This window comes from Crinia signifera, chromosome 12 (genome assembly GCF_055691185.1).
Source record: "Crinia signifera chromosome 12, ASM5569118v1, whole genome shotgun sequence".
Classification (NCBI taxonomy): domain Eukaryota; kingdom Metazoa; phylum Chordata; class Amphibia; order Anura; family Myobatrachidae; genus Crinia; species Crinia signifera.
In genome coordinates, this window is record NC_139228.1 from 72,348,896 (window position 1) to 72,420,984 (window position 72,089).

The window sequence follows — 72,089 nt, forward strand, 5'->3', positions numbered from 1 at the left end:
CGAAAATCGGGTCCCCCCTCCCGGCCCCCGGAAGGGTGGGCAAACCTCCCGGAATCAGGGGGACCCCCACTGAGCCCCCCGATCGCGGCATTTAAATGCCGCAATCCGCGGGTCTCAGAGGATGGAAATAATCGCCTAGTGTGTATGGACCTTAATTCTGCAGAGTTTGTATATTCTCCCCGTGCTTGCGTGGGTTTCCTCTGGGTACTCCGATTTCCTCCCACATTCCAAGAATATACTGGAAGATTAATTGGCTCCCAATGATTGTGTCTGAGTGTACATTTGGTAGGGAATATAGATTCTAAGCTCCCCAGGGGCAGGGGTCAAATTTGTTGTCCATGATTCATTAACCTTTGCAAAACTGAAAGGTCTGAATAATAATAAGTGAATAAGGAGCTGGAGTCTGAATAAGAAGTGGAGTCTGAATAGTGAAGAAGAGGCTGACTTCAGCCTCATCAGCACAACAACACCACCACCACCACAAGGAAACACATCACAACAAATCAAAGTGATGAGTCACACAGTCACGGGACACTAGTGTCACATGACTCCTAAAGGTGATCCGGTCCGTGATTGGCTCTCCTTACCGACAGACACGCCTCCTACTCCTGTCGGTGACTGGTGTACTAAACTGGCAGTCACTGTAGCCCCGCCCCCGCCTGCTGTCTGTGTGTATAGAATAGATCCCATGGCATTACAGTGACAGACAGTCAGTCTCCGGCAGCAGCTCAGTGTCACTCCCCGCAGCAGCAGCAGTTATCTGAGGCCGCACTTCCTGAGCTGCTTATCAGTGTGGTCGCAGATCGGAGACCGCAAACCGCAGACTGGCTGCTCAGGTAGGAGACTGGCACAGGGGTGACAGTGACAGCTCATATACAGTATGTGTCATCCGCTGGTCATCACTCTGTATATGCTGTATGTCTGCCAGGTTAGAGGGTAGTGTCTGTATACAGCTCTGCCAGGTTAAAGGGTAGTGTCTGTATATAGCTGTGCCAGGTTAGGGGGTAGTGTCTGTATATACTGTATGTCTGCCAGGTTAGGGGGTAGTGTCTGTATATAGCTGTGCCAGGTTAGGGGGTAGTGTCTGTATATACTGTATGTCTGCCAGGTTAGGGGGTAGTGTCTGTATATAGTCTGCCAGGTTAGAGGGTAGTGTCTGTATATAGTCTGCAGGTTAGGGGGTAGTTTCTGTATATAGTCTGCCAGGTAAGCGGGCAGTGTCTGTATATAGTCTGCCAGGTTAGAGGGTAGTGTCTGTATATAGTCTGCAGGTTAGGGGGTAGTGTCTGTATATAGTCTGCCAGGTTAGGGGGTAGTGTCTGTATATAGTCTGCCAGGTTAGAGGGTAGTGTCTGTATATAGTCTGCAGGTTAGGGGGTAGTGTCTGTATCTAGTCTGCCAGGTTAGGGGGTAGTGTCTGTATATAGTCTGCCAGGTTAGGGGGTAGTGTCTGTATCTAGTCTGCCAGGTTAGAGGGTAGTGTCTGTATATAGTCTGCAGGTTAGTGGGTAGTGTCTGTATCTAGTCTGCCAGGTTAGGGGGTAGTGTCTGTATATAGTCTGCCAGGTTAGAGGGTAGTGTCTGTATATAGTCTGCCAGGTTAGAGGGTAGTGTCTGTATATAGTCTGCCAGGTTAGCAAGTAGTGTCTGTATATAGTCTGCAGGTTAGCAAGTAGTGTCTGTATATAGTCTGCCAGGTTAGGGGGGTAGTGTCTGTATATAGTCTGCCAGGTTAGAGGGTAGTGTCTGTATATAGTCTGCAGGTTAGAGGGTAGTGTCTGTATATAGTCTGCCAGGTTAGCAAGTAGTGTCTGTATATAGTCTGCCAGGTTAGAGGGTAGTGTCTGTATATAGTCTGCCAGGTTAGAGGGTAGTGTCTGTATATAGTCTGCCAGGTTAGGGGGCAGTGTCTGTATATATTCTGCCAGGTTAGGGGGCAGTGTCTGTTTATAGTCTGCCAGGTAAGGGGGCAGTGTCTGTTTATAGTCTGCCAGGTAAGCGGGCAGTGTCTGTATATAGTCTGCCAGGTTAGCGGGCAGTGTCTGTATATAGTCTGCCAGGTTAGAGGGTAGTGTCTGTGAGTTTGCGCGTCGGCTGATTATCGATACTCTGCGCATGCCTATGTTGTGCAGTACGCAAGCAGGAGACTATTTGTACCTGACGCGGTTTGCAAGGTGATTGAAAACTGCAGGCGTGCCAGGAAAACCGCTGGCAGTATCAGGGAAAACGCATCGCTGCAGGGCACTCGCGACTGAACCCCCGCAAGTACTGGCATTCTCCAACCTATACCACTTTTACACCAGAACTGCCGAGTCCCTTTTACACCGGCGTCCCCCGCCTTTATGCCGGGTGGGTGACACCGGTAAAGTCGGGCCCTGAGCCGGTGATTGGAGATGACAACATCATCTCCAAGCATCGGGAAACCCACCAGCCGGGACCCCGCGACGCCGCTGTCTGCACAGTCCTGTAGACAGCAGTGGAGGCTGTACGCGGCCCTTGCCCAACCTCCGGACTGACCACAGGACGCTGCGGTCTGGAGGTTGGGGCTCCCCTATTGGTGGAAATGGGTCCCTGGGTCGGATGATCCAGGTTACCCATTTACACGGCCCCTGACTCCGGAGTATCCCCGTGTCTGACCCTGGACATTTGCCTGGTCGGACACCCAGGGAACAGGCCCGGACTGGAGCTTCAAGATCCCGGGTCGGGGCTCTGGTGTAAAAGGGGTATTAGCAGTGCGCTGATTAGAATAGTGACGAGAGCTCTCTACCGACGCTATATATATCATTTCTATATCATCGCTGGTATAAATCTTCCTGGTTCGCCTCCTTACCGAGGCAAGGCAGGAAGCCCTAGCAACAAGATATATGAACACCTCAGCTGCCAGTGCTGGAGAGTTACTTCTCAACTAATCCATGTCAGAGCCCGCAGCTCATCCACCTAGTACTTATTGGCTGAGTCTCCCAGCTGGCTTCACTGTGCATGTGCAAGATCTCACCTGCAGCCCAGAGCCCAGCAGCTGCCGCAGCCAATGACATTGCTGTCCCTTCCGCGCTGATGGGCTAACATCACCTGCAGCTGTCCAAATGGATAGCTGCAGTTGGCGGAACAGTCAGTGCCACAGACCCTTGATACATATGCTAGCATATCGCTGCGCTATTTTGTAGATTTTGTAGACGCCAATAATGGCTGGTGGCAATATCGCCCCTTGGCATTTGCTAGTAATTACCCTTTTCCTTCTCCTGCTGGGGTCTGTAGCATCTCCCCAGCAGTATGAATGCATGTTTGAGACAACAATTATGACATGGTATATTTATATAGCACAATGCGGTTCAGCAACACCCAGAAATAAGCGATTCAATAGCAGGTAGTTATGCAATGTTTAGATGGTTATTCGTCGTCATCAGGAACAATAAACAGTCAATAATAGAAGTGATATAAGGGGTTGGGACAATTTGGTCTACAGCATGATGGTCGACAGTCATTAGGTCGACATTGGAAAAGGTCGAAAGTTCATTAGTTCGACAGATCGTTAGTTAGACAGGTCATTAGTTCGACCATGTCTATTGTTGACATGGGGTTTTTAGCTGTTTTTTTTTTTAACCTGAATGTCAACACCGTCGACATGGAGACCGTTTCAAGTGCACCGCAGTCTGCTATTTTGGACTCCTGGCCGGGCAGGACCTACAGAAATTGGGATACGGTCCCAATTAATAGGTCAACATTCATTGGGTTGACCACTGAAGGTTGACATGGCTTAAGTCGACATCTGAAATAGATTGACATGTCCAAGGTCGACAGGGTTGGAAGGTTGACACAAGCATTAGGTCGGTAATGGGAAGGTTGACATGAGTTTTTCATTTTCTTGGGAGCCGGCATGTGCCGACAGGTGGTATTTCATGCCCTACCATCCACTATGGCGTGGTGGGAGAATAGAATAGCGTACCAAGCGAGCGAGGCGCCGTGCCCGAAGTATGGCGAGGGGACGTGGTACACTTTAACGTTGTCCATGTCAACTATGTCGACATTTGGAACAAAACCTGGAAAAAGTAATGTCAACCTTTTTGACTGTAGAATATAGGTAGACCCAATTCCTATACCCCAGTGATCACTACTATTGTTATAGTTATAATGGGAGTGCTGCCTTACACACAAACACACACACACACACACGTGTGTGCTAATAATCAGCGTGACTTATTTATCAGTAAGAATGTCCCTGGCATGGGATTATTACAGTCATTTCCTTGCAGTGATGCGGTTCTTGGACGTGGGGAGCAGCATAACTAAATACTTACAGGGAGCCCATAGGCAAAGCCGACTAATGAGATAATGGCAGACTGTTGCAGCAGCTGCTCTTATACTACAGGGGACTGATTCTGGCTGATGATTGGCGGTCTCCCATCCAATCCTTGGAAGCGAGATGCCTTCCGCTTCCCCAGTGTCTCCCAGCTTGATAAATACTACAATGCTGTTCACAGTCCAGTAATACTGCACATTTCATAAATGAAAGGACGCAAAGTAGGAAATGTAATGGGGCCGCTACCCAGGGAGATGCCGAGCAGCGTTCTGAGCCATGCTAGATCACTCAGCACACTCAGCAAGATCGCTCAGCACACACGAGTGCTGTGTCAGCGCTGTGTGCTGAGCGTTGTGTCATGGGCACAATTCCAGGAGGCTTGCCTACCTTTTCCGGGGAGCCGGGAGGGGAACCCGATTACCGGGACCCTCCCGGCCATTCTCCTAAAATCTGATTCTTTGACTTTTCAAAATGGCGACACTAACGTTAGGGATGGATTTACCTGAAAAACACACTTCGACTTTCTGACCATGTCGGCATTTTCATCGACAAGGTGAAGATATTCCAAAAACCGCTTATGGTTCTGTATCTCCCATTTCAGCTGCGATACGTCTGTGTAAATCTAAATAAGCTCAAACGTAAGCAGTGAAAAGAGAATCGTACTTGCCTACTAGCCCTGAATGAATGGGGGGCAGATGGAGTAATTCACAGTCGCCATATTCCAGTATAGACCGCATTATACAGAGAAGAGATAATCACCCCAAATAACCGACTGTAACACTGAGTCCTGTGACCAAATCATGGACAACTTCCTGGTCATGTCATAAAAACAACCTGTGACCATGTTAGATATCACGGTGATTGTGTAATGATCTGTGAGCCTTTATCGTGGGTAAATAGAGATTATTTCTGTATGTGTGTGATACAGCCTGACCTGTGCATTCTGACATCACTGATATATCTGCTTCCTCGTGGCCTCTACACATGGAGCGATCCCCGGGCATTTTCTAAGCGATCTCACAGAAAAGGCTCCTACATCGCTCCGTGTGTAGGGGTGACAGCGATGCGATGCCCTGTGCGTCGCTATCGCTCGGCGATTAATATGCAGCGCGCTGGATAAATCTAGTTAGATCGCCGGTATGCAGCGCTGTGTGCTGAGCCGCAGAGCGCTCCGCCTCGTCTTCCTGTCTGTAGGCCCCATTACTGACTTGCAGATATCTATGTAGATTTGTCGGGGACAAAAGTGAAAAAGTAGCCAATCAGATTCTACCTATTATTTCTCTACCGCATCCTAGAAAATGAGCGAATCTGATTGGTGCCCCCCCCCCCCCCCCCCAGTACCGCAAATACCGCAATTTGTGGGTCTTCAAGGAGGGAGAGGGGCTAAATGACATAATTTGCAACTTTAGCCCCTCCCCCGAAAAGCCGCAAATCACGGTAATTTACAGCTGCGGGGGGATTTTCGGGAGCCTCCCGGTCATTCCGGGAGGGTAGGCGACCCTGAGTTTACTGCATCCCCTTGCATGGCTCGCTGCGCCCGGTGCACTATCATATTCCTACTCTATGCCCACTGGGATAGTGAAGAAAAAACATTTAAAAAAAAAATTGTGAAAAACTTACGTCTTTGTCGACTATAAGCTTGTGTGGACCTTTTATCACTGTCAACCTTGGGTATGTCCACTATTTCAGTGCCAACCTAGTCACTGTCTACCCAGTGATGGCATAACTTAAGGCCCCCATACACTATGCGATTTGGTCCCGATTTCACACGATCCAGATGGATCGGACAGTGAAATCGGGCGAAATCGCATGCCCAGACACCCGGTCCAACACAATGCGCGGTTCCGTGCGCATCGGATCGGAGTCGGGAGGTCGGACCGGCTGCACATAAGATTTGCTAAATCTTATGTGCAGCCGGGCAGGGGACGCTGGAGCAGGAGGCTGTGCTCCCGGAAGGTGGAAGGAGCAGGGTGGCTGGGACGCTGCGGGGCGGATGGCAGGGGACGCTGCTAGTAGGGAAGAGGCAGCGGAGTGCGGACGCTGCGGGGGACAGAGGCGGCAGTAACGGAGAGCCGGGCAGAGGGAGCCGCCGGGAGCTGTCAGCGCTGAAAAAAAAAAAGCCCATACAATGAATGGGCAGCCTGTGATTGGCTGAGCGCTCTCTTAGCCAGTCAGCAATTGGCTGAGAGAGCGCTCAGCCAATCACAGGCTGCCCATTCATTGTATGGGCTTTTTTTTTTCTCAGCACTGACAGCTCCCGGCGGCTCCCCCTGCCCGGCTCTCCGTCACTGTCACTGTCCCCCGCAGCGTCCCCTGCACGCTGCCTCTGCCCTTCTGGCAGCGCGCCGCACCCCACCAGCAGCCCAAAGTTTTAAATAGGATTTACTCCCGCAGCTTGCCTCGCAACCCTGCGGCGAGCTGGAGAATAGAAAAAATAGAAGGGAGAATAGAAAAAATCCTATTCAAAATCTGGGCGGCCGCTGATTGGCTGAGAGCTCAGCCAATCGGCGGCCGCCCAGATTTTGAATAGGATTTTTTTTTACTATGCTCCCAGCCTCCCGCCGCTGCTGACTCTCCGGTCCCCGCGGCGCCCCCTGCCACGGACCCCCCCCCCCCGCTACTCCCCGGGTTTACATGTGATAAATCGCATCCGATTTATCACATGTAAAAAATGGCACATCAAGTTCCAAATCTTATCAAGCTCCCCCGGGGAGCTGCCGGGGAAGCTGAGGGGAAATCGGGGCTGACTTGTCCTTACGACAATTCGCCCTAGTGTATGGGGGGGCCTTTAAAGTCAATATAATTTTGCTACAAAAGGAATTACCCAATATCACTTGAGGGACGATTTCTACTGGGATTTACGAAGCTGCACGTTCCGATAGCCACTGCGTCTTTGGCAGATACAGACGCTATATTTAAAAGGGCAATAATATTAGAGATCAAATGTGTATTTAATATTATTACCACTTTAAATCCAGCGGCAGCCCTGGAAAGTGCAGCTTTGTGACACACACCTCTGATAAAGTAGGCAGCATAAGGCAGGCCTGTCCAAACTACGGCCCTCCCGGTGTTGTGAAACTACAAGCCCCATCATGCCTTGCCAGAGTTTTGCTATTAGGGAATGCGGTACTAGTTTCCTAGCACGGCGCAACCGATTTTAATTGTATCCATCGGGTTGGAAAAATAGCGTCCATCGCATCGCATGCCAACCAAATCGCATGCGATGCGATCGACCCGATTTTTACATTGGAATCAATGTAAAATGGTCCCTGAGACCCGGTTTTACATTGATTTCAATGTAAAAAGCCCCAAAACCCCCCATTTTAATAGCAAACCCCCCCTGATGGTACGCGTCCTCCGACCTTTTCATACCCCCACTATCCACGTCGGCGTGGAGTTGATTTTATAAAGTGTGGCGAGCGCAGCGAGCCACCAAGCCCTAAGCATGGCGAGCCCCGCGCATAACTTCACAGGTAGAAAAGACCGTGGGGGAGGGAATAGGATGTGAGTGCGAAATCCCTACTGCTAAATAACAATTAACATGTGACACCTCTTTGGTAAAGAATAAAAATCTTTTATTAATTTGTGCAAAATAACACAACGTTGATCATCTGTAAGATACACTTAAAGAAATAAAATGGGAGTGTCTCCTAATACCGGTATACATGAACTAGACATACAAACATGAAACATAGAAAAATAATGAGAAAAAATATAAAAAAATCCACAGGGGCCTGATTCAGCTCCTGCTAATGGGACGAATGTTGTATTAAAAAAGGCCAAGGTAGTGCCAAGAATAAAGTCCTGCAATGAGGATGATAAGGGTCCTGTAAACCAGGATACCCGCTGTATGGACGATAGGTGTGGGGGTCTTGGAGGGTTTGGAAAGGGTTTTTCCTTATCACCAGATGCTCACTGACCATAAATCGAAACGTCTGCCGGCAGACTTCACTCCTGCTGAGCTGTGTGTAAAGACAGTCTGGAGTCCGATTTTCCTCTGTACCTTCAACGCGTTTCACCTGTGTACCAGGCTTCGTCAGGAAGAAATTTGCACTCAGTAGGGATTGCGCACTCACATCCTATTCCCTCCCCCACGGTCTTTTCTACCAAGGTGCTATTGTAGTGCACCACAGGATATTGTGCAGCAGCCCTATCTACACACTGCAGGTACAGCGCAGTCTTATACCTTTCTATATATAACTTCACAGGTATCTGCGTCCCCTCGCGGGGCTCGCTGCATTCGCCACGATTCGGGCTCGGTGGCTCGCTGCGCTCACCACACTTTATAAGATCAACTCCACGTTGACGTGGATAGTAGGGGTATGAAAAGGTCGGAGGATGCGTACCGCCGCCGCTCGCCACGCTTCGGGTTGGCGTCAATAGTGGGGTGGCGTTAACAATGGGGGGGCATTAAACATACTTTTTAACCATATTCAATGTGAAATGGGCCATATTGGCCCATTTCACATTGTCACCTATGTAAAATCACGTTGATCGCATCGCGGGCCATTATAATGGCCCGCGACCGACGCAATCAACCCGATTTTCACTTTAAAAATAATTTAACATTATTCTCTATGGGAAAATCACGTTGATTGCGTCGGTCGCATCGCGGCCCCTTATTATGGGCCGCGATGGACGCGATCAACCCAATTTTGTCTTTCACCGGCAAATTAGCTGGTGATTGACAGAAAATCGGGTCCATCACGTTGATTGTATACCTTAAGTACCTTAAACTTAAGGCATACAATCCACGAGATGGGCGCCGTGCTAGGAAACAAGTACCGGGAATGCTAAACTATGGCACGGCATGCTGGGATGTGTAGTTTCACAACAGCTGGAGCGCCACAGTTTGGACATGCCTGGTATTAGGGAAATTAAAGTCGGTGCTCCGGCATAACTTCAGTAGACACAGCCACAAATACCTGAAATTCTGTCCTTCTTTGGAAACTTGTCGTTCAGGTTTTGTATTTACAGCGATCTTCAATAGAGACAGAATATCTGCCATATTCCCCTCTGCCTCCTCCCCGCTAATGAATACATGCAGTGGGCTCCTGACAGGAATATGTGTGTCCAATGTAATTCTAAACTGTCTTTGTTGGATCCATTACTGTTTATTTCTTGCTAACTTCTTTGAAAACTGTAATCCTGGCTTGTATATTTGTCACCTCATTTGGTCTGATTCAGACCTGATTGTGGAGCTGCAAATGTTCAGAGCCCAGCGAGCTATCAGCAAAGCACCAGGGTTCAAAGTCCCCTTCTGACAGCACCGTCCAACCCACAGATGTTTCCTTATTCATCTGTCCTCCAAGCAAATATGAGGCATATGCAGCTTCTGCTGATTAAAATGCTGTACAGCATGCCTATATTCAATGATATATTCATGCCTATATTTTGCAAATACTGTAAGTCCCATTTTAACTAAATTATTTTTTAACCCTTTGAGTGCCAAGTGAATGTGTCAAAATTGGGGTGAAAATTGACCAGCAAACATTTGTATGCACCATAATGACCTGTAATGTTACCTTATATAGGAAATTATTATTATTATTATTTTTTCACAACATTTTTGTAATTTGAATTTATATAACAAATGTGAGCGACTGTGGCATTTGTATTGGATATTTTGCACATCCCTCACAGAGATGGTGGTACTCAAAGGGTTAAAAAGACACCTGTCGCTACTAGAAGAGCCGTTTAGTGCTAAAGTAGGCTTGATGTACGGGGGGACACATCTGTTACCTGCTCCTCTTGTGTTTGTTATGTGGAGCCTCTGAGATGTAAGTTTTGAGTAAGACGTACTGTAAATGCGAGACCGATGGATTTGATTCAGTCAGCAGACACTGACACTGTTGCAAAGGTTGCAATTTAATATTCTTCCGTAAAGTATTTTTTGGTACTTATGTAGTATCTGGGCGTCCGATTTTGTGATTGTATGCCTTACCTTAAGGCATACAATCAGATGCGATGCGATTTTGCATAGGATTCAATGTTAAGAAGGTCCTGTTCATTTCCCCACTATCCAAGTGGGCATAGAGTTGATTTTATATAGCGTGGCGAGCGCAGCGAGCCACCAAGCCCGAAGCGTGGCGAGCGGACGCATATTTCTTAAAAAGTATTCTGTGTCCCCTCGCGGGGCTCGCTACGCTCGCCACGCTTCGGGCTCGGTGGCTCGCTACGCTCGCCACAGGTTTATATCCAACTCCATGCCCACTTGGATAGTGGGGAAAGGAAAAGGACCCCTTTTTCCCATTGAATTCTATGTTAAAATGGACTCAGACCATTTTAACATTGAATCCTATGGAAAAATCTTGACCATCGCATCGCATACAATTTGGTCGCATGCGATGCGATGCGATCCGATTTCTAAATCGGACGCCCAGATACTACATAAGTACCTATTTTTTTATGAGCTTTTAACAGCCAATTTCAGGCACTTTCCAAGTATCACTATTGCTTATTACTTATTGATATGCGTCATAGTAATACTCAGCATAATGATTTTAAAAAGACAAAACCAGTTTTGAGTGGAGTTGTGTTTGTCTTCTGCAGAAAACTGATACTTCGTTATTCCCTTCAGGTTCCTGTAAATCCCTGCAGAATGCTGCTTCCGGTTGTGGTGCTGCTTGGACTCGCAGGGCTGTCCCCGGCGATGCCTGTTGATGATCCAGATGATGTAGGCAAACACTGGGTGGTCCTTGTGGCGGGGTCCAACGGTTGGTACAACTACAGGCATCAGGTAAGCGTGTGTGAGTTTGGCAGATGATATGGTTTACAGTTGTGTTTATTGTTGTGTAGTGCACACATTCCTGCCAGTAGGGTTCTCCATTAGCATTGCACTATTTCTGCCAGTGTTCCTGTACACCTCACTAGTGTGGTGGTTGAACTGCTTACAGACCCGGGTCTGTCCCGGGAGTAACCCAGCATTTGCAGTAAATACGGCTCTCAGTGACCCGGCTTCGCTGACGTCATCCGGGTGGCGGAGCGGTGGCGCGTCAGGCGGGGGAGGAGGCAGCACTGAGGTGATGCTGCTGCCTCCTCCATAGAAGTGAACAGGACCCAGGTCGCTCGACCCGGGTTACGCGTTCACATTGCCCAGCAACCCGGGTCCCACCCAGGTAGAAGCCTTCTTATTACCCGGGTCAGATTGCCAGGTTGGTGGACCCGGTAATTTTCAAAATGCCCTTTCACACCGCACAGTGACCCGGGTCGGACCCGGTTAGTTGTGCGGTGTGAAAGGGGTATGAATGATATCAGAAACCAGATTTTTAAACCACATGGTAGTAGGATTCCGAAAACAAGGTAGACACCTGACAAAATTGACGTGAGGTTTTCATGATTTTTTTTTTTTTTTTTTACCTTAAACCGGCTTGTTCTTACTTTTACCATCCATGTCGGCATGGAGAGATAATATAATAATGCACTGAGCGTAGCGAGGCTCCGAGCCCAAACCATGGCGGCTGAAGCATTACACCTGACATGTCCAAACTATGACCCTCCAGCTGTTGTGAAACTACAAGTCCCATCATGCCTTGCCACAGTTTTGCTATTAGGGAATGCTAAAACTGTGGCAGGGCATGCTGGGATGTGTAGTTTCACAACAGCTGGAGGGCCACAGTTTGTACATGCCTGCGTTACACTAACCTGGAGTCCATGTCAACCTTTTCATGTATAAACCCTTTTCAGGTCAACATTTTGACCCTGTCGACCTTTTGACCCATATTGCGTGTCTAGACACTGTCTATATAATAAGCCACACCCCATTTCTGTACTCAAGGGTGTCTCTATACGGCCAACATACACATATACTGTGGCGACTCCTCCCCTTGGAGAAGTCGCACGCGGCGCTTCCTTGAGCCGCCCGGTACCTTCCCGGGCGTCAGGATCTAATGCGATATATTGCATGCAATCCCCCCCCACCGAGCCTGTCTGGAGCCAGAAGCAATCCTGCAGATTGTACGGGAACGCTCATCATATCGAACCCGCTGTCAGTCACCTGCAATTTGGGCTCTTTTCCTGTGATTTAGAACAACAATCGCTGGAAAAGGGCACAAATTGCAGCTGAATTGCCCAGTGTATGGGGGCCTTACGGAAAATGATTTTATTACATGTCTAGTGATCGCTACAGACAGCCACAGCCCACGTGCAGTTCCACGGGTCTAGTAAGTTCAGGTAATGGGGGCCGTTCCCCTGAAGTTTAAATTACATGGTAATATTCCAAAAAATCTTACTCTTTTAAAACATACCAGAGGCTTCCAAACATGTGCTCCCTGCTCCGAAGAAAAAAGCGTTTCCACGGGCAACTGGCACTTAGGAGCTTTGCAAAAAATCGATAATCGCTTTCATTTTACCCTTTTCATTACAATTTCGATTAAAGAGCTGGGCCACCATTTTTTATTTCCTGGTGTTCTACACACTTTTTTTGGCAATTTGTACTCTGACAAGGGGACAACAATGTTCCATGTAGATAATTATATAATTGTTATTTTCTGGAGCCATGTCCATTAGCAGTGAGTGCATTTGGAGTTATTAATGATTCTGTAATGTCTCATAGTACATGCTTCATCTCCATTGTCCATATTTAGCAACCTCTGCGTGCGCAGGTCAGACCTTAATTAGACAAGCCTAGCAGGATCCCTTTTAGCTTGCTGCTGAACTACAAGTCTCAGGATACCCTGCTAGACAGAGAATTTGTTTTCAGGCCGTAAGAAGTTTAGGAATATTTGCTATATAGTGTAACGTACATTTCTCGTTTCCTGCTCAGTAACTTGTGTCTCTTCCTTCAGCTCTGGAGGAGACGATAATAAAACCTTTAGTCCTTATCAGGGATGTGCAATACTCACAGTGGCGGGTTCATGTACACAAGTATAATATCATACCAGTCATAATAACAGCGATCATTAAGGAGAAAGTTCCGAAAAGTTATGTAAATGTAATTAATATTGCTCTGCATTGAACAGAAATTGTTCCATTATTTATTTATATATATATATATATATAACTGCCATCTGATGGCAGAGTGTGAAACTACATCTCTTTCTCACACATGCACAAACACAGAAGGTAGCAGACTAGCTTTCAAAGCTTTTGCTTCGAGCGGGCTTACTAGTACATTACAATACATGTTTGATATATCCTGTTGATAGTCACATTGTTAACATGAGACGGTCGACATGGCTGTAATGTAGATATGCAGTATGTCGGCATGATTGGAATGCATTCCTGGTGGTCTAGTGGCGTCTTACCCGATCTGGCAGGTCCGGCGACTTTTTCCGGGTCCGGCGCCAGCTGATGAGATCTTCTACTGGATTCTACAGCACTTCCGCTGCTGAGTATTCTCAGCCATCCCCTCCTGTAGCCGGGATACAGTCGATAGGTCGACAGTACGAAAGTCGACAGACACACATGAAATAGGTCGGCAGGCCTAAGCATTTTTCACATTGTTTTTTTTTTCTTTTTATATACTGTGCCCAAAGCATGGCGAACGCAGCAAATTGATACGGTTTCCATGTCGACACTCATGTCAACCTTTTCACTGTCTCTGCGCTCAGCACATTATTATATTCTCCCACCACGCCCTAGTGGATGGTAGGGTATAGATTACCGCCTGTTTTGGAATATAAAGACAAAAAACGTGAAAAACTCATGTCAACCTTCTGACACTGCCGACCTAAGCCCTGTCAACCTTTAGTGGCCGCCCTTCTTACTGTCGACCCTGTGACCCATACCTCTGTAGACTAACCAACAAGGGTCAGAAGGTTACAAAGTCTCACATTGAAGTCAGCATAGTGCAGATGTTGTATGTTGACATTTCAGCAATGTCGACATTGATCGTATCCTTTACAATACACGTGGGTATGGGTCATAGCATCGACACTATTCAGGTCAACCACTATTGGTCGACACATGAAAAGGGTCGGCATCTTAGGTCGACGTGGGCAAAAGCATTAGGTCAACGTGGAAAAAAGTTCGACTTGATTTTTTTCACGGTTTTTTTTGTTCATGTCGACATAGGTCAACACAGACATCGTATAAGTGTAACGCGTCCCCTCGCATGCATCGGGCACACTATTTTATCATCTAAGTCTATGTCCACTTGGATGGTAAAGTATGAAAAAAGTCCTTTAAAAAAAACTCATGTCAGCCTTTTTCCATGTCGACCACTTCCCATACACGTTTCGGCAATTCATGGTTACGTGTTTGTCGCCCGGCCAGCCTACAATCCACATCATTTCATCATAAACAATTATTGCTGTGCTTTTCCAGAAGGCTGGCCTGCAATGCGGTTAATTGTGCTGCAGAACAACACACCCTGATAAATTGTTCCAGGAATACACACTTGTTGGCTCTTCAATGCTGAGGGCCACTCAGCCCGGTAACGTTCTTGTCACACTGTTCAAATAGCCTTCTCCTTGACATTTAAATGACAATAGATTGGCGGGTCAGATAAAACACTTCACCCAATCTCACAGCCCCCTAATTACTCACTTGTCTGAACGATACAGAACCACTGACCATTATTAATGCAGAAGTGTCATATGTTGAGGAACGTTCCCAGGAGCTGAAAAAAAGGAAGGTGGTTTGATAATTCAATTCAAATTCTATAAACGGATATCATGGTAGAGTTTCACTGAGGGCTATGAATCTCTTGTTAATTAAATAACACTCCCCCCCCCCTTTGGCCTCAATATCAGTTAATATTTCAAGAATAATTACAGATATTGTAAGGGTGCTTTGATAATTATTTATGACCTTATGAGGGGAATTCAATTGCCGGTGATGATTTTGCACGCTGCGCTGCCACAGCGGGCTGTCCCGGAAAATTTTTGTGCATACCACAAATATCAAGGTGTGCGCCAGTGGTGCCTGCAGCTGTGCACCACAGGCGCATCACCTCTTCGGGCACCCCTCACCTCCTCTCCCCTCCCCTCCCTTTGCTTCCTCTCACCTCTCTGCTCCGGCGATCATACGCCGGATCTTCCCTGCTGCTGCCCCCACCGCCATTAGTTGCAGGGAGCAGGCGGCAGGCTTGGGGATGTTCGGGGTGGCAACCAACCACTTAAGGGGTTAAAACAGCAGTATCTCGCACAAAAGTGTTCACTTCCCCATAGATTAGTGAGCACTGGAAATTGGGGTAAAAATCGGCCAAGAGAAAGGTGCGAAACAAACTACAGTTGTGACAATTTAATCCCTCCCCCCCCCCCTATTGCCCTTCCAGGTATTTTTAACACGTCTTTTGCACTGAGAATGCAGCCTATCCAGTCACTAGGAACCAGTGACATCACTGAGAATGCAGCCTATCCAGTCACTAGGAACCAGTGATATCACTGAGAATGCAGCCTATCCAGTCACTAGGAACCAGTGACATCACTGAGAATGCAGCCTATCCAGTCACTAGGAACCAGTGACATCACTGAGAATGCAGCCTATCCAGTCACTAGGAACCAGTGACAGCAATAAATGTTTAGACTATTAGTTCACTAAGAGGCAGTGAGGTCTATGTATGAAGCAGTGAAGAGGATAGAGAAGTATGACCGTGAAGAAGTAAACTACGGCAACCAATCAACTCTGTGGTAACATTTATTATGTGCATTCTATAAAATGATACATAGCAGCTGATTTGCTGCTGTGGGAACCTTCTATCAGTTGCTATGTATAATTTTCTAGAATGCACTAAATGCTACCGCAGAGCATTCTTTAACTGTAAACCATGGTCGGCACTTGGAATAATGGACCAGACATTTTCTATGACACAGATGCTTTTTTTTTTTTTTGGTAATAAAAACATTTTAATTTTGTTTTCCAGGCTGACCTGTGCCACGCGTACCAAATAGTCAAGAAAAACGGCGTCCCCGATGAGCAGATTGTTGTGATGATGTACGATGACATCGCAGACAATTCAGAGTGAGTGTGATATCATCAAAGATGTGACACAGCTACTGTCCATCAACCCCTCACAAAGACCATCGGGTATATTCAATTAGAGTCGGATTCATTCCGACAGGCATTTGTCGGAATGGATCCGACAATACCTATTCAATGCAGCCAGATCCAACTGTTGGATTTGGCTGCTGCCGCTGCTCACCCGGCCCAGCGACGGCAGGAGGGCGCCGGGACAGAGGATGGTCTCGGGTGAGTTGCTCCTCGCCCAGCACTGGGACCAAATGAAGGGAGGATGACCCAGGTTGAGCTGCTGCTGCTCTCCCGGCGCCGTCCTCCCTTCCTCATCTCCTCATTCCGACTTTAAAAAAAAGTTGGATTGAGATTGTCGGAAAGGGCCAAAACATGTTGAATTTGGCCCCGTTTCTGACAAAAGCAAGTGGATTAAAGGCTATTCTGCAAATCCACATGGCTTCCAACCTGTCGGGGGGGGGGGGGGGGGGGGGGAATAAAATCGAAAAAGTAGTAGGTGGAATCAGGGATTCAACTGAAAAATTTTGGAAACGGACATTTTTCGACAAACAGCAGTTTCCGACTCTAATTGAATATACCCCGATGAGCTGTGGTAGTGTTTCCCACTACGTTAATGGCAAATCCAGTGCTAGTGGTTGCCAATCATAAAATATTACAATTAGAACCACCACCACGTAACTGAACCGAAGGGTGGTTGGTAGGCACAGTTGACTTCATTTAATTTATCAATAAGAAACATTTTGGATTAGGGATGCCTTGGTAAAGTCCTAGGGCGCTGTGACCGTATGGGAACCACTGAGCTATGGGAAACTGACTCGTTGTTAGTTCAGGATTAGTTAGCCGATGGTTCCACTTTTAAACTCCTAAAACAAATGCACAATCTGGTTGCTGTGGGTTACAGAATTTTAGCCATTATTATTTGTCTGTATAACATTCGGGTGAATCGTTTTTTTCCAATGTGCTGTTCAGTAGCGGAACTTGTGAGTGGTGGCCCAGGTGCAGCAGTAGGGCCCCTTAGACCTTGGGGGCCTGGTGCAATTCACCTGCTGCACCAATAGTAGTTCCGCCACTGGTCCTATGTGTATGTCTATTGTACGTGCTGGCACCAGATCACATGACGTCTCCACGATAATTAATCAAATCTCTGCATTTTTATGTTTTCAGAAATCCGACCAAAGGAATCATTATTAACAGACCCAATGGGACGGATGTTTATGCCGGAGTACTAAAGGATTATACAGGGGAGGTAGGATTCAAAATGACATAACTCCTGTACCGGTGGGAGGGGCGTCACAGAGAATGGCCTTTATAGTGCTCCCTCTAGTGGCCGGGGCTCTGGATAAACAATGGATTCTTCCATAATATAATTTCCCCTGCTTTAGATTATTTATTTTCTTCAGCTCTTCATAGGAGGGGTCATGGGCAGTGCAGCATATCCTGTCTTCCCATCTTGCTCACAGCAGTGTTGTGGACTGAAACGGGGGCACAGTTATTCCCACAGTCACTCAGATATCTGGAAACCTTTAAGGATACCAGGGTTTGCCTGAGGGGAGAGTTGTGGCTCCGGTTTGAGTTTTAGAGAAGCGGTGGCCGTGTGAGATATCCAAGATGGCAGCTGTCATGTGACAAATGATGTCAACTGCCATGAGATGAATAGTGTCAGCAGTGGTATCCTTGGATGTCCAGTGCATAGAGTAACAGGCAGGAAATTGGAGATCACTGTGGACAGTTTATGGACTTCATCTTCCACCCCTAAATCTTAGATAGGAAATAAGATGGCTAAACTCTTAGCTTTCGGACAGGTCAATAACAAGGAAGGTGAATGAATGACCAGGGGCTGAAGATGACATTGGCTCGAATATCCGGATCCGTTAAGTCTCTTCCATTGTATGAGACCTTTTGTATAACTGCAGGGTACACCATCTGCCAATATTTGGGGTACAAGAGAGTTAGCATAGGTTAAGGTTTCCTCTTAATGTATAGCACATGTATTTTGTATTGATACAGTGTAATGCCATACCTATCCTCTAATAAGCTATGTAAATATACCTATGCTTATTTTTAATTGGTGCAATTACTGTGTCGTTTTCCTTGGTTTCTAGGATGTTACACCTGCTAACTTTTTAGCTGTTCTGAGAGGTGACGCCAAAGCCGTGGAGGGTAAAGGTTCTGGGAAAGTTATTCAGAGGTTTGTCCTTTTTTGTCTTGTCTCATTTGCTCAAACATCCCAGTCAATTTTTAGAAGATTTGTGTCGCCCGGGTTAACGACCCCCATGGAGGGAGAATAGAACCTGTGGTGAGCGCAGCCAGCCCCCGCCCCCCCCCTAGCTCCCTATGGAGGGAGAATAGAACCTGTGGTGAGCGCAGCCAGCCACCGTCCCCCCCCCCCCCCAGCTGGTACTATCCTATGTTACGCCTCCATTTCACCTAACAATTATTAAACATGAGAAAATGTGTATTGATTGATGAATCCTATAACAAAGCACATAGGGCCTTATTCTAGTTCACTCTTTCTGACAAAATCCTTCTTGGATGGACAAAACCATGTGCACTGCAGGGGGGCAGATGTAAAATGTGCAGAGAGAATTAGATTTAGGTGAGTTATTTTGTTTCTGTGCAGGGTAAATACTGGCTGCTTTATATTTACACTGCAATATAGATCTCACTTTGAAGTAAAACCCCACCCAAATCTAACTCTCTCTGCACAAGTAACATCTGCCCCACCTGCAGTGCACATGGTTTTGTCCATCTAAGAAGGATTTTGTCAGAAAGAGTGAACTAGAATAAGGCCCATAGTGTGATTTGAACATGACGTACGGGTGCGTTCTTACATTTAATGTTAGATTATATAATATGGATAGGAATATAACGACTTCTTTGTTGTCTTTCTCCTTACAGTGGGCCTAATGACAATGTGTTCGTATACTTCACTGATCACGGAGCTCCGGGTATCCTGGCCTTCCCCAGTGATGACGTAAGTGCCTCTGACACCTCGTGCCATTATGGTTACACAACAGATTGCTTAACAGGGAACCAGCAATCCGGCTGGGTAGCCTGGTGTACAGCATACCCGCTGCCACTAGTTAGCATCCTAAGGGGCAGATGTATGAACGTTCGTTATGGGGGAGAAAGGGTATTAGCGCACGTTATGTGCACTGATACCGCTTCTCCCCCATGTATTAAGCGGCCGGGATGCGGTAATGGACAGGGGCGCAATGCGCCCCTGTCCATATCGGCGCTGCTATCAAAATGATAGCAGGCCGAATGTATGAACGGTCAGCATCGCTGACCGTTCCGCACGAAGCCTGCTTTGGCTTCGCCAGCATCAGGCTGGCGAAGCCCTATCTAAACAGCAGGGACAGCGCTGTCCCTGCTGTTAGTTCTGGGCTGCGCTGGGGATCTCGCGTGAACAGCGAGATCCCGCGCATGCCCAGTGCGGCCGGCCGGGGTACAGGAGATAGCGCATCAGTATTAACTGATGCGCTATCTCCAGAAAGGGACATCGCCGAAGGGGGGAGTTAACGCTCCCCCGCTTCGGCAGACAAGGTGTTAATACATCTTGTCGATGTCCCTTCCTGCTTCGCCTCACTATTGAGGCGAAGCAGGAAGTATCATAGCGGCGCGATAAGCGCTGCTATGATACATCTGCCCCAATACCCCTTAAGCCGCCTGGGAAGGTGGATCACATGCGATCCCCATACCCTGCCACCGGGAGGAGGTCTGTCCTGGAGATTACACAAGCAGCACGTGTGATCTCCAGTTCCTATCCAATGCGCACAGTACCGCGCATAGGATCGGTTGTCACACATGCCATGTGAGCCGATTTATCCCGATTTCTCAGCCCGATCTGCCAGAATCCATAGTCGCATAGTTTATGGTGTATGGGGACCTTATAAATGTCTTATTGTACCTGTGTACAACTTTTTCTGTATTTAAAGTTTGACGTATAGGGCACTCACCGTGGCCTTGCGCTTGTGATGGACTCGGTACCTTGACTTGGAACACCTACGAAATGGGATCAGCACACCTCCTGTTTTGTAGCATGAGCCCCCCGCCCCACAAACGCTGCAGTATGTTAATCATGCTGAGGGGGTTAGAGGTCGATCACGCAGGACCTGTACATAAAAATAAATGCAATGATATGCAGTTATGTAGCATTATTTTTTACTGTTTATAAAGCGCACACATATTCCGCAGCACTTTACAGAGAATATTTAACACTCACATCAGTCTCTGCCCCAGTGGAGCTTACAATCTATATTCCCTACCACATATACATGCACACACAGACATTCTAGGGTTAAATTTTGTTGGGAGCCAATTAACCTATCGGTATAGTTTTGGATTGTGGGAGGAAACCGGAGCGCCCAGAATAAGTTTGAACACTCTTCTCCTATAATTCATTTGAGTGTTTGAGACCGTCCAAATAATTTGGGACATGTGTTCTGTTACAGCTTAGCGTGAAAGACCTGAATGAGACCATTCAATACATGTATGACAACAAGAAGTACAAACAGGTAAGATGGCCTCCTCGGCCTGTGTTGCTGTGACAACCAGTAAATACAGGCCTGTGCTCGTACACAGTTTTACTACTTTCTCCTCAGTTTAGCATCTTTTATTATACTTGGGATAAGTATTTCTGTAGCAGGGGAATTGCTATGAAGTCACAGATTATACAAAATTATGCAAGGTGCCAGTTACGCCAATTGAAACTGTCTGTGGCCTGTTTCCCTAGATTTTGTCCCTTGGGACTGATTCAGAGTTGATTGCTGTTGTGAGAATTTGCAATTTATTTGATTATCGAATGACTGCACCTGTGTACCGATTGCAGCGCGCATGCACGAGCTCAAAAAGCCACAGAAATAGCAAATGGATCTAATCACAATCCTGTCGCAATTTGACTGACACAAAGTCATGTTTGTAGGGTGGTGACTGGTTGTTCTCTGAGAGCGTCGGTAAAAATTTAGACATGCCCAGGCGTTTTAACGGAGGGTCTGTGATGTCAGCTCCGGCCTCGATCAACCGGTCTCGGTCACACAGTTGGGGAAGGGTCACAGTTGCGCACATTTGCACAGAAAGATCATTAGATGGTTCCATTCATAATTACCTCACACGGGCGAGTCTCTGTGTTTCTGGGCAGCGGCCATCTACACAGTAGTCTGCAACTTTGCAGATGAGCGACCAGGCCTGAATCAGGCCCTTTAGCCTCCATTTTGTCACTTTTTTGCAGCTATTTTAGACTTTTATTCATGTATTGGACTTTACAGCGGCGATGACTCTGAGAAATGACGTTTTATTATTCACCTGCAGATGGTTCTGTATATTGAGGCCTGCGAGTCTGGTTCCATGATGAACCATCTGCCCAACAACATTAACGGTAAGTCCTGAGGTGATTTATGTCAGCTCGTTTCTCCATCCAGTAAGCAGGGACGTGGCGATGCGAGTCGTGTCATGTCTTTGTGACGCGCTGCTTTTCTTCTTTCACTTCCCCGTGTAAATCGGCACCGAAAGCCACACGTCAGTACTTTTTGTATAATGTGTTTATCACCTGCTTCTACAATAAAAGAACGCAGAACTGAAACCCGCGTAGGCTCCTCGTGACCGTGTAATAATAAGAGACAGGCCTTGTGACCAGCCGTGGTTCGTAGTCACGCAATTGACCGGATCATGTGTCAGCTGCGCCCTGATCCTCATTTTTACCACATCATGTTACAAGCCCTGTATTTTGCAATGCCTCAGTCTGTAAACTGTTCTGCAGTAAAACATAAGAACCGATGTGTTTACTGCAGGCAAACAATGATAATCTAGGAACTGAGACCTTCAAAACAGCTGAGGCAGCCATTTTGTTCTCTGAATCTGTTTTCAAAGCAGTTAAGCCTATCCATTTATTAGGGACTAGTGAACTCACAGGTGCAAAGGAGGTGGGATATACCTCACAGACAATGTCTAATTAGACAGTCCATAGGGCCACACCAAAAGTCCGACAGTCAAAAGGGAAAAAATTGATTGACAGCGACAAAAGTGCAACACAAGCAAAACGTTGACGCATGAGAACAGAGCGAAACCCTTGAGGTTGCAGGTGTGAAAGGGGGCTCATATTTTAATAATAGTAAGCAGAACTCACACTACACTGTGGCCTTTATTCAGATCTGATCGCAGTACAAATTTGTTTGGAAAATGGGCAAAACCATGTGCACTGCAGGTGGGGCAGATGTAACATGTGCAGAGAGAGTTACATTTGTGCGAGTTATTTTGTTTCTGTGCAGGGTAAATACTGGCTGCATTATTTTTACACTGCAATTTAGATTTCAGTTTCAACACACCCCACCCAAATTTAACTCTCACTTCACGTTACATCTGCCCCACCTGCAGCGGACATGGTTTTGCCCATTTTCCAAACAAATTTGTACTGCGATCAGATCTGAATAAGGGCCTGTAGTTGGGGGACTTTCGGTATAACTAATCCCATCATGCTTAGTGAATACGATTTCTGAGGTACATTTGTGTGTTTTTCATTGTAAATAAAGCTTTTTCAATAAGCTAAAAGAGAATAAAGAAGATGGTGAGAATTGCATCTAATGTGCGGAAAATCAGCAAATTTATTGACACAAAAGGTTCTAAGGTAAAAAATTTCCAAGCAAAAACATTTAAGACTTTCAAGTGTCTCGGAAAGTTAGGGACAAACGGTCGCTAAAGAACATTGGTCATTGAAATACTTCAGTCAAGCGCACTAGCTAAAACTTTCATTTGGCACTTTTCATGGTGGCAGCCATTTTGTATTCTTAATCTATTGTACACTAGAGGCAGACATTTTGTGTTTTGAAAGCGAGTTATAGCGAAAGCAGATATTTGTAGGCTGAACAATTATTATTCCACCTGAAGTAATCTTAGCCAGTCTGTGATATTTTATTGTCTCTCATTCTAAAAGCTTGTCTGGTTAATGTACATTTATGTATTTGCAGTCTATGCAACGACAGCCGCCAACCCCCACGAGTCCTCCTATGCCTGTTATTATGATGAAGAGAGAGATACTTATCTAGGAGACCTGTACAGTGTCAGCTGGATGGAGGACTCTGATATGGTGAGTTTAGAAAGTTGTGATCTTGCCACTGGCAAACATTGTTTTAGAAATGGCTCAATGCGTTTCGCACTTCAAGGCACAGGGCCAGAGGTGGTGCTTTAGTGCAATCCACAATTCAAATACAAGAGCCATACCAACTGCCATCCTTAAACAGTGCCAGACATTGTCGGCTTGTACTCACTGGCAGTGGGTGTGTCTTCCCTGCTTGAATTTTGGACTATGCTGCAGCCGCACCTGTGGTCCTGTGCCTCATAGTGTGAAACGCGTAGTCCTTTCTAATACAATGCTATGCATGTATCCAGCTATGTCCTGCACACGAAGTGATCATTACACAATACAAATGTTCTCAATTGTCTTTCTAGGAGGACTTGGCAAAGGAAACGATACACAAACAATTCCAATTGGTTAAGAAACACACAAATTCGAGTCATGTGATGCAGTATGGAAACAGGGTGAGTCTTCCAACAGATTATATTTAATTTCAGGGCCGTTTGATTCCTATACAGTTCCCTAGTTATGTTATCACAGACCTGGCAGGGCATGCTGGGAACTGTAGTTAGGTGGAGACCTTGGTGACCTAAAGCTCCGCCCCAAAATAATCCTTATTTTAATAAGACGTTGGCTTTATAAAAGCTTTGTACCATAAATCCTATATGTTGTACTTGCATTCTATCAATGAGCCTTCAATCTGCATGGTACATCAGTGCTGCAATGTTAACCCACGTCGGTTTTTGCCTCTGCAGACCATCTCGCAGTTGAAGGTGAGACAGTTCCAGGGCAGTGGTAAAACAGTGGCCCCTCGCGTGTTCTTGGAGCCCGTTAAACAGATGGATCTGGTACCAAGCCCAGATGTTCCCATGGCCATCCTGAAGAGAAGATTAATGGCTACCAATGACGGAGTGAAAGCAAAACATATTTTGCAAAGGATAGAATCGTTCCAAGACGTAAGTTCCGCTGCTCACTACAGGTGTTGTCCAATACACTGGTGCACGAGATAAAAGGCGTCGTAAATGGTCAATTCCAATTCTAATTTTCCCTTTCTCCAGTAGATCTAGTAATGAAAAGCAAAGATCACGGTTCTGTAAAATCACACAATAAGTGACCCAGTAGCTCACTATGATTTACACCAAGGGCCCGATTCAGTACTAAATGCCGCCCGGCCGAACGTCCGTTTAAACTGACTTTTATTTCCGTCAGATTCTGCCAAAAAGGGAGAGAGTCGGCTGATGTCACATGTTGTCATTGGTCCACCTGTGCTCCCAGGGGAACTCCCAGCGTTTTTATAGAGATGCCCATAAAACAGTCGGCGTTCCCCCTGCTCCGGCCCAGGGTGTCCACCCCCGCCTGCCTCTGTGTCAAACGGCTCGGCGAGTACATGCATGCATCAGAACGATCATTACTGAATCACCCCCCAAGTCTGTGATTTATTTTGTGGGAAAATGCATCTGATTGGCTGTCCGTACAGGGGCGGTTCTCCTACTCCATATCCACACTGTGAACGCCTAGGGCCGAATTTAGGGTCCAGGCCGCCCCTAGGCACAACACTTTCCCCCCCCCCCCCATTTTAACATATTCATCGTTCAGAATGAAGTTTGAGATATATATGTATATATCTCAGCCACAGCAGTACGCACCTTTTTTAAATTCTGTAGTGAAATGGACTCAGGCGGTCAGGGGGAGGGAGAGCCTGGAGCTGAGGAACACACACTATGACGCCCACCCTGCACACCCATTGACACAGCAGCCAATAGCGGGCGGGGGGCAGTGGCTCAGCATCAGCTGGAACCTCAAGGACCGGACGGGGATGTCACCGCGGCGGGACCGCAATCATACATGTGCAGCTGCAGAATGCCGACTCCGAGCGGGCAGCGGCGAATGACAAGTGGCATCGCCGATCATGACGGAGGTGGTGCTGCACATCACTCGTCTCCGCTCGGGCACACTGCTGCAGGCTCAGCCATCCGTTCCCAATGCTGCCTGCAGCCACCCATAAAATGTGCCACCCCTAGGCCCGTACCAGGCCTGGTTGTTTGTGGTAACATGGTGGGACGTTGTATTGCATTGTCAGGGCCTACACTTATTTACATCCAAGTCTCTCTCTCACCCACACACACACACAATCCAGGTACCCCAATTAGTCCAGTGTGTACATGGTCTCCCAGCTGTTGGTGACCTAAATGGGCTCATGTTCATTTCTATACCCCTCACAGGCCAAAAAAGAGATTAAAGATTCAATGAAGAAGATTGTCTCCATGGTGACAAACTCAGACGAGATGACCGAAGAGATCTACAGTGACCAACTCCTTATCAATGACCTGTCATGTTACCTCACAGCTGTCGAGTACTTCAAGGCCAAGTGCTTCAACTGGCACAACCCGCGGGTAAATCATTGTAGCCTTCAGTGCATAGAAATAACGCTGCACACCGCGCCCCGCCACCCTCAGCTCTATGTGGCCACATGTACCATGCAGGGCTGCTTGTTGTCTGATCTTTTTGTTGTCAATAGTTTAACATTTGAACGCTAGTGGAAAGTGTGTGTCTGCGCTGCGGGCACGTAGCGATGTGGGGCTCACAATATGCAGTATGGACGCTCGTTTGTCATACATTTAAAAGTGTATTAGATCCATTAAAAACCACAAGTGATGGGCGGAAAAGGAAATGAAAGTACGGCAACTGCTTGTACTCAATACTCCTACCTAGTTTATAGGTTAGAACTCAAGATTATATTTTAAATTATGTTTTTGTCCATTGAGCTACCCAGTAACTACAGGGTTCACATCATTGCACCGTCTATGTACACATTCATCATTCCCCCCATAGTTTAAGCATAAGTTACATTGAACTGAGGACCTGTTACTGCAAGGCTCACTAAACAGCGAAGATAGCCGCTGACTAGGGTGGCCAATCCCGGGATCGGAATCACAGGATTCGGCCCCAAATTTGCCGGGATTTGAGTCTCCAATCCCGGGATTTTGGGATTAGACTGCGCATGTGCACCCTGCAGAGCTGCTCCCATCCCTGCTGTGCAGCTCTGCAGTGTGACGTGGTCAGAGGTCACGCTGCGCAGCCCACCGGCTGCACCCCCGCTCTCAAGTTCCGGCCTCACACAGGGATTCCATGCTCCCGCCTGCTCACGACTCTGCTGTGCAGCACAGCCCGCTCCCGGCCGCACCGCCGAGTATGTGCTCTGCCGCTCCCGCCCGCACCTGGCTCTGTTCTGCCACCCCGACCAGTATGTAAATGTGCGGGCGGCGTTTTTTTTTTAATATAGGATTGCTGCCACATTAAATCATCGTGCCATATCAGGTCTTTTGAGAAGATTTCGTTTTTTCATTCTGTACAACTGGTAGACTGCAGAGTATTTAAGAGAGTTCTTAAGTTGAACGTTTGTGACCAACGTTGTGTAAAATGGACTGAAACGTTATTGAATTCTGACAACTGGTGATATATACGCGGACTATCAGTAGTGGAATTTGTGATCAATGACAGATGTTGCACATCAAGAAAAGAGGTTGGATTTTCCCTATAGTCAATGGCGGTACACAGCAGAATCACCAATACAAATACAATCGGTCGCGTAAGGCAGCTAATCGCTTAACACACAGGGAATCCTCATGGTTACTGCTTTGGAAGTGCAGGTTAATGACCTTCGTCCTTGCGTTGCCTACACTGTGGGGAGTATTAGCGCAGCCATACGTAACACCCCAATATAGCTCCATTACAGCAGAGAGCCACAACAAGAGACGGCTTCTCCATCTAGGTAATGCATTATAAATTACCACTGGATTGTACTTAAATGATTACGCTCTGTCAGATTGAACCCTTTAAACGCCAAGTGAATTTGTCAAAATAGGTGTGAAAATTGGCGAGCAAACATTTGTATTCATCGTAATGACCGGTAGTGTTACCTTATATAGGAAATACAATACTTTTTTTTTTTTTTACACAACATTTTTTATTTGACTTTATATAACAAATGTGAGCGACGCCGGCATTTTTAGCTGATATTTTGCGCATCGCTCACAGGGATGTTGGAACTCAAAGGGTTAAGTTGAAAGCGGCGATGTGTGTATGCGTCACCTGAAAGCTCACTAATGATATTATTGCCGTTACAGTATGAATACGCCATGAGGGAGCTGTACAAGCTGGTGAATATGTGCGAGTCGGGATACCCAGTCGACAGGTAAACATCTACAGTATCTTATGTGCATCCAGCATATGATTGGTCAGACAGGGCCGGTAAGGATGCATACTGTGTCTCTCACTTCTGAGAGCCTGACACAGCGCAGTCAGCATGGATCTGAACTGGAGAATTTGCAGATGACTGAGAGTAGGTCGCTGCCACTCAGACAAGAGGAAACGCCCCACGCAACTTTACTAATGGATTGCGATGGCTATCCACTCACAGATCATATGCAATTCCCAGAACATTGAAGAGACTTCTCTAAGTAAGCCTGAGGCTGCCACAAATCTGCGACTGACACGGGGGTGAATAAGGCCGTCGCTGGCACCAGAGAACCACCCTGAAACCGCCTGAGACATGCCTGTGTTTTTTCTGACACACCCAGGAAACGGCAGGTTTCCACCTAGAAACTCCAACTATCTGTCAGTCCAGCTCCGGAACCCTTTGTGTTAGCGATCCGTACGCAATTTCTGTTGCCATTTCCCCTCGTGCATGCGCAATGTGTATGTTACGCATTTGCAGTTATTCGATAATTAAACAATTTTAAATTTCTCTAATTAGCAATCCGTGCTGAATCGGACCCTTGAAATGTGAATCTGTGTTCTCTCTACTAAAACAATATGACACAGACTTATGTAACAAGCTGCGGTCATGTTTGAGTGTTCCACGTTGGTGCAGTCCTAGTTGTGACCTATTCATGCATTAAGATATTTCAGTGGGTCTCTCCCCAAGGAACAAATCATACCATGGGGCCAAATGTAATGGGGTGTGAGCATCAGGAAAGTGAGAGATTTTGGAAGAGTTTTCCTCTAATTAATTTTTTTTTTTTTTTTTAAGCGGCAATCATTTACACTGGACAGCCAGATTAATTTTGTCATGATTGCCACTTTAAAATAATAAGTGCCCAGCCAGATCAGTACTTTATGTATATGTGATTTCTTAGTTTTTTATTTTTAATACATTTTCAAAAATCTCCCCCAAAAAAACTGTCTTTCGCATTGTCATTATATGGGGTACTGTGTGTAGAATTTGAATGTATTCAGTTTTGGATTAAGGCTGTAACATAACAAAATGTTTAAAAAGTAAGGCGCTGTGAATACTTTCCAGACGCCCTGTACAGTAGAATCCTGTACAAGCAAGCAATGATTATTAACGATTCTGTGATTATTAGAGATAACGGAAGTACAGACCCTCATTCACTCTCCCTTTCTGTCTTCCAGCATCCTGCGGGCAATGGATAAGGTCTGCCTAGAGTGAACTGACAACTTCTAGCAAAACTGACTGTTCCTGCAGAGGGCGGTAGTGAGGGAGTTGATGATGTTGATGCTCCCTGCATTTCGCCACCTGCAGCTGCTGCCCCCACTTTCATTTAGCCCTCAGCATGGTCGCTCTTCCGTTTGAGTTGAACAAAGACTTGTAGGATTTCGCTCTATGACGGCCGGTCACATTAAATCCCGGAACATCTAGATGAGTGTGTAGTGATGACAATGACAAACCGTCAAACTGCAAACCAAAGCACGGAGTGCTCTAGTGTGTGCTGGGGACTCTGAACCCCTTTAACAGCAGAGGGTCAAAGACCCCCCCCCTTGCCGGAAACAAAACAATACAAGTACTGTGACTGAACTCCCCAACATGATGTGATTGGTTGCTAAGGGGCATTGTTATACTTGACTAAATAGCTTTGATTATGACACTAGATCTAGTGATCATTGGGAAAGTTTTACAACAAACTACACATTTATTCTCTTAATGACAATAACTTGTTCTAAGTTTTAATTCACTAATTTTTTTTTTTGTTTGATGATTTGTAAAATTCTGATTTCTTTTTATTAGCGTTTATTGATTACCACTTCATAGAAGGATGTGCACCACTTTTTATTTTAATGTTGATTGCTACTTTAAAGCTGACACCATTTTATACAGCTGACACCTGCATTGGAGGCAGCCATTTTGTAGGCTGAACCAATGTTCACGCATAGGGAGTCTATAATTAAGCAGGAACTACAGCTAGCACTAGGTCACAAAACCTGATCATATCACATGACTATTTGCTACAGTTTGATTGGTTCATTTATCGATTGGCTCACAAAATGTCTGCCTCGACTTAACACTCTGGCTTGAACTTTGATATTTCTGCTGCTTTATGTTTGAAATATTCTACAAAATTCAGGTGACTTTTAACAATTTAATTTTAAAATAAACTTGTCAGGATTTTAGGGATCCCTCACTGCTTGTTGATCGAAATCTTTTATTACATAATACATTCATGCTGCCAAGAAACTGGAGTATTATGTCTTAGCCATAAATCATAAACAAAATATATAAGGATGATCACACCGTGTTGGTATCAGCTAGAAAATAAGATTTCTAAAACAAAAGGGATGGAGTTTTTATTTCAATTTGCAAAAACTTTCTGTGATTACCGATGATTCAAAATAGCTTTGCCATTTACAACTCTTGCTGGATTATACGAGTATAAAATAAAAATGTTATGTTGTATGAAACTTGTTATTGTGTACAGATTGCTTTGAGGCTGCTTTTAGGAAGATTATGCAAATGGTATTGGAGCTCATTCTGTTGCTGGCCTCTAGATTCACATTTGGGTTCTGGTTACTGTTGACGGTACTTGTGAGTTATCTGGGCGCCCGATTTTGGGTACTTGCGATTTGCATGCGATATCGCATGCGATTTGCTATCTGTTTCATTATTCATCATTACCCCACTATCCCCTTAGCGTGAAGCGTGGCAATCAACGTGAACCCGAAGCGTGGCGAGCGCAGCGAGCCCGCGAGGGGCGGCGGTACGCGTCCTCCGACCTTTTCATGCCCTACTATCCACTAGGGCGTGGAGTGAGAATAGAATAGTGTGGCGAGCGCAGCGAGCCACCGAGCCCGAAGCGTGGCGAGCGCACGCGGACACCTTCACAGGTATCCGCGTGCCCTTGCGGGCTTCACAGGTGTCCGCGTCCCCTCGCCACGCTTCGGGCTCGGTGGCTCACTGCGCTCGCCACACTATTCTATTCTCACTCCACGCCCTAGTGGATAGTAGGGCATGAAAAGGTCGGTGGACGCGTACCGCCGCCGCTCGCCACGCTTCGGGTTCACGTTGATAGACACACTTTGGGGATAGTGGGGTAATGAAATGAATAGCAAATCTTATGCAAATCGCATGCTAAATCGCATGCAAATCGCATGCGATATCGCATGCGATCTAGTACCAAAATCGGGCGCCCAGATAACTCACAAGTACCCTGTTGACTATACAGGTGGCATTCTTGGTGATGTCACTGGATAGGCTGCATTATAAGTGATGTCACTGGGTCCTAGTGACTGGATAGGTTACATTCTCATTGATGTCACTGGCTTCTTGGAATGGATAGGTTGCTCTCTCAGTGATGTCATTGGTTTTTAAAGAATGGATAGGTTTAGATGTTTTATGTCACCATGGTCTCCATGTACGAAGACTCCACTTGCCATGGAGAAAAGGATTCTCCTGCTTTGCCTTTTGTCCCCACAAAGCGGGAGCAGCTAGCGAGCTGTATACTAATAACTTGCAGAGGAGAGTGAATGTTCAGTCTCACTATTGGCAATGATGGCAGCAACTGCAGACTTGCCCTCTCTCCCAGTGATAACCTTTTTCCTTCAAAACTTTATTGACAACTGGCTAAAGTTACAGAGAGCTTACAAAACACAAATCACGCACTAGGCATGTGAGCAGCACTAGTAAATTGTGACAATAGTTTGAAAAATAATATTAATTTTTAATGTCAAAATATATAAAAAAAAACATATATAAAGAACAATTACAATATAGATGCACAATAAAATACAGTAATCGTGTTAAAAATCACGCCACAGGAGGAAAAATTGGGGTGTGGAATTGGCCCAAGATTGGGGCAAGGGGGTGTGTGTGTGTTGGGGGGTGGAGGGGAAAATGGGGTTTCTCAGTTGGTCACAGATAAGTGAACTTTACAGATACCTGCCTGCCTCCTCAGTCTCCACTGAGTACATAGACCCTCATGTTGGCTTGTCCCGACAGTTGGTGAGAACTGTCAGTGATGTCACTTCCAAGGAGTTCCGTTCTAACCACATCTACACTCTCCCAGTGCTTCTGTCATTTCCCATACTTTATAGTCCTCACATACCATCGTCCCGATGCAAACAAGGACACGCTTGAAAATCAGCTAGTAATCGCATTAAAACATTTAGTGCACAGGTTCTCAAACTCGGTCCTCAGGACCCTACACGGTGCATTTTTTGCAGGTCTGCTTACAGAATCACAAATGAATTGATTAGCTTCACCTGTGGATCTTTGAAAATGTGTCAATGTGTAATGAGTGCACCTTCATGGTGACCTGGAAAACGTGAACTGTGTGGACCAAGTTTGTGAACCAATAATTTAGTCCATTGGCATATATATTAATAGGTGTGAGTGCCCAGAACCCCCCCTCCCCCCCCCAGTAGTCTAAGGGCCCTTTGCTGAAAGCTGAGGGTCCCCTCTTTCCATGGGTACAAGAATTTAAAAAAACGGCCTTTATGGAACCGGAGATATCTGACTTCAAATCAGTGGTCCCCATCCAGGCCTGTTAATTGCTATTCCCAGTCAGATATTTCAGGTTCTGTCTGACTTAGAGTTTTTCTGAGGATATATTCCAAAAGCTGGGACTCTCCCCCTTTGATGGACACTAGAAGCTTGTCTCTACTGTGCCCAGAACCAGAAATATCAGCCTTCCAGCAGCTGGTTACTGCTCCAGCTCCACACACCTGGTATGTAGTTTTATATACTCGTTGGCAGATTGCTCTGCCTTCTGAACTCTGATCCCCTAGTTCCCAATAGCATTTGGTAGGTGGGATTCTCTAATTTTTAATTCCATTAAAATCGAAGAAATCTATTTCCGGGAACTGGAGATATCTGCAGTCAAGCAAGCTGTCCTCCCACCAGAAAATTCTGAATAATAAGCCCACTCCACTATACACCCCTCCTCTGCGTATTAAACATCCTCTACCACCCTGGAAGTTATGTATCAGGGCCCCCTCATTCAGCCCAATGCCCCCTTCTCCCACCATCTGTGCAGTAAAGGGGTAATTAGTGGAAATTACTGATCCAGGCCTTACATGCTGAGCGGTTGATATAATACCCCCTACCACCCGCGGGACATCAAAGCTTCCCCTACCGCTGGAGGATCGGTAGGTGCCTCAATACATTGCTATGCCCAGGGGTCTACACTGCTGTTGCTGCCCCTGTATGTGTATATATATATATATGTATGTATATGTCTGTGTATGTGTGTGTGTGTATATATATATATATATATATATATATATATATATATAGTGGATGGCAATAAGGCGTCACTCGGAGACTGGATACAACTTCAAAATTTATTGTGTGGTGACCGACACCAGTGTTTCGAGACAACAGCTCGTCCTCAGGGTTCAACTCACAAACATCAAATGACAGAGTTAAATACCCTACAAAGATTCCCGCGCCCACCAATGCTTAATTAAACTTACCTGGATCAGGTGTGCCCTCTGCGCGTGTTGCGTGTAGTCAGATCACTCCTATGCCACTGCGTGCTTCCTGGTGATGTCATCACCCCGCGTCCCCGCCTCTGGAACGCACGCCGGCGGTCGGAGCTCTCCTGACTTCCGCATGACTGACACGCAGGAGCTGACCCGTCCAGGATTGATCTACGAGCACAATACAAAGATGTGCAATAAAGTGTCAAATACTTACACATTAAATATAAACAACAATGTTGATACAAGATTAATATATAAAAAAAAAAGTGACAAAAAAGAGTACAAAAAATACATAAATAGACGGACAATATTAAAAAGTGTAGTAACCCTTTGTAGGTCAGAATCAGCCTATTTCTAGGATCTAACATACAAAAATCCCCTTAAAGGGGAAGTAATAATTTTATTTTTATCAATATTAAATGGAATAATCCAATAGTCTGACCTATAATGGGCAGGTGGCCTACGCAATCTGGGAGCAATCCGAATGCAGAATAAATTTGTAATAATTAATCAATGAAAAAACATTATAACAAAATATATATTAACTGGTATACAGACCAGTATGTGCTATAATGCAAAAAAAGGTTTTTTTTTGCAAAAACAGTTGCGAGCATAATTATTACAATTACACAAGATGGTCGACACAAGTTAACACACCAGGGTACGAGCGCTACCCGTTATAGAAAACTTTGTAGGCCATGCTGTTCATTCAGCCCCCTAGGCGCGATGGTATCCAACAAATGGATCCATCGTGCCTCAGCCTGAAGGAGCTTTTTACCTCTGTTGCCCCCCCTGTAATGTATTGGTATATGATCAATAATTTTTGACCTCACACTGGCAACACTGTGACTCTTCTGCACGCAATGTCGTGCAAAAGGTTGATCACTATTGCCGCTGGCCAGGGCTTGTCTGATAGCGTGACGATGATTCGCCATCCTAGTTTTGAACTGACATTCTGTCTTGCCCACGTAATAAAGACCACATGGACAAGACAGAACATAAACCACGAATTTAGTAGAACACGTGACCGCAAATTTAATAGGAATACTGCGGCCCGTGTGAGGATGATTGATGAACTTCCCTGCCAGTAAAGAACCGCAGGTCGTGCACCCCACACATTTATAACAGCCCGCCGGTCGGGTCAAGAAATGTGTGGGTGCAGCTTTTTTGGTAAGCTCACTAATATCTAATTTCACTACCAAATCGCTTAAATTTCTCCCCCGTTTGTATGAAGGCATAATTTGCATTTTATTCAGCCCAGGCAGTTCCTTGTCCGTGGTGATAAGGGACCATTGCTGTTTTACCTTTCTAGTTACCACCTGGCTGTCAGTTGCAAATTCATTAACCCAGGGAATCTTAGACTTAATCTGCTCAGCCCTGTCAGGGGGATTTAATGCTACCTCTCTCGAGGTTAGCAAAACCTTCTCTTTAGCTTTCATAAGAGAACTTCTTCTGTAGCCTCGGGCTTCAAATTTTTCTTGCATTAAATCCAGTTGCTTGCAGGTTTCTTCAGGATCACTAGTGATCCTGCGCACCCTCAACATCTGGGAAAAAGGGAGACCTTCCCGTAAGGGAAGGGGATGGCAGCTTTCGTGGCGTAAGAGAGTATTTCTGTCTGTCTCTTTAACAAAAATAGAAGTAGAGAGCCTCCCACTGTTAAGCATGATCTTCACATCCAGAAAGTTAACATAGTTATCACTGATAGTAAATGTAAACTTAACAGGACTTTCTGAACAATTGTGAGACTCAAACATCTCTGTCAAGGAATCGGCGGACCCCTGCCAAAAAATCAACAAATCGTCGATGTATCGAAGATAAAGTAATATCTTATCTCTATTAGGGCCCTGAAAGAATAGTTGGTTGTCAATCAGGCACATAAAAGCATTGGCGTACGATGGGGCCACCGGGGACCCCATCGCACAGCCAAGCTTCTGCCTGTACATCTCTCCATTAAAGGTGAAATAATTTCTATGCAGGACCAAAGATAACATTTTCATAAATGTCTGTGCATTAGGACCATAGTAGGCGTCATTATTCTCAATCAAAAAACTCACAGCATCCATCCCCTGTTTGTGGGGGATGCATGTATAAAGACTGGTAACATCAGCACTACACAGTAACATGTTATCTGGCCAGCTATCCACCTCCTGCAGGCGCTTAATCAACATATTTGTATCTTTCAAATACGCCTTAGTTTGTTGTATGCAGGGATTAAGATAGGCATCCAGGTAAGTAGAAACAGTATGATACAAAGATCCCCTGGCAGAGATGATTGGTCTGCCAGGGGGATCTACCAGACCTTTGTGCACCTTAGGCAAGGTGTAAAAAAGGGGCACAATAGGAAAATCTGTTTTCAAAGCTGCACAAACTTTATCTGTAATCGAACCTTCATTGAAAGCTAGGTACTCTTTACCTAGAACGGCGCCCACGATTGAAATCGCGGGCATCGCGGGTAAAATCGCGGTAATCGCGGGCATCGCGGGTAAATCGCGGGTACATCAAAATCGGGTACCCGCGATTACCGCGATTTTCCCATAGGGAACAATGTTAAAAAGGCAGATTGACCGCGATTTTAGCGTTAAATGCCTCAATGCCCGCGATTTTTACATAGGAAACAATGTTAAATGGGCCACAGAGCCCTAATAGTCCCACTGAAGTCTTAAATGGCCCCCAAAATTTTTAACGCCACCCCACGATCAACGCGAACCCGAAGCGTGGCGAGCGCAGCGAGCCCGCGAGGGGCGGCGGTACGCGTCCTACAACTTTTTCATGCCCTACTATCCACGTCGGCGTGGAGTTGAGAATAGAATAGTGTGGCGAGCGCAGCGAGCCACCGAGCCCGAAGCGTGGCGAGCGGACGCGGATACCTTCACAGTTATACGCGTCCCCTCGCGGGCTTCACAGGTGTCCGCGTGGCCACGGACACCTGTGAAGCCCGCGAGGGGACGCGTTTACCTGTGAAGGTATCCGCGTGCGCTCGCCACGCTTCGGGCTCGGTGGCTCGCTGCGCTCGCCACACTATTCTATTCTCAACTCCACGCCGACGTGGATAGTAGGGCATGAAAAGGTCGGAGGACGCGTACCGCCGCCCCTCGCGGGCTCGCTGCGCTCGCCACGCTTCGGGTTGGCGTGGATAGTGTGGTGGCGTAAAAAATTTTGGGGGACATTTAAGGGTTAATGGGCTCTGTGGCCCATTTAACATTGATTTCTATGGCCAAATCGGGTGGATTGAGGCATTTAACACTAAAATCGGGTCCATCGCGGCTTTTAACATTGCTTCCTATGGGAAATCGGGAGCATCGCGTCGCGGGCATCGCGGGTACATTTATGGCCGGCCGCGACGCGACCGACGCGATTTTTCAGGTTTAACATGGTTTTCAATGGGAAAATCGCGGGCATCGCGTCGGTCGCGTCGCGGGCAGGCATAAATGTACCCGCGATGCCCGCGACGGGCGCCGTTCTAGGTAAAGAGTACCGAAAGCTACAGCAAGGATACCGTCCAATTCCCTTTTATATTCATCAGAGGGATCACAACTCAAATGTTCATAAACATCACCATCAGATAGCTGACGCTGGCATTCCTGTACATATTTATCAAGATCTTGTACCACCACTGAGCCCCCCTTATCAGCCTTACGGATGATTATATCAGTCCTTTTTTGCAACGACTGAAGGGCCTTGCGTTCTTGGATGGATAAATTATTGGCAATAAGCAAGGAGGGCTCAACGGTGTGGATAGAGTTCTCCATCATTCTCGTAAAGGAGCGTATGGACGGGTTGTGGGATTGTGGGTCAAATTGCGATCTAGCTTGCAAAAAAGGACTGATATAATCATCCGTAAGGCTGATAAGGGGGGCTCAGTGGTGGTACAAGCCCCCTGATTCCCTGGGTTAATGAATTTGCAACTGACAGCCAGGTGGTAACTAGAAAGGTAAAACAGCAATGGTCCCTTATCACCACGGACAAGGAACTGCCTGGGCTGAATAAAATGCAAATTATGCCTTCATACAAACGGGGGAGAAATTTAAGCGATTTGGTAGTGAAATTAGATATTAGTGAGCTTACCAAAAAAGCTGCACCCACACATTTCTTGACCCGACCGGCGGGCTGTTATAAATGTGTGGGGTGCACGACCTGCGGTTCTTTACTGGCAGGGAAGTTCATCAATCATCCTCACACGGGCCGCAGTATTCCTATTAAATTTGCGGTCACGTGTTCTACTAAATTCGTGGTTTATGTTCTGTCTTGTCCATGTGGTCTTTATTACGTGGGCAAGACAGAATGTCAGTTCAAAACTAGGATGGCGAATCATCGTCACGCTATCAGACAAGCCCTGGCCAGCGGCAATAGTGATCAACCTTTTGCACGACATTGCGTGCAGAAGAGTCACAGTGTTGCCAGTGTGAGGTCAAAAATTATTGATCATATACCAATACATTACAGGGGGGGCAACAGAGGTAAAAAGCTCCTTCAGGCTGAGGCACGATGGATCCATTTGTTGGATACCATCGCGCCTAGGGGGCTGAATGAACAGCATGGCCTACAAAGTTTTCTATAACGGGTAGCGCTCGTACCCTGGTGTGTTAACTTGTGTCGACCATCTTGTGTAATTGTAATAATTATGCTCGCAACTGTTTTTGCAAAAAAAAACCTTTTTTTGCATTATAGCACATACTGGTCTGTATACCAGTTAATATATATTTTGTTATAATGTTTTTTCATTGATTAATTATTACAAATTTATTCTGCATTCGGATTGCTCCCAGATTGCGTAGGCCACCTGCCCATTATAGGTCAGACTATTGGATTATTCCATTTAATATTGATAAAAATAAAATTATTACTTCCCCTTTAAGGGGATTTTTGTATGTTAGATCCTAGAAATAGGCTGATTCTGACCTACAAAGGGTTACTACACTTTTTAATATTGTCCGTCTATTTATGTATTTTTTGTACTCTTTTTTGTCACTTTTTTTATATATTAATCTTGTATCAACATTGTTGTTTATATTTAATGTGTAAGTATTTGACACTTTATTGCACATCTTTGTATTGTGCTCGTAGATCAATCCTGGACGGGTCAGCTCCTGCGTGTCAGTCATGCGGAAGTCAGGAGAGCTCCGACCGCCGGCGTGCGTTCCAGAGGCGGGGACGCGGGGTGATGACATCACCAGGAAGCACGCAGTGGCATAGGAGTGATCTGACTACACGCAACACGCGCAGAGGGCACACCTGATCCAGGTAAGTTTAATTAAGCATTGGTGGGCGCGGGAATCTTTGTAGGGTATTTAACTCTGTCATTTGATGTTTGTGAGTTGAACCCTGAGGACGAGCTGTTGTCTCGAAACACTGGTGTCGGTCACCACACAATAAATTTTGAAGTTGTATCCAGTCTCCGAGTGACGCCTTATTGCCATCCACTGTACCTTTGGTCGCTGACCTGGGAAGGCACCGGAGCAAGTATTGTCTACTTTAAATCGTGGAGTGCCGGATTCCTTGCTTGCTTATATATATATATATATATATATATATATATATATATATATATATGTATATATATATATATTTTTTTTTTTTAATTATTATTTATATACATTTGGTCTATCTATAATACTTTAACTGACCCGGCATATACTGGGTCACCTAAGTGTCCATCTCCGTGCTTTGCTCCGCCCCTCTGGAAACCCCCTTCTGAAATTCCTGCGTTTGCCCCTGGAAATACCAGATTATTCCAGAACTAATTAGAATCTTTGTTTTATGTAAATTAAGGTGCCCCAGACCAGACTAGGACAGGCCGGTCGTGACCCATAGTGCAATGCGGCACCTTACAGAAGAGGTTTGTGCTGCACCTCTGTCGTATTACGTGTGGATGCTACTTGGGTCCTGTAAGATGAGTGTATACTAGGATTGCCCATGGTGACACTACGAAGTCTCTTTGCTGACAGCAAATACCACAGAAAATGAGTCAGAACGTGCGGCTTCTGCCAGGTCAGCAATTCTCCCCCATGTGACAGGAATTGTGTGGCGGGAGCATGTGAGGAACAATGTCACAACGTCTCCAGAGGGAACCCTGATAAACCCGTCGCTGAGTAACAAGGGGCTGTTCCGCTGCCAACTGGGAACCTGAGACAATGGATTCGTACTCGTTTCCAGACCAATATAATGAAAAAATAGGATTTTAATACCTACCGGTAAATCCTTTTCTCGAAGTTCTTATGGGATACAGGGAAGTCGTTCTTAACGATGGGGAAAAGAGCTTATCCGAAGGAGACAGGCACATATAAAACTTTATACAGGGTGTACTGGCTCCTCCCCTCTGCTCCCCTCCCTCTAGCTTCAGTTAAGTGAACTGTGCCGAAGGAGAAGAACAATATGAGAGGAATATGTGTATATTTACCGTGGTGAGATTCATCCAGCACACCCAACATACATTCAACGTAATAGACCACTTAGCAACCCCAGAACCTGGGAAGTCTAAGGCCTAAGAACATGTCAAACATGACAACTTTTTTGAACTGTGTTCCAACTGGAACAATGTATAAGAATTATCACCTAAGTGACAATCTACACTCGTGAACCTTTAAGGTACACTATGTAACAGTAAGTTACCTAGGTAACCTACACCTTTATGTCCGCAAGGAACAAAAAAAGGGTAGCAGAAGGACCTAGTATTGGTCCAAATCTCACAAAGTGAGCAAGGCAAACCTCCGCACAGAGGCGGGCGCCCTGTATCCCATAAGAACTTCGAGAAAAGGATTTACCGGTAGGTATTAAAATCCTATTTTCTCTATCATTCTTATGGGATACAGGGAAGTCGTTCTTAACGATGGGGATATACCAAAGATATCAGAACGGGCGGGATTGTGCGGAACCTATTGCCGCAGCACCGCTTGCCCAAACTGAGTATCTTCAGTGGCCAGAGCATCAAACTTGTAAAATTTGACAAAAGTGTGTTGGCCTGACCATGTGGCAGCTCTACACAATTGCAAGGCCGATACTCCCCGGGCCGCCGCCCAGGAAGTCCCCACTGAACGAGTAGAGTGGGCTTTCACCCCAGCAGGCATGGGAAGCTTTGCTACCACATAAGCCTGTTTAATGGTTGCACAGATTCATCGTGCAATAGACTGCTTGGAAGCAGGACGCCCAATCTTTTGGGCATCATAGAGGACAAAAAGTCCATCAGTTTTGCGAATCCTCGCTGTTCTCCTGATGTAGACACGGAGAATCCTTACCACATCCAAAGACGTTGGCACCTCAGAATGAGGCCCACCAGCAGGAACCACAATTGGCTGGTTCACATGGAACGCTGACACTACTTTGGGTAGAAAACGCGGATTAGTGCGTAATTCTGCCCTGTCTTCAAAGAATATTAAATATGGGCTCTTGCAAGTCAACGCCCCTAGCTCCGAGACCCTCCTAGCCGAAGCTAGGGCTAGTAAGACCACCGTCTTCCAAGTCAGATATTTCAGATCAATTTCCTCCACTGGCTCAAACCAGGAGGATTTTAGGAACGTCAGAACGACATCCAAGTCCCATGGTGGAGTAGGGGCCACAAAAGGAGGCTGTATATGCAATACTCCTTGCAGAAATGTCTGCACTTCAGGTATATTAGCCAGCTTCTTCTGGAAAAAAACAGATAATGCAGATACCTGCACTTTCAAAGAGCCTAAACGTAGGCCCAGATCCAGACCTGCTTGAAGAAAGCTAAGAAACCTTTCCAGTTTAAACTCTGAAGGAGTAAACTTTTCCTGTTCACACCACCCCACATATCTTTTCCAGATATGGTGGTAATGTGCAGCCGTTACTGGTTTTCTTGCACTTGTCATAGTTCTGATGACCGAAGTGTGAAATCCCTTTTGAGTCAGGATCTGCCGTTCAACTTCCAGGCCGTCAAACGCAGCTGTTCCAAGGCCTGGAAGACGCACGGTCCTTGCATGAGTAGGTCTCTTCGCAGAGGTAGGCGCCAAGAGTCCCTTTGTAGACTTAGAAGCTCCGGGTACCACGTTCTTCGTGGCCAGTCCGGAGCCACCAGAATCGCCTTGGTTCCGTCTCTTCTTATCTTCCTTAGCACCCGAGCCACTAGGGGAATCGGTGGGAAGACATACACCAGGCTGTTGAACGTCCACGGTATGGAGAGGGCGTCCACTCCTTCTGCCTGAGGGTCTCTTGCCCTCGAGAAGTACCTGGATACTTTCCAATTGTTTCTTGATGCCATCAAGTCTACCAGTGGGGTCCCCCACCGAGCCACCAGAGAACTGAATACCTGGTGGTGTAGACTCCATTCCCCGGGATGGAGCTCGTGGCGACTGAGGAAGTCTGCTTCCCAGTTGTCCACCCCGGGTATGAATATGGCCGAGAGCGCCTGACAGTGACTCTCTGCCCAGGACAGGATCTTCGATGCTTCCTTCATACAGGGCCTGCTTTTGGTCCCGCCCTGTCTGTTCAGGAATGCCACAGTAGTGGCATTGTCCGATTGGATGCGGACCGCCTGACCTCTGAGGAGAGGGGCCGCCTTCAGAAGTGCGTAATACACAGCACGTAACTCCAGGTTGTTGATATGGAGGCGTGTTTCCCATAGGGTCCACTTGCCCTGAAAGGACTGACCCATGGTCACTGCCCCCCATCCCGTGAGGCTTGCATCCGTGGTGACTAAGACCCAATCCTGGATGCCAATCCGACGCCCTGCCAGCAGGTTGGGCGTGTGGAGCCACCACTGTAGCGACAGTCTGGTCCGAGATGACAGCACAATACGCCGGTGCATTTGGCGGTGTGAACCGGACCACTTCCCCAGGAGGTCGAGCTGGAAAATCCTGCTGTGAAACCTCCCGAATTGGAGAGCCTCGAAGGAGGCAACCATCTTTCCTAATAAGACAATGCACTAATGCACCGTCACCTGGGGGGTTTTCAGCAAGTCTGTGACCAGTTGCTGGATGTCTAACACCTTGTCCTGTGGCAGGGACACTCTCATGAGGGCCGTGTCCATCACCATCCCCAGGAACTGGAGTCTCTGTGAAGGGATCAGAGAGGACTTTGCCAGGTTCAGGAGCCAACCATGACCCGGCAGGGTCTGTATGGTAACCTGTAAGGCTGTCTGTAATTCCTCTGGCGACCGCGCCTTTACCAGCAGGTCGTCCAAGTATGGTATCACACAGATACCCTTTTTCCTTAAAACCACCATCATCTCCGCCATCACCTTGGTGAATATGCGCGGGGCTGAGGACAGGCCGAACGGCAGTGCGCGAAACTGATAGTGATCGTTTAGCAGCGCAAACCTCAGGTATTTCTGATGAGGGGCCCATATGGGTATGTGAAGGTAGGCGTCCTTCACGTCTAAGGACGCCAAGAACTCCCCCTCCTCCAGTGCCGCTATCACGGCCCGCAAGGACTCCATCTTGAATTTGGTCACTTTCAAGAAGGGATTCAGGGATTTTAAATTCAGAATCGGGCGTACTGACCCGTCCGGTTTTGGAACTACAAATAAATTCGAGTAATAACCCTGCCCCCTCTCTAGGGGAGGGACTAGGGTTATCACCCTGGCCTGTACCAGCTTTTGGATTGCTTGCTGCAACACCACTTGGTCCTCTGGGGACGCTGGGAGACCTGATTTGAAGAACCTCTGAGGTGGCTGTACTGCAAACTCCAGCTTGTAGCCGTGCGTAATAAGAGCCTGCACCCAAGAATTGAGGCACGAGGCTTCCCAAACCTGGCCGAAGAACGCCAGTCTGGCTCCCACCTCTGCCGGAGCTAATGGTGGAGCCCCACCGTCATGCTGCGGGTTTACCTGCAGCTGCCCCGGAGGGCCGCTCTGCGGTGGCCGAAGCAGAAGGCTTTCTGAATTTACCACGGGAGCCTCTTGCAGCATTTGAACCACCCCTGGCTTTAGGGCGGAATTTACTTGCCCGAAAGGACTGCTGGGAGTGAGATTGAAAAGGACGCTTCAGCGCCTGTGGAGTTGATGGTAGGAAGGTGGACTTCCCTGCCGTGGCTTTAGAGATTAACTCGTCTAAATCGCTCCCAAATAACCTGCCACCTGTGAAGGGGAGGTTTTCTACACTCCGTTTGGAGTCAGCGTCAGCTACCCACTGCCGCAGCCAGAGGGATCTGCGCCCTGACACCGCCATGGCTGAGTTACGGCCGTTAATGGCTCCTAACTCCTTCTGCGCTTCACACAGAACTTTAGCTGTGTCCTGAATATGGTGTAATTTCTCAGACACCTGCGCTACTGTCATGTCACCCAGAAGACCCTCCTGGATCTGGGAGGCCCACGTGTATATAGACTTGGCCATATAACAACTTGCTAGTACGGGACGCTGACACGCGCCACTAGCAGTAAAAATGGACTTCAAAGTGTTTTCCACCTTTCTGTCCGTGGCGTCCTTCAGTGAGGACGACCCTGGTACTGGGAGTACCATCTTTTTGGCTAAGCGAGACACCGAAGAATCAACCTCTGGTGGCTCCTCCCACACCTTACGTCCCTCAGGATCAAAGGGGAACGTGGATTTAAACTTTTTAGCCACTTTAAACCTAAGTTCTGGGTTATTCCACGCTGACTTGAATGTACTTTCCAGGTCAGACTGCTCAGGGAAAACCACCTGTTGCTTTTTCTGAGTAGCAAAAAAGGCATCCCCTACTGTGGATTCAGCTAAGGGAAGGTCCAACACCTCCCTGATTGCCATAATTAATGGCTCTGTGCCCCGCAACAGTGACTGTGAAGCATCAGGCTCCTCATCACCTGCGTCTGCATCACCCACATCATCATCGTCATCCCCATCATCAGCCCCAGAATCAGGGGTTTGAGAGGGGGCCTTTCTCTTGCGAGTATCCCCAGGGGTGGGAGTGATTATATCCACTCTGGCAGAGAGGATAGCCAGCTCCCTCTGTACTCTCTGGGTCTGTGCTGCAGTAGCAGTTAACTGTGTAGTCACAGTTTCAAGCATGGCTTTCATTCCTGTTGCCCAGGCAGGCTCTTGTGAGCTGTCCTGTGTGCTACTCTGCTGCCCAGTAAGCTGTGGGGGGATCCCAGTACTTTGTGGAGACATGCATGGCTCACAAGTAACCTGTGATGAAGATGCTGGCACAAAGTTATCACTGCACACCATACATGTAAGTTTCCTCACCATTGTGACAAACAAACAGTCTCCCCTCACACACCGCGCACACACAGTGGATATGCAGTGTGATATTATCCAGATAAATACTATGTGTAGCTTTATCTGTTCTTGTACAGCTTAACAAGCCAGTGGGGGGTGTACAGAGGATAATGGAGGAGACCAATACACCAGATAACCTTAGCTCTCCGATTAGAAGGGCTGGTAAAACAGTACAGTAATCAATAACAGTACTTTACAGTGTAAGCAGGCAAGTGTACAAGTACACAAGCGCTGAAAACCTAAAGCTGTCTCTGCAAACAGATTCCCTCTGATCCACACCGCTGAGGAGTGTCTGGAGCAGTATAATGGCGTTTCCAGCAGCCAGGGAAGAAGCAGGAAGCAGGTTTTGGCGCCCTCACAGAGCTGGTCTCACTCTGGGTAAGCTCCGCCCAGCGTAATGGTGCCGGAGCTTACCTGCGTTTTATACTGAGACTGACATTGGGGAATGTCCACACCTCTTTGGTAACTGCCCTGGACAATACAGGAGGCAGTACCCTGTCCCAGTGTAGGCAGGGGGTTATGCGGTCCCTGTGCAGGGCACCGCCATACCGCCGCCATCTTGCCGCACAGTAACCCGGGGACCCCACGGCGGGGGACCCCGGGGTAATACTCACCACTGACGTCTTCAGACTGGACTAGGGGTGTGCGGCATGCCAGGGGTGTGCGCGCTGCAGCGCAATGCCCGCGGTAACAGCACCCACTCAGGACGGTGGTCCTGTGGCAGGGACAGCTCGGTACCTTGAAGTGGCCAGCAGCTGAACCCTTCCCCTAGTCTCCCACGACGCAGGACTGCTGTTAACAGCAGCCCCAAAATAATAAAGAAATAAAACAGAAGATAAAACTCTCTGGAGCTCTTCCTGATCCGTGCTTTTCCTGAGGCACAGTTCTCAAACTGAAGCTAGAGGGAGGGGAGCAGAGGGGAGGAGCCAGTACACCCTGTATAAAGTTTTATTTGTGCCTGTCTCCTTCGGATAAGCTCTTTTCCCCATCGTTAAGAACGACTTCCCTGTATCCCATAAGAATGATAGAGAAATTACATTTACTAAGGACAAAGGGCCTGATTCATTCATTGTATGTTCGCAGCTTAGCGAACAGGTAAACGGCGCCCGGCCAAATGCCAGCCCACACCCAGCCGCCTGAATCCCGTTGCTGCCATGCGAAGGGATTTGTACGCTTACACATCCCGTCGCATGCGGGTGCAAGGTGGAGAAACCAGTCGATGGTCAATCATTATTGAATGATTTCTCCTGCCTTCGCTAAGAAAAGCCAGTCTGGACTGATTTTTCGGTACTTGTGTATTTTGGCGGCGCCCCCGATGTGCATCGCACGATGAACACATCGCATCGCATGCCATGTACCGGATGGCATGCGATGCGATTTTTACCCCCTATGCGATGAAAAATCGCATAAGCTGCTTTTGAGCACCCTAATGGGTGCTAACAATGTTAAATGCACCCCCACGCCACCCCCCACTATAAACGTGAACCCGAAGCGTGGCGAGCGCAGCGAGCCCGCGAGGTGCTGCGGTACGCGTCCTACGACCTTTTCATACCCCCACTATCCACGTCGGCGTGGAGTTGAGAATAGAATAGTGTGGCGAGCGTAGCGAGCCCCGCGAGGGGACGCGGATACCTTCACAGGTAAACGCGTCCCTTCGCGGGCTTCACAGGTATCCGCGTCCGCTCGCCACGCTTCGCGCTCGCCACACTATTCTATTCTCAACTCCACGCCGACGTGGATAGTGGGGGTATGAAAAGGTCGTAGGACGCGTATGTATGCCATCGCACAGTATCGCACGAAATCGCGTCGCATACCATCGCATGCGTTATGGTATGCGATGCGATGGGCGCCGCCAAAATACACAAGTACCGATTTTTCCATCACCCGATATTTGCCGAACTCAGGGGCGAGCGCTGATGTCATGTAACAGTGTATGGCCAGCCGAACCCCCTAGAGCCACCCAGGATGTTCGCAGGCCCGCATAGGATACATCACATGCGGATCTTTGACTTGTTATGTATCGCATATGACCCTGTTCTATGCGGGATACGTCATTGGCTCACCACCAAGTATGTCGACATGCAGATAGGTCGACATGCAGTAAGGTCAACAATACTTTAGGTCGACAGGGTCATTAGGTTGACATGGGTTAGGTCGACATGATTTTTTTTTTTTACTGACGTGCGGACAGGCGGTATATCATGCCCTACCATCCACTAGGGCGTGGTGGGAGAATAGAATATAGTGCCGAGCATAGCGAGTCACCGTGCCTGAAGTATAGCTAGCGATGCGAGCCATGCGAGGGGACGCGGTGGTACTGATAGGGTTCAGCTATACTTATCAACCTTCGATGTCAGCCAGAGGATTCATCTTCTAAGTGACGGCCGGAGATCAGTTGAAATGACACACACACACACCAATGGAGTATGCTAGTCAGACAGTGATCTGACGTTTAATCTTAGGGTGCTCATAGTTATACCAAAAATGTGGAATGCAATCCACGTCATAGCTCATTAAATATTTCTTTTGAAGTTTTAAGCTAAAGCAATAAATTCACACTTTTTAATAAGATGTCAAAACAAAAGTTTGTTTATAATAGAAATAATTAGATCAATGTTGATAAGCAAGCAGTAACTTTGCCTCATCCTTCTGATTCTCAAAACATTGGAAAACGCTATCTTCATGTCGCAGGTGCAACATCTTCTGACCTTGGTAACATCTCTTGAAATCACCTCAAACTTTTCCATCTTATGCTGAAATTAAAATCTGTTCTGCTAGAAGCATTTTAAGGAAAAGTCATCTTAAAGGGACAGTGATAGAACTGAATACCATATGTAAAACTTAAACCTGATATGTATATAAAAGGTGAGAATCATATCTATACTCTATCATTTCCTCCTGTTTATTCTACCTTTTACTGACTTAATATCACTATTGGTTATAATCCATTATAAAACTAAAGTATATATGCAAAATAGTTGCTAAATATAATGCGGCTTCTCTCAGTTCCTCCTGTTTGAGACAATCTATCAGTACAGTTGGCCTGCCTAATGAGGAGCACACAGTCCACCATAATGGTGCTAATGGCTATGTCCCCACGAGCAGATGCTGTCATCACTTCAGGTGGAGGGTAATCACCGTTGACACATATCCATCATAATAGACTGTCTACCGCTCTTTCCTCTGTCAAGTGTTTGTGTAGTGTTATAAAACCTGGAGGATTCAAACTGAGGTTTATAGCATTGCATCTATAGTTTCCCTAATCTTTTTACAGGTCATTTTCTTTGTCAGATTTCTCATCAGGGAATCTTGTGAGATTTACTTTCAGAATTAATTGTTCATTGTATTAAGTCCTTTTGCAATGTCCTTTCACTTATGATTTCCACCATAGTCCAACATGTTTAGTTCTTCTAGTACATTGTTGCCAATAGTAAAGAACATCTTGTCTATGTTGTGGCGACTTTATCTTGTAACACATCAATAATTAAAATTCATGCGATTGACCAAATTTATTTTCACTATAAACTTTGGCAACTTGGCTTTTTAACTCTTTAACTTGGAATAGGTGGTTCTTAATGGCTTCAACAACTTTATATATGTCATTAAAGTAATTAAAACAAGCTTATTTTACACCAATGCACATTCCCACTTATTATGTACAGTTCTGGCAATTGTCATACTGTACTACATTGGATTAATCATCAATGACCAAACAAGGGTCACAATAATCACCATTAATGTAGCAGAAGACATTATACATCCCAAAAGACCCTTATCAGATTTTTAACCTATTAAACTGTATTAATGCATGGTACAGTACAATGATTGGATAATACTTCCTTTGAGGCTTTCTTGTATCCCAGTGTCCTTATTTGCAACTTTTTGATACAATCGGTGCAGTCAGCAGACCTTGGCATAGACTTTCAAATCAGGGATCAAGAACTTCCTTTAGAGTCACTCAGTCTTCAAGTTGCAGCTTGTAACTTATATCTACATTAGTATCTTGGATAGACAAAAAAACTTGACAATGGCAAATCATCATATATACATTATAACTTCAAATATTCAAATTATGCCTTATATGATATTAACTAGTATTTTATCTATTTTTCTTCATTTCTCCCATCATTAAATAACCTTTGAATATGTTTTTATACTGCAGCCTCAGTGTTTGCTGACTTGTAAAGCCATTTCTCCAGCCAGTGTCTGTATGTCTGTATTCACACAAGGGCAAATTCATATCTTAAGACAGTGGTTCCCAACCTGGGGTACTCTGCAGACCAGTTGGGGGTACTTGAAAATAATGTTGATAATGGCGGAAGAAGGTGTAGGAAGCAGTGACATTAATCTTACAGGTGTTAGCAGGAACCCCGGAGACAGTACACAGCCAGCGGCCAGACACAGAGGGACTCAATTCCTGACCACACACTACTCCTCAGCTACTCCTCAATATAAGGACACACATACTGCTCACTTCCACTCCACTTGTAAGTACTGTGGATAGTTCAAATTGAGAGGAGGGGTACTTATAAATGAAAAGCTTGATCAAGGGGTACGGGAGAGAAAAAAGGTTGGGAACCACTGTCTTAAGACCCTGGGCAACTGGGTGAAGATCACTTGTTTCCACTTAAAGGGTGGGTACATTGTGTACTTTTACAACCTTTTCTCAGGTTCTATAATGCACACTTCAGCCTGTTGCAAAGGCCTGTGTGGACTCTAGGGGTTCTCTATTGTTTCCCACTTATAACTTTATACACATACTGCCATGCATAATGTGGACATTTGCCAGTGACTTGTTGGCAGACAGCGCTTTTTCCCAGACACCACTCGTCAAAGCCTTTCTCAGCTCCTTGTTTCTTACCTCCTGCTTAGAGGCTTATTGTAGGAGCAACAAGTGTGTCTTCTGGCTTAGCACTTTTGGGTTCTATGTCCATCTGATGGTCGGGTGTATTAAATAACTGTAACACGGCTACCTGCCTTGCAGGATATTAGCCATACTATTGCCCAAAGTCATAAGTGTCTGCTCCTCAGTGTGCTGTGACCTTACACCACAACTGGCTTAGACAGGCAACTGAAAGACAGCATCCTTGTACTAGAGCCTTCAGCTCTGCTGTTTATGTAGACATACAGTATATAAGGGTAGAAATTCCCATTTTTATACATTATGTATAGGATATCATTATCACAATGCCTTGGAAATCTCGGAAAATTTTAAAAGTGCATTTTTTTTTCTTTTTTCCTTATGCTGAGATACTGTTATCACAGCATTTATATACTTATTATGGAGCTCTGCAATTTCTCTGTAACTCCTCCCCTCTTTTGAGCACAGCGTACAATACCGCTGAGATCAATATGATGAAACCTAAAGCAAATACTATCTATCAGCAATATTATTTATAGTACACATTTCTTTTGTATCTCTTTGGCTGCTTCTATGTAACAGTCTGTATGTTAGACATCTGCAGCGTCCCCCCGCTACACTCCTTTATTCTGACTCTAGTGTAACAGTCTGTATGTGAGACATCGGCAGCGTCCCCCGCTACACTCCATTATTCTGACTCTAGTGTAACAGTCTGTATGTGAGACATCGGCAGCGTCCCCCGCTACACTCCATTATTCTGACTCTAGTGGAAATAAGGAAGCTGGTTTCAGACTTGTACAGCACTTAAGGATTACATTGGAGGGCGTTAGGAGCGTTACTTCATACAGGGGCAAACACAGGATTTTCAGAAGGGGGTTTCCAGAGGGGCAGAGCAAAACACAGAGATGGACACTTAGGTGACCCAGGATATGCCGGGTCAGTTAAAGTATTATAGATAGACCAAATGTATATAAATAATAATAATAATATATATATATATATATACATATATATACACACACACACACATATATATATATATATATATATATATATATAAATACATACAGGGGCGTCAACAGCAGTGTAGACCCCTGGGCATAGCAATGTATTGAAGCCCTTACCGATTGTCTAGGGGTGGGGGGTGCTATGAGCAGAAGCTTTGATGTCCCGCGGGTGGTAGGGGGTATTATATCAACCGCTCAGCATGTAGGGCCTGCATCAGTAATTTCCACTAATTACTCCTTTACTGCACAGATGGTGGGAGATGAGGTGGGAGAAGGGGGCATTGGGCTGAATTAAGGGGCCCTGATACATAACGCATTAATACGCAGAGGAGGGGTGTATAATGGAGTGGGCTTATTATTCATCATTTTCTGGTGGGAGGACAGCTTGCTTGACTGCAGATATCTCCAGTTCCCGGAAATAGATTTCTTAGATTTTAATGGAATTAAAAACTAGAGAATCTCACCTACAAAATGTTATTGGGTACTAGGGTATCAGAGTTCAGGAGGCAGAGCAATCTGCCAACGAGTATATAAAACTACATACCAGGTATGTGGAGCTGGAGCAGTAACCAGCTGCTGGAAGGCTGATATCTCTGGTTCTGGGAATAGTAGAGACAAGCTACTAGTGTCACTCAAAGGGGGAGAGTCCCAGCTTTTGGAATATACCCTCAGAAAAACTCTGTCAGACAGAACCTGAAATATCTGACTGGGAAGAGCAATTAACAGACTTGGATGAGGACCACTGCTTTGAAGTCAGATATCTCCGGTTCCCAAGGTCCGATTTTAAAAATTCTTGTACTCTTGGAAAGAGGGGACCCTTAGCTTTCAACCTAGGGCCCTTAGACTCCTGGGGGGGTTTCTGGGTACTCGGAAACCCCCCCTGTGTGCGCTACTGGCATATTTAGTTTGTTAAATGTTTATAAGAGTAAATCATTATCATACTAAAATAATGCAGGATACGGTATTGGAATTTTCTGGTAACCAATATAAGAGTGTGTCATTACCTTTATGAATACAAGTAGCTGATTTCTCTTAATACATGAAACAAACAAAACTTTGTTAAATCAATTAGGATAAAATACATTTTATTTTCTGCTGTGAATCTTTCTGCAGACAAATATCTTCTCTGTAGTAACAAATCATCTGCATTGAAAATAATACAATGCACGGGGACTCATAGCCCCTCCCTACAAAGTGCAGACCTGCTGACACTTTTGTACACTGTGATATGACTGAACACAGTTAAATTAATCAAAATAAAAAAAAAATTAGTTGATCTGTTCAGATTTTAACCAAATGTTCTGTTTTGCTCTATTAAATACACACCATACGTTGAGGTAGAAAACTGTTAAGAGATATATACAAGAGTTTTTTTTACACATTTTCAGAATTAATTATGTATATTTTCAGACTTTAAACATCATACAAGCACCTTGGACAGACAAAAGAACAGCTCCTGCCAAATTCAGGGAACAGTCATTTGCATCGTCTGAGATAACATGTAATATTATTTTGGGGAGTCACCTTTTTGACTGTTATTAAGGGATTTTTATATTGGAGCTAAAACAAAAACATTTCTTTAAATTACAGTACTAGTCAAGTGCTGATATGTGATATGCAAATCAGCTGTAAATGCGAAGACCTAAATTTGCATCAATCTTTACAGAATATACAGATATCATTCAAATAACTTTACAAATAACGTATATACTTAGCAAAAGAGTTTCATATCATTAAAGATAAATCTGAGGGTTAAAGTATTCAGCACTGATCTTACAGCTTGCATTTCACAGTTAAAGTTCTAGCAACATATATTTTGCTAAGACAGAAGCCATCCCCCCCCCCCCCCCCTTTTTTAACTCATCCTTGGAATTCCTTAGGTTAGCATCAAAGACACATTTATTTGACAGTTTTTACTTAAGGTACCCCGCTGCACCTTACAATTAAAACCAAAATAATGGATCAAAACTGGGTCATAACAGACACACAAAGATTGGAAATCAATAATCAGTTGCAGGAATTATTTCATTTTATATTCAATGTGACTTAAGCTCACATCACATGTACACTGTATTTTAAAGATTTCATTTAATTTTTTGCTAAGTGTTCAAGTGTGTTAACAAATATACTGGAAAGTATACAATCAGTATCCACTTTAGTGGTGTGATACAATTCTGTGACAACACAACTTGTACACTCTTATCTTTTGAAGATGTTAACTGCTCCTTCTGATTATCTTTCCAAAATCTGTGCATATTGTCATGGGGGTCAAGGGTGCTAACTGTCGGTATGTTTCATACCTATATCTTTATGATGTCATTTTCCTTATAATTGATATATCATGTCACTGTAATCTTGTGACACACCCTGTTTCTTCTAGCTGACAGTCAAATTAACCTTATGAACTACAACAATGTCTAGGGGAACTTAAAATTCGAGATAGAGAAATACTCTTCATTTAGACAAACATAAGAGTTATAATTATGGGCTTTAAACAAAAAATCAACCTAACGTTTCCAGTATATCTGCAATACATGTAAATGAAAAGCAGTTACTACAAATCTCTTATATACACAATACGGCTTTCCCCCAAAAAAATATGTAGCACAGTTCTGTCTGATAATTCAATAACAAGATAATTAAGATTTGGACGCATTTTTCGAAAATAACTAAAATAAACAAAAACCTTATTTTGATAACTGCAATAGTATAAATGTTTAAACAATGAAATCACCAATTAGCAGTTCTCCCTATTTAAGAACACCAGACAAAAATATCAATCTACAATAGTTCTGCGAGTATATTATTTGTTTGCATAAACCTGTGTAATGATCTGTGTAAGTGCATGGACATAGGATGGTGGTGAAGATGATGCTGTTTCTATCTCTCTCATTGGTGCACCTAGAAGCGCTGCCTCTGGTGGTGCCCCTGGTATTATGGGCTGCACAGGGTGTATTAATTGTAATGGGTTGTCATTATCCAATTTTTCCTGATTTTCTGTCTCTATTTCTTTAGCTGCTGTTATCCAAATGGTCACCTGGTCACTGCATTTATGTTTTGCTATACAATTTTTATTACAGGAAGCACATTTTTCCCAACTGTCAACATGTAAACTGCCCTCTGGCGGAAAGTCAGCTCTTTTAAAAACCTTTTTTATTCATTTTAGTGCCTTCTCCCCCTCACGCTGCCTAATGACATCTATGGGTTTGTCTGGCCGTGACATCGTTCTAGACCAGGCATGTCCAACGTTGGCCCTCCAGATGTTGTGAAACTACACATCCCAGCATGCTTTGCCACAGTTTTGCTATTAGAGAATGCTAAAACTATTGCAAAGCATGCTGGGTTGTGTAGTTTCAAATCATCTGGAGGGCCAACGTTGGACATGCCTGTTCTAGACCGTGTTCCCATGACTTCATCCTCCCCTTATGGCCTTTTCTCCCCTCACACTGGTGTGAGTACCTTTATGGGAGACCTTATGGACTTTTCTCCCCTCACACTGAAGTGAGTACCTTTATGGGAGACCTTATGGCCTTTTCTCCCCTCACACTGATGTGAGAATCCTTTATGGGAGATATTATGGAGGTTTATGGACTGTATACACGGAACCCTACCTTATCTCCCCTCACACTGATGTGAGAATCCTCATGGGAGACCGAATTAGATGTATTAGTTTACAGTACCTTATGTGAGTACACTGTATGAGAGTATATGTATCCTTTAGTCCTCTCCTTGGGGACCTGTTCTGGTCAGTATCTCCTTCACCTTATGGAGGTACTGTATCTTTAAGTTTACAGGAGACCTGCTCTAGTCAGTACTCCTGTAATTCTTTCCCCAAGAGAAGCTTTAATGTCTGTCAGTGGGCAGAATAAAGGACCAGTGGGATCTTTTGCTTCCTTCTGTTCATAGTTATACCAAAAATGTGGAATGCAATCCACGTCATTGCTCATTAAATATTTCGGTACTTATGTAATATCTGGACTCCTGTTTTTCTTATGAGACCGCGTCCCCTCGCTGCGCTCACCACGCTTCGGGCACGGTGGCTCGCTGCGCTCGCCACACTATATAAAATCAACTCCATGCGTAGTTGGATAGTAGGGGTATGAAAAAATGGGGTGCATTTAACATGGGAGCCCAGATAATACATAAGTACCAAGATTTATTTTGAAGTTTTAAGCTAAAGCAATAAATTCACACTTTTTAATAAGATGTCAAAACAAAAGTTTGGGTACTTATGTATTATCTGGGCTCCCATGTTAAATGCACCCGATTTTTTCATACCCCTACTATCCAACTACGCATGGAGTTGATTTTATATAGTGTGGCGAGTGCAGCGAGCCCCGCGAGGGGACGCGGTCTCATAAGAAAAACGGGAGCCCAGATATTACATAAGTATCAAAGTTTGTTTATAATAGAAATAATTGGATCAATGTTGATAAGAAGCAGTAACTTTGCCTCCTCCTTCTGATTCTCAAAACATTGGAAAACGCTATCTTCATGTCGCAGGTGCAACATCTTCTGACCTTGGTAACATCTCTTGAAATCACCTCAAACTTTTCCATCTTATGCTGAAATTAAAATCTGTTCTGCTAGAAGCATTTTAAGGAAAAGTTATCTTAAAGGGACAGTGATAGAACTGAATACCATATGTAAAACTTAAACCTGATATGCATATAAAAGGTGAGAATCATATCTATACTCTATTAGTACATTTTAGTGTATATGTTGACATAAGGGTAAAAAAAAAAAATTATAAAAAAAAAAAATTATAAAAAAAATGTCGACTTTATCACTGTTGACCTTACCCACCTTACCCATGTCGACCTAATGACCCTGTCGACCTAATGACCCTGTCAACCTAATGATCCTGTTGACCTAACCCATGTCAACCTAGACTCATGTCGACCTTCCTGCATGTTGACATAAATGCATGTCAACCTAGACACATGTCGACCTAAATGCATGTCGACCTAATGGTGTCGACCTATTGACTGTCTAACTACTTGATGGTGACCAACTGATCCACACCCTTCCCTACTGCCAGGAGTGGGACCGAGATGCGCAGCAGGTCCGACCTCCGATACCGATGCACACGGGACCGTGCATCGGACCGGTTGTCAAACACATCCAAATTGGACACCTTTTTACCCGATTTTTCGGAATCGCGTGAAAAGTGGCCAGGTCGGACTAGTTTATGGCCAGCTTTATAGTCCAGGATTAATGATACCCAAACTTGAACACAGATGGATAAATCCAAATAACTGAGGTACTAATGAAGTCACCGGTGTAAATAGGGATGCCAATCCTGGGAAATGTTTTCAATCCTGGGATCCGGGAGCGGCGGGGCAGCTGTTCGGCCTGCACAGCGTGACTACTGACATCATGTCACGCTGCACAGAGCCGCACAATGGGAGACGCTGGGCAGCGCCTGAGTACGTGCCCAGACGATGCCCGGCATTAGACTGCGCATGCACAGACTAATCTAGAAATCCCGGGATTGGCCACACTACCTGCAAAGGCATGGATAGCCTTAATACCTGGACTGTTAGTTTGCCTTGAGGACCATTGTAGTAAATGAGGGAAAATACATTGTAACATTTGTAATGCGGCGCAGGGTTCATGGTATGTGCCACCTCACCCACAACACGCAACCCTGCTGTCTATACAGAAATGTGACCGGTGTCAGCTGGACCCATAATTCTGCTGGTTTATCAGAACTATGATTCCAGCCCCATATTTCCAAAGAAATTATCGGAAACTAGTACGCCCACTCAGAGCAAATGCTTTGAAAGCTAGTCTGTTACCTCGTGATTGCCTCTATGTTTGTGCATGTGTGAGAGAGAAAGAGATGTAGTTTCACTCGCTGTCAACAGATGGCAGTGTTTCAGAGACACACAAACGGACACGGACGGTATGTGTTAACCCACAAAAAACACCATAGGTCTTATTTTCGGGGGAGGTCTTATTTTAATAGACATTGACAGCAAATGTCCTAAAACATTAACATGCCTCCAGTCCTTCATTAGCATGCCCCCAGTCCTTCATTAACATGCCTCCAGTCCTCCTTCATTAGCATGCCCCCAGTCCTCCTTCATTAACATGCCCCCAGTCCTTCATTAACATGCCCCCAGTCCTTCATTAACATGCCCCCAGTCCTCCTTCATTAACATGCCCCCAGTCCTCCTTCATTAACATGCCCCCAGTCCTCCTTCATGAACATGCCCCCAGTCCTTCATTAACATGCCCCCAGTCCTCCTTCATTAGCATGCCCCCAGTCCTCCTTCATTAACATACCGTGCACAGTGTCAATCAGGGTATCCGACGATTCTGGCACAGAAGATTCCAGCACTGAATTTTGCTGCGCCACAGTGTGCCGATCTGCAGCCGCGTGATGTGCGCGGTGACATCACGCGAGGCTCGCAGTGCATGACTGGGACCGCGAGTTCGTCAGAAGCAGTCCCAGTCATGCGGCCAATGCTCTACCCTTATCCACACAGAGGTGAGGGCAGTTAGGGATGACTGGGGGTTAGAATATATCACATGAAATGTGAAATATGGAAATTTGAATAGGCCTTATTTTCGGGGGAGGTCTTAAAATCGGGGAAACATGGTATAGATGATATGGGGCATGAGCAGAAGATAGCCGGGTCCTCACACCGTGTCCTAGCTATCACTCGGTGCCATATTGGTGAGCCTTCTGCCATGTATTTCTAGATCTGTCCTTTGACTGTCACCATTGTATTGTATTCTGTATAAGATATAAGATGATGTTATTGTATTTCAGCAGTGATGCCCATTGTTGGCACAGGTGCCCAGAAATACAGGCCCTCATTCACTATGGATCCCTTACATGATCTGCAAGCAAAGTTTCCTAATGGTCTGGAAACTGCGCACTCACGGGACCTGACCTACCAAAAATGCGAACACCTCTGGCAGTGTTGTTCGCGGGAAAAGACAGGGGTGGGCACGGTTTCTGGAAATGGGCGTGTTGCCTCTGTTTTCTGGGAGTGGCCAGGTGCAGTTTCCTTGGCCCTGGAGGCCACCATGCGACAGGCAGCCTGATGTTCCTCTTAAAATTTGATCGCAAATGCAGGCAGGAGGTGGTAGGCAGGCAGGAGGTGGTAGGCAGGCAGGAGGTGAAAATCAGAGTACCAAAATCAACTCCACGCCGAAGTGGATAGTGGGGGTATGAAAAGGTCGGAGGACGCGTACCGCTGCGCTCGCCACGCTTGGGGTTGGCGTTGATAGTGGGGTGGCTTTAACAATGGGGGTCATTTAGCCATCAGGGTGGGTATACAATTAAAAATGGGGTCTGGGGGGCCATTTCACATATGAAACAGGCATCTGGGTGCCTGTACATATTAAAATCGCATCAAATCGCATCGCATGCAATACAATAGCATACAATGCAACGCGATTTTCTCTTCAAGGGAATTTCAAGGGAAATCGCGTCAAATCGCATCAAATCGCATGCTTAGGGTACTGGCATACAATTTCAACATCGGGCGCCCAGATAAGTCACAAGTACCCATCCACAGTTATCGTCTTAATAATATATCTGATACATCTGTCTTGCTAACAAACTAAAGCCCTGTACACACATCGATTTGCTTTTGATTCGATGTTAGATTCGATTTTCTATTAGATCTGGCATTAGATCTTTCCATTCGATTTTGGCATTAGATCTGTACTTTTGCTTGAGATATTGAATTCGATACCTAATTCGAAATACATTCATGGTACATTGTACACATTCGATTTACTAGGATCGAATTCGATATTTCCTTGGCTGCACAGTAGATTTTTCTGTTCGATCTTGGATCGAATCAAATGTAGATCAAAAGTGACACAAAAACCATTCAATTTCGTTTAGGATTCGATTTTGCTTCTATAAGCAAAATCGAATAAAAAATCTGGAAAAATCGATGCATGTGTACAGGGCTTTACTTTTGCTTCTGCTACTTGCTTATAAGTACTCTGAGCCTCTGCATGAACTGACTTCCAAATATTCAGGTCCGGCGCCACCACTAGGCAGCTCTAGGCATTTGCCTAGGGCGCCGGCACCTGGAGGGCGGCAGTTCGCCCCTCACCCCCAGCGAACTGTGTAAAAAACTTGCTGGAGCGGTCAGGGGTGTCCGTGCGGCAGGGGTACCTGCGGCACCGTCATGTGTATATAGCTGGCTGCGGCCGGCGGGGTCCCTGCAGTGAATAGAAAATAACTAGCGCTATGCGCGCGGCGGCGCGGGAAGCGCTAGTTATTTTCTATTCACTGCAGGGACCCTGCCGGCCGCAGCCAGCTTTATACACATGACGGTGCCGCAGGTACCCCTGCCGCACGGACACCCCTGACCGCTCCTGCACTGCAGAGATGCCGGGGCCGCAAGTTTTTTCCACAGGTACCACCCCCCCCCCCTCCCCGGCACCGGGGCGCCCCCACCCCGACTTGCCTGGGGCGTTTTGGTGCCTTGCACCGGCCCTGCAAATATTACTTGTATAAGTGCAAATTTATTCCATCTTTCTGGACTCTGACAGCTTCACTAACAAACATCATTGCCAGTATCTGTATTTTTTTTCTCCCTCAGCATATCAAATTTCCTTCTGGCAGATTTTGTTTGCTGTTTATGTTTATTGCATGTAATGGTGTGTACACACGGGGGCGATTGCCGTGCTATGTGAGTCCCGATGCGATCAGATCGCATCGGGACTCGCATCGCACGTAATGCATGGAGGGGTACAATTTAGACTATAAAGTGCAGATCTGCACTATTTGGCTGCCAATTTGCGCTCACACGGGAGAGCTCATTGGCAGCTAAAAAAGCATGCGATCTGCATGCAATATGGCTTCCGATGTTGACTATATCGTCAACATCGGAAGCCATATCGGCCCGTGTGTACGCACCATAATTGTCTTTTTAATACATTTTATGTATATGAATTTATTATTAAATTTAGTATTTTAACGCAGTGATCTCTTTCCTTTTTCCCAACCAGACGCCCTGCACATGCGCAGAGCTTCAACATCGTTCCCCCACATGAGCATGTGGGGAACCAATCTAACTAGAATCAGGGCCTGTATGTATTAGACAGTCACTGTATAATACTAACCTGAGTCCAAGCATATTAGTCGGTCCTGTGCACTAATACTGCAGGATGCGTACCTGCAAATAGACGCCAATTATGTGACCGTTGGTATTGTGTCTCACTCAGGATTACTCAGGATCTCCAACTTGCCTAGTTAGGTTATGTGGTCAGTCTGCGTTGTGTGATCATACTGACTAGGGATGGCCATCGACAATCAATATGTAGAAAACATAGATGGATTATGTCCGATGTCGAATAGTTTTGACATCGTTGGGGGAGAACCAGATGGCTTCCCACCGTCGATGTCAAGCTTAAACGAATAGTTCTGTTTTGTTTTTTTCCTGGGACACAGAGCATAGCTCCGCACTGGACCCCAGTGAAACCCCGCCCCCATATTCAAATTGTCCCACAGGCCAATCAGTCAAAGACAATAGAAGACCATCGTTATGTAAAAAACATCAATGGCCATCCATTGCATAGTTATGCACCATCGATGGCCAGTTGCACTTTTGCCATCGATGGCAAACATAGTGTGGGGAATTTACTAGGATGTGCATTCGACTTCACATGTGATGTTGCTATGGGCAACCAATCAGATCCTGTCTATTATCTTCTAGAGCAGGGGTGTCAAACTCAAATTCATCGGGGGCCGCATCAGCAGTTTGGTCACCCTCAAAGGGCCGGTTGTATCTGTAGGTCCCCCTGTATAATTATAATGCCATGACACCACAGGCTGCTCCCCCTGTATAATATAAAATGAATGCCATGACACCACAGACTGCTCCCCCTGTATAATAATAATGCCATGACACCACAGACTGCTCCCCCTGTATAATATAATAAAAGTAATGCCATGACAAATAAATGATTATACAGGAGGAGCAGCCTGTGGTGTCATGGCATTATTATTATTATACACGGGGACACCTCAGGAAACAGCAGATATATATATATATATATATATATATATATTTTATTTTTATTGGGAGTGTGATCCTCATCCTCACTTACTGTTTCTCCGTCTGTCCTGCAGCTGCTGCGGCTTCCAGCTTTTCTTCACTGCTTGCTGCGGCCACACTGACCCCGACTCCCGGTCCAGCTTCCCTGCCTGCTCCTACTTCTCTACAGACGCATGGGCGGGCGGCGTCATCGTCATGACGTCCCTACCCAGTGTCTGTCACTGCCGGGCATCAGAGGCGGCCGGGCCCTCCTCCATGTAGCAGTGGAGGCCGGCGGCCATGTTTCTGTAGCCGCATACATATGTGCCTACAGGAACATGGCCGCCGACAGTGGAGGAACAGGTAAGGCGGCCGTGGTGGGATGGGTGAGAGGAGGTGGCCTAGGCAGGAGCTGGGACACACTGCCCTGCGTGCTATCTCCTCGCGCGGGCCACATGACGAGGTCTGGCGGGACGGTTTGGCCCGCGGGCCTTGTGTTTGACACCCGTGCACTAGGGTGTGGTGGGAGAATAAAATAGTGTGCCGAGCACAGCGAGGCACCGTCCCCGAAGCATTGCGAGCGAAGCGATCAATGCGAGGGTCTGTGGTTCACTTACAACTGTGTCCATGTCGACATTCGGGTAAAAAAACAGTGAAAAAACCCATGTCAACCCCGCGACCTGTCGACCGAATGTCATGTTGACTTTTTCACCTGTACATTCTATATGTCGGGATTTTGACCCTGTCGGGATTTTGACCGTCGGGATTTCATGCCGAATCCCAACCAACAAAGAAATCCAGCGTGCAGGACAGGATTACACAAAAAGTGTAGTAAAGCGCTGTAAAACACTGTGGTGAAACCAAACGTGTAAGGCTAATGCTGCTAGTGAGACGCACGCGCATCCCAGTCCCTATCACCAGCGCTCGCCAGTGACAGGGATCTGGTGGGCGCCGGCAAAGGATGAGCGGCGCTACAGGGACTATCTAATTAGCCCCAATAACGCACACTTTAAGTCATTAAAGAGGAAAGGGTACTTGTGTAGTTTCAATATACACCCAATATATCGGATGCGATATCGGCCAATATACGCCCAATATATCGGATGCGATATCGGCCGATATATCGATATTTTGACCTGTTCATAACCCCACTATCCACTACGCATGGAGATGATTTTATATAGTGTGGCGAGAGCAGCGAGCCACCGAGCCCGAAGCGTGGCGAGCCCCGTGAGGGGACTCCGATTACTGCGTTTGCCACCAGGGCCGCCACTAGGAATCTTGGGGCCCGGGATGTGCCGATGTGGGCAGCTGCCCGGGCCCCTCCAGAGGCCAGGGACAGCTGTACCAACAGCATCCCGCTGTCGGCGGCCTTGCTCGCCACACTATATAAAATCAAATCCATGCGTAATGGATAGTGGGGTTATGAACAGGTCAAAAATCGCATCGATATATCGGCCGATATATCGGGCGCCGTGAAACTACACTTTACTTGAAAACGCCACTAGGCCTGGCCACATTTCTTGAGTTGGACAAACTGAAAGCCACACGGTGACGTTACCAAATAATTCCTGCATCTGCCTCTGCCTGTGGTAGGTAGATGTACCCAGAAACGCGCTGGACGCCCTTCAACTATACAGAAGCACAGACACTCGGGAAAACAGTTTGTCAGTTTGTAGTATAAAAGCAGCGCAAGACGAGTCTGGTCTGGATCAAACCTTACTTCATTTATACCTGACTCGTTGAATACCGGAGCCGGCGAGGCTCTGGAACGTAGCGACCGTGCAGCGAATCCTAAAAAGGATTCGCTGCACTTCGCCGGTATTCTCATTGAATACTGCCCCTTGTGTAGCACGGGAAGCGATGTGCATGCACGCCAGTCGAATCTTGCGTCTTATGTTCTGCACAAGATATTTATTGAATTGTACGTGCGGTCGAAGCCGTTTTGTGTGCATTCGATTTTTGTAAATGTGACTTTCGACTCGTGAAGGTTTCTGGTCACTTCCAGGCCGCTGCTCTTCCACCCACTGTGCACAGATCTGTTCGATAATCTGGAGGTTTCTTACAGCATTTGATGCAAATCGCATTCGATGTGATCTCTGCCCGATTTTATTATAGCAAGGTGCATTCGATACATCGCAGGATTGTATGCACAATTCTACGCCAAACAAAAAGCATTTTTGATGCGATTTATCAAAAGGTGATCTTCAAGGGAAATCGAGGTACTGGTTTCCTAGCACGGCGCCACCAATTTTAATTGTAACCCATCGGGTCGGAAAAATCGCGTCGATCGCATCACATGCAATGCGACGGACCCGATTTTTACATTGGACCCAATTTTAAATGCCCCCCAGACCCAATTTTCATTGTATACACATCCTGATGGGTCAAATGCCCCCCCCCCCATTGTTAACGCCACCCCACGATGAACGCCAACCGGAAGCGTGGCGAGCGCAGCGGTACGCGTCCTCCGACCTTTTCATGCCCCCGTCGGCGTGGAGTTGATCTTATATAGTGTGGGGAGCGCAGCGAGCCACCGAGCCCGAAGCGTGGCGAGCGGACACGCATTACTTTACAGGTATTACACGTGCGCTCGCCACACAGAGGGCTCGGTGGCTCGCCACACTATATAAAATCAACTCCATGCCGACGTGGATAATGGGGGTATGAAAAGGTCGTAGGACGCGTACCGCCGCCGCTCGCCAAGCTTCGGGTTGGCGTTCATCGTGGGGTGGAGTTAACAATGGGGGGCATTTCACATACAAATTACCCATCAGGGTGGGTATACAAGCAAAAATCGGGTCCATTTGGGCCATTTAACATTGTTCCTTATGTAAAATTGTGTCCATCGCATTGGTCGCATCGCATGCCATTATAATGGCATGCGATGGACCCGATTTTACAATTGTCGAGAAAGCAGTAAGAAAGCCCGAAATCAGGTCGGTCTGGTCCCTGAATGCAATCGCACAAGTGTATGGGTAGCATAAGACTTATGAGACTATTCTCACATGTGCAGATCGAGGACGCTATTGCCAATGTACGTCAGTGGGAGCCCCCCATCCACGGCAATACTACTTGCCATCACAAATGCACCATCAATGGTTGTTTAGCATTATGGTCATGACCGTCGCCTTCCCTACTCTTCAGCACAGAACGCGCTTATGCAATCAGGGAATTGTTACTGTCCACAGATGTCATCGAAATACACGTCTTCAATCTGTGGCCCTCCAGATGTTGTAGAACTACATGTCCCAGCATGCCCTGACAGTTTTGGCATGCTCTCATAGGAAAAATGTGGCAATGCATGTTGGAACATGTAGTTTCACAAAATCTGGAGGGCCACAGGCCATGATCTAAAACAAAAAAAATAAATAAAACAATTATCTATGGATGTTCGGTGGGGCGGGGAGCGGTGCAGACCTGTTTGAATGAACACAACCTAAGTACCAACCTGTCATTTTTCAAACACAGCCTGTAACAGGCCAATTAGGAGATGATTGTCCACTAAATCTCCAAGTGTTAGTACATAGGGGCAGATTTATTAAGCTCGGTGAAGTGATAAAGTGTCTGTTTTTTATCACCGGCCAATCAGCTTCTACCTGTGAAGATACAGGCTTGGGCCCTTATTCTGGTTGGTGCGGCCAGAGCCGCACACGGGGCTCCGGCCGCACAAACCAATCCCCGCCCACCCTACGGATCGCCACGGCCGTCCGTACACGGACGGCTGGCGATCCGCATAAAAATGGTGGAGGCGTACGCCTCCACCATGGTGGGAGCTGCCCCCTGCATTCGATGGTCGTCGACCATCGAAGGCAGGTCCGCACGCCCCGGCAGCTCCCGCAAGCTGAGACCACACGGACAATCGTCCGTGTGGTAGCTTGTATGGGGGCTGAAAGCTGACATCCGGCGACGTCAGCTTTCCGCCCCCATGAGTTGCGTCATGCCCTCATTACCATGCATACGCCCCGCGTTTGCATGGGAACGCCCATGAAACGCGGGGCGTACACATAGGGAAATGAGGGCATGAAGCCTCTCACGCCCCTATACGCCCCCTTTGCGGCGGACGAAATCCGTCTGCGGCGAAGGGGGCTGCACATGCGCAGATTGACCTCTGCGCATGTGCAGAGTAAAAACATCGGCGGTACGGCCGCACGCGGGCCGTACCGATCCGATTAGAATAAGGGCCTTGGTTAGAAAAATGACAGGTAGGATCTGATTGGCCGGTGATAAAAACCAGACAGTTTATCACTTCATCGAGCTTAATAAATCTACCCCATAGTTCCCTTAGAAATGTGGAATGAAAACATGAAGGGCCTAGTGACAGCAGGTAGCCAGGTACAGAACACGTTAGAATAGGGACAATTTATCCTATTCTAAAGCCACAAATACAATATGAGAAGGAATTATTATTTTAGGCATTATTCATTTTTAAGTATTAGTAAATAAAAGTGCTCATAGAACCCATAGTTACTATTACCCCTATCACACCGCTCCTCGGACCCAGGCAATTGCCGTCTTGGAGAACACAGCGCATCAGCTCAGCGCAGACATGCGGTGTCTCCCTGCCCAGCCAGCAGTAGTGCGCATGTGCGAGATCCCCAGAACCAGCACCACCACAGCCAGGGACAGCACTACTTCATCCAGGGACAGCACTACACCTGCAGCTGCCAAACTGTCGGCCTTGCTAACCATACACACACTGCCCTGCAAATTACCGTGCATATAGCATAATACCGTGTATATAGACAGCAGTGCCGATATAGACGGTCATTTGCCACACACACCGCCAGTGTAATACATGGGAGGGGAGACAAATTCAGCACGCACAACGTGTATACGTATATAGACAAAATAAACATATACATGATAACTAAAGGTAAGGAGGGCTATGTTCAGAAAGCTTACAATCTAATGGCAAAAGAACAGATGATATATATATATATATATATATATATATATATATATAAAATCGCACATTCCGCAGAGCTTTACAGAGAATATTTGGCCATTCACATCCGTCCCTGCCCCAGTGGAGCTTACAATCTATACACCCTACAATATCTACACACACATACACTAGGACTGCTAGAAACCAATGTACCTACTAGAATGTTTTCAGGCTGTGGAAGGAAACCCACAAAGGGAGAACATCACTACTCTACACACATGGAGCCTTTGGAGAAATTGTACCCGTGAGGCAGTAATGCTAACCACTGTGCCATCCGTGCTGTCCAACAATTGAGACAAGAGGAGCGAGATGTAGCGAAGGTGGTAGATTTATCGATCCTTCCAAAAGAGGTCAAGTTGACGAGTTGCAAATAGCAACCAAATAGATTTGAGATTAGAACTGTGACGCCAGAAGTGATGTACAGAGAGATGGATCAAAACTTGTAACTTAACCGGGGTGATAAGTATCCCATAGCAACCAACCTGCATCTAGCCATCAATTGTATTCTAGTACATTATATAGAATGGTAGCTGAATGACGGTTGGTTGATATGGGGAAAGGGAGTTTTTGTCTTGCCAGTAAAATAATTATCTGTGGCACCATTTAGGGGTCAAGCCGCCCCCTAGACACAACACTTTCAATTGCACCAATAAAGTCATTGCTCTACTCAATGCCCCCCTTCCATCAAGTGTCACTCCCATAGCTCCCAACATGACCCATTCCAGGAGGGACAAAATGCTCTGCTGCTGGACTTGCTGCCAATGGCAGTTGCAGAGGTAGGACTGCACTAATGTACAAAATTCAAATAGGGGAGCTACACCTGCCAGTGAGTCCCAGACTGTGGTGTTTGGGGTGTCAGTTGGTGGCACTCCCCTATCTGAATGTTAGACTGTGCTGCAGCCAAGCATCTGCAACTGCCACTGGCATGGAAGCCCAGAAACAGCATCTTGTCCCTCCTGGAACGGGTCATGTTGGGAGTGCCTAATGGGAAATCCACCACTGGTTTCCTGTATGTCTGAAAGGCACCAACTCGGAACATGTATGTAAATAAAGATATCACAGGACTGGAGGAGTTGGTGTACACCATGAAATACTAGCCAATTCATTATGCCGCAATGCTAGTCTGCTCATGAGATAGAAGCCACATTTAGCAAACGATTCCTCGTATGACAGGTGGAAAACGGTGGCCAGATTAGAGAACAAATTTAGGTTCTCTAATAGTTATTTTCACTAGTTGCGATATTAAGTTTAGAATTTAGAAAGGATAAAAAGAAAAATTCCTATAGATCAGTTGCATAATGTAGGTGCCATTCAAGACTATGCTTTGTTCCATTATGACATCACAGTTACTGATGACATCACAGTGACTGATGACATCACAAAGCTATTTACACAGCTGCTGAAGTCACTGAGGCTCAGATTACAGACACTCATAGCCGTATACACATCTTGTGATATTGCTGGTCTGATTTTTTTTCTCTGAGACCCCCTATTCTTGTCTTCGGACATAACATGGGACGTAAAAGGAGAAAGCAAGTGAAGGAGAAACCATGGAGATGTAGATCATGGAGATATAGAGGAAGGAAGATGCATTGGAGAAGGAGACAGTGCAGGAAAAGAGAGCAGTCAGCAAGAATGGTGAGAAGAGATGCATTTGTGGCATGTGTAAGAAAAGGTTGGCGGAGAATTGCGAGATTTATGACAAAGAAAAGAGATCAGGTCATAAACTCATGTCGCAAATTTCAAAGATTTTGGCATGTGAGACACAGGAGAAACAGGGTCATTAATGAAGATCCAGGTGAAGGATGCAGCCATTGGGCAGGCCAAATGAACTTGCCAAACAGAGAGAAAACCGAAAAAAAATCAAGCAAAGCAGCCCCCCAAACACACTGGGAACGATTTGCTGGTTTTCTTACAAAGAAAAAACAACGATTTCTAACAGCAATTGGCAGAAGACAACCAGACATCCCACCGGCTCAGCAAACTGCAGAGAAAAGCGCCACTGCCCCCTTAACCGTGGAAACATTTACTTTTCACTTGCTACTTGGAAAGGGGAGTTATGGCAAAGTAATGCTCGCGACAGAGGCCATTCATAAGGAAAGAGTGGCAGTTAAGATCTTACAGAAGAGAGCCCTTATTAAAAAATCAAAGGAGAGAGCATTACTAGAACAAGAGGACATTTTGGCAGAGTGTCGTGTTCTTCAGTTGGCACATGAGAGTCCATTTCTGACCCATGGATTTGCAGCCTTCCACACATACAGTTATCTGTACTATATCATGGAATTGGCTGGTGGAGGGGACTTGTTCCATTATGTGAAAGCAAAGTATCCGTTGATGCCAACCACAATAACATTCATTGCAGCAGAACTGGTCTGTGGCCTTCAGTTCTTACATTCCAGGGGCATAATACATAGAGACCTAAAATTGAACAACGTTTTGCTGACCACAGATGGCCATATAAAGATCACAGACTTTGGCCTGGCCTTAATGAATGCATATGGAGAGGACAATACCACAGAACCTGTTGGGACACCTGCCTACGTGGCTCCAGAAATGATAAAATGCCAGTCATACAGTGCAGGGGTAGACTGGTTCGCATTTGGGGTCATGTTATATATCCTCACCCTAGGGCACTACCCTTTTCATGGGAAGGACAAAAAAGCGACTCTCAGTAGGGTCCTTGATCAAGAACCATCGTATTCAGGGCTTACTGATCCCATAACAAAAGACATTCTATCTCAGCTCCTGTGCAAAGATCAGACCCTTCGGCTCGGGGTGCACAGAAATGTGCGTAAACACCCCTTCTTCTCTTCTGTTAAATGGAAAAGGATAGAGACTGGAAAAGCAGCATCTCCAGTAGTCCAAACGCACAATCCCTTTAATGATCTAGATCAAGTTCCTTTGCCCTGCAGTGAAGCTGACAAAAAAATGCCAATTCGTTACATGGACCACCGCATGTTTGATGACATTCAGTTTGTGTGCCCTAAATGGGGTGAAACGTACCATAATGCGCCAATGGAGCCAGATATTATACCACCACCTGACTTCGACCTGCACAAAAAACAATAATAATAAAAAAAAGTGAAGCTGACAAAATGCCAATTCGTTACATGGACCACCGCATGTTTGATGACATTCAGTTTGTGTGCCCTAAATGGGGTGAAACGTACCATAATGCGCCAATGGAGCCAGATATTATACCACCACCTGACTTCGACCTGCACAAAAAACAACAGTAAAAAAAAAAAAAATCTTGTACAGGTGCCCATACACCTTACAATTATTGTATACAATATCGCATGTCATTGCATCTCGGTTTTGCGATGAGATGAGATGAGATCTAGTACAAAAAGTGTGTGCTGCACATACTTTCTGTACTAGATCTCATCGCATCTCATTGCAAAACCAAGATGCGATAAGATGCGATATTGTATACAATATCCATGATCTTTACTCTGGTATAACCTCCACTGTAAACTGGGGATTAGGGCTACTGGCGACACCCCACAAAAAAAACGACACCGGGCAGCCACCTCACGGGTGTGTTGGAAGAGCCGCTAAGCATTTTTAAGATGTTGACAGTGACATCCACCTCATGAATAACTTAATAAAATTGAAGATTTTAGCCCAGGCAATGCTACAGATGGAGCCGCTACCGCCAGGGGTGCGTGCGCACGAGACTCTCGCGCGCCCCGTGGCAACGGAGCCTGCCACCTGTCCTCACTGCCTCCCCCGCAGTCCCCCCCCCCCCTGGAACTGGGCAGCGTCTCCCTGAAGCGAAGATGGGCAGGGAGACGCTGCCCAGCCGCCGCAATACTGGGACGCGTGTGTGAGACGCACGTGCATCCCAGTCCCTATCACCAGCGCTCGCCAGTGACAGGGATCTGGTGGGCGCCGGCCAAGGATGAGCGGCGCTACAGGGGCTATCTAATTAGCCCCAATAACGCACGCTTTAAGTCATTAAAGAGGAAAGGGTACTTGTGTAGTTTCAATATACACCCAATATATCGGATGCGATATCGGCCAATATACGCCCAATATATCGGATGCGATATCGGCCGATATATCGATATTTTGACCTGTTCATAACCCCACTATCCACTACGCATGGAGATGATTTTATATAGTGTGGCGAGAGCAGCGAGCCACCGAGCCCGAAGCGTGGCGAGCCCCGTGAGGGGACTCTGATTACTGCACTCGCCACCAGGGCCGCCATTAGGAATCTTGGGGCCCGGACTGACCTTCAGTCCGGGCCCGCCCCCCATCCATACCATTGCTTACCTAGCTGCATCTCCTCTGGAGCGCACACTGCACAGTGCAGCCTGCAGAGCGCCGAGTCCCTCTGTGTCCTAAGCTTGGCGCTGTGCAGGCTGCACTGTGTATTGTGCGTGCCTGGCTGGAGGGCTGCCGGGTGGGGGGGGGGGCAGTGTGCAGCCACGGGTGTGGGGGGGGGGTGGTTTAACCGTGCCGATGTGGGCAGCTGCCCGGGCCACTCCAGAGGCCAGGGACAGCTGTACCAACAGCATCCCGCTGTCGGCGACCTTGCTCGCCACACTATATAAAATCAAATCCATGCGTAATGGATAGTGGGGTTATGAACAGGTCAAAAATCACATCGATATATCAGCCGATATCGCATCCGATATATCGGGCGCCATGAAACTACACTTTACTTTAAATGCCACTAGGCCTGGCCACATTTCTTGAGTTGGACAAACTGAAAGCCACACGGTGACGTTACCAAATAATTCCTGCATCTGCCTCTGCCTGTGGTAGGTAGATGTACCCAGAAACGCGCTGGACGCCCTCCAACTATACAGAAGCACAGACACTCGGGAAAACAGTTTGTAGTATAAAAGCAGCGCAAGACGAGTCTGGTCTGGATCCAACATTACTTCATTTATACTTTACTGACAGATAATTCATTCTGACAGGGTTGATTGCAATCGGTTACCCAACAAGACCCTCACTGCCACTAGAAAAAGTCATACACAATGATTTAATAGTGGACCGGTCACTCCAAAAATATAACTGCTTTGCCATCTATAAACAAGAAATACTTACCCAGCCAGAATGCAAAGTGCCAGTCAAATGGTGTGCAAGTGCTGGAGCCGCAAGTCGGCTGAGGTAAAAGCGATTCAGGGGTAGATGTATGAAACGGTGATAAGGGAGGAGGAGTGGCCCATGGCAACCAATCAGCTGCTCTGTATAATGTTATATTATGCAAATTATAGATGTTACGTCAGTGCTGATTGGTTGCCATGGGCCACTTCTCCTGTGGCTCACTTCTCCCTTATCACTGCTTCATACACCTACCCCTCAGTGACATCAGTAGTGGTGGCATCACTTAGCAGTGGTGTACTGATAATGTGTGTGTGGTAGACACTGCACATGGGTGCCAGAGTCAGAGAGACCCCTCTGCCACCCACCCTGCTCATACTGCCTGGCACACAAACAGTATAAAAACACAGCACAGAAAACAAAGTTGAACTCTGCAATATTCAGGATCTGCCCAGCTCGCAGGCTTCACCCACCCCCCTCCCCCCCTCCCTGGAATATCTCTTACCTCCATTAGCCAGGAGAGGACACAGGCCGCCGCTGTGATATGTGGGTGGGTCCTCCACTTGTGGGAACCGGGAGAACAATGAAGGCGCAACCCAGTAAAATCATGGCACCTCTCCCTTCCTGCTCACTAAGGAGCCACTTCAGTGCTTCTTCCCTATGTCCTGGGTCTTGTGCAGCTCTGTACCTACTAACTGACCCCAACTCCCAACGGTCACTGTCATGTGACCTGCCCCAGTCTGCTGCTGCGGAGATTTATCCAGGTGCCCACAGACGCATCAATTATCGAATGCGTTTTGTACTTTTTAAGCACAAATTGCATCTTATGTACAATTATTGGATGGTGTTTATGTTCCCAGGAGTCCGATATTGTATGTCTAAAAAAGTACGTGCTGCACGTACTTTTTAGACTACATCTGAAATTTAACATTACAAACATGGGTTCATCACATGCATCCAAGTGCACATCTCATAGCAAGCTGGAAGAAAAATTGTATAGAACCATTGTACAGTCAAAAACGCATAGCACAGTACAATTGTAGCATCTGTGGGAACCTTAATAATGTACACTATACATACATAAGGGCAGATGTAGTAAGCAGTGATCAGGCTGAGTTTAAAAAAATAAACAATGCAAGGCAACGGCCCGCCCCAGGCGAGGGGGGATGGGGTGCCCCGGTGCCTACGGGGGAGGGGGGGTAGTGGTACCAGTGGCGCTGTGTGATCTGGCGGCGGGGTCCCTGCAGTGATGCGCGTTATCCGGCAGCCAGGCGGCGGTGCGGGAAGCGCTGATGGGTTTGAAAACTCGCCGCACGCTGATTGGCTGAATCTCAGCCAATCAGCATGCGGAATGTTTTAAAACGCAGCAGCTCTTCCCGCGCCGCCGCCTGGCTGCCGGATAGCGCGCATCACTACAGGGACCCCGCTGCCAGATCACACAGCGCCGCAGGTACCCGGCACGAACACCCCTGCAGCCTCCATGCGAGAGGCGAGGGGCGAAGTGCCGCCCTCCAGTGGCTGGCGCCCTAGGCAAATGCCTAAATTTGCCTAGTGGTGGCGCCGGCCCTGGGTCCCAGGGACCCCACATCTTAGTAAATGGTGCCCTACTCCACTGATTGTGGGTACCATCACATAGAAGTGGTGTGTTGGCATGCAGCAACTGGGACAGTGCTTGGGGCAGGTAGCAGTTAGGGCAGAGGGGGCTAAAGGGCAAGCAGAAGTTTGTATAGGTATAAATTAAAAAAAGAAAATGTATTGTGGTCCACCCCCAATGCAGAATGAGCCCAGGGATCTAGGAAATGGCACTGGTTTAAAAATGGAAAGGGTAGGGGTCCCCCATATTTTAAGAACCAGCACCAGCCTCCACTAGCAGGGTAGCAATGCCACACCCCGGGACACACTTCCTGGGGTTCCATGGTCGCCAAAGCATTAATCCACAATAAATAGTCACCCCTGGCCGGGGATTCTTGGGGAGGTGGGGAACCCCCAAAATAAAGGGGTCCCTCTCCTCTCGAGGGTACCTCCCATGTGTTTCAGCCTGAGGTACCCT

At 46.3% G+C, this 72,089-nt stretch overlaps 1 protein-coding gene across 1 annotated transcript; it reads left to right on the top strand.

Moving 5' to 3' along the window:
- Positions 1–679: 679 nt before the first annotated feature.
- Positions 680–29,978, top strand: LGMN (legumain). The gene is made up of 14 exons (XM_083167599.1): positions 680–836; positions 10,878–11,036; positions 16,104–16,201; positions 17,375–17,456; positions 18,313–18,398; positions 19,109–19,184; positions 20,665–20,727; positions 21,521–21,587; positions 23,173–23,291; positions 23,654–23,743; positions 24,035–24,235; positions 25,502–25,672; positions 27,407–27,474; positions 28,695–29,978. Exons 2-14 carry the CDS (start codon positions 10,899–10,901, stop codon positions 28,729–28,731), a joined length of 1,296 nt encoding a protein of 431 aa, XP_083023725.1. The 5' UTR covers positions 680–836; positions 10,878–10,898; the 3' UTR covers positions 28,732–29,978.
- Positions 29,979–72,089: the final 42,111 nt, after the last annotated feature.

Coding starts and splice junctions, on each gene's coding strand:
- LGMN (XM_083167599.1), top strand. CDS start 10,899: ATGCTGCTTCCGGTTGTGGTGCTGCTTGGACTCGCAGGGCTGTCCCCG. Junction 21,588..23,172: donor TCTGCCCAACAACATTAACG/GTAAGTCCTGAG, acceptor ATGTATTTGCAG/TCTATGCAACGACAGCCGCC. Junction 23,292..23,653: donor GGATGGAGGACTCTGATATG/GTGAGTTTAGAA, acceptor TTGTCTTTCTAG/GAGGACTTGGCAAAGGAAAC.